This window comes from Anser cygnoides, chromosome 2 (assembly GCF_040182565.1).
Source record: "Anser cygnoides isolate HZ-2024a breed goose chromosome 2, Taihu_goose_T2T_genome, whole genome shotgun sequence".
Classification (NCBI taxonomy): Eukaryota; Metazoa; Chordata; class Aves; order Anseriformes; family Anatidae; genus Anser; species Anser cygnoides.
In genome coordinates this window covers 139736125-139797072 of record NC_089874.1, presented here as the reverse complement: position 1 = coordinate 139797072, position 60948 = coordinate 139736125, and the positions used below count along the sequence as shown (strand labels likewise).

General features: G+C 41.3%; 3 protein-coding genes and 1 long non-coding RNA gene across 8 annotated transcripts in view; 2 read left to right on the top strand and 2 right to left on the bottom strand.

The window, feature by feature from the left end:
* Positions 1 to 3283: 3283 nt before the first annotated feature.
* On the bottom strand, positions 3284 to 32652 carry PTDSS1 (phosphatidylserine synthase 1). Of its 2 annotated transcripts, none has more exons than XM_048068707.2 (13): positions 32406 to 32652; positions 27571 to 27662; positions 26054 to 26098; positions 23766 to 23890; positions 21121 to 21279; positions 17428 to 17579; positions 15270 to 15411; positions 14279 to 14391; positions 12726 to 12791; positions 9818 to 9917; positions 8565 to 8633; positions 7985 to 8054; positions 3284 to 6678 (listed from the first exon to the last, which is right to left on the bottom strand). In XM_048068707.2, the coding sequence occupies exons 1-13, from the start codon at positions 32582 to 32584 to the stop codon at positions 6569 to 6571; spliced, it is 1422 nt and encodes a 473-aa protein (XP_047924664.1). In that variant the 5' UTR covers positions 32585 to 32652; the 3' UTR covers positions 3284 to 6568. The 2 variants fall into 2 exon arrangements, with proteins under 2 accessions (XP_047924664.1, XP_047924663.1); XM_048068706.2 differs by having other exon boundaries at positions 3284 to 6681; positions 32406 to 32651.
* Positions 32653 to 32776: 124 nt separating this feature from the next.
* Positions 32777 to 48518, top strand: MTERF3 (mitochondrial transcription termination factor 3). 3 transcript variants are annotated; one of them, XM_048068708.2, is made up of 8 exons: positions 32777 to 32917; positions 33205 to 33553; positions 35712 to 35864; positions 36832 to 37021; positions 42738 to 42885; positions 44139 to 44210; positions 46817 to 46978; positions 48256 to 48518. In XM_048068708.2, exons 2-8 carry the CDS (start codon positions 33226 to 33228, stop codon positions 48448 to 48450), a joined length of 1248 nt encoding a protein of 415 aa, XP_047924665.2. In that variant the 5' UTR covers positions 32777 to 32917; positions 33205 to 33225; the 3' UTR covers positions 48451 to 48518. The 3 variants fall into 3 exon arrangements, with proteins under 3 accessions (XP_047924665.2, XP_013035471.3, XP_013035474.3); XM_013180017.3 differs by lacking the exon at positions 32777 to 32917 and adding an exon at positions 32926 to 33066; XM_013180020.3 differs by lacking the exon at positions 32777 to 32917 and adding an exon at positions 32934 to 33034.
* Positions 48519 to 50596: 2078 nt separating this feature from the next.
* Positions 50597 to 55242, top strand: UQCRB (ubiquinol-cytochrome c reductase binding protein). 2 transcript variants are annotated; one of them, XM_013179938.3, is made up of 4 exons: positions 50597 to 50724; positions 51831 to 51902; positions 53697 to 53863; positions 54996 to 55242. In XM_013179938.3, exons 1-4 carry the CDS (start codon positions 50706 to 50708, stop codon positions 55071 to 55073), a joined length of 336 nt encoding a protein of 111 aa, XP_013035392.2. In that variant the 5' UTR covers positions 50597 to 50705; the 3' UTR covers positions 55074 to 55242. The 2 variants fall into 2 exon arrangements, with proteins under 2 accessions (XP_013035392.2, XP_066846713.1); XM_066990612.1 differs by lacking the exon at positions 50597 to 50724 and adding an exon at positions 50783 to 50806.
* A 5117-nt stretch (positions 55243 to 60359) lies between these two features.
* Positions 60360 to 60948, bottom strand: part of LOC106035261 (uncharacterized) — a 2085-nt gene continuing 1496 nt past the window's right edge. The window contains exon 3 of the long non-coding RNA XR_001206659.3: positions 60360 to 60656. This is a non-coding gene — a long non-coding RNA (uncharacterized lncRNA). The remainder of the gene's footprint in view (positions 60657 to 60948) is intronic.

Below are 60948 nucleotides of genomic sequence, written 5' to 3'. Positions count from 1 at the left end.
GGAGTTACGAAGCCTTTAAAACTGAGCCAGGGTGGCTAAAGCTGGCAGCCCAAAATTAGAAGCAACGTTTGAAAATCCAGGTCCCATTCTCTGTGTTTGTGTTACAGCAGCACCTAGAGGCTGCCGCTCGGATTCGTGTCCATCCTCCTGGACACTGTGTGCATACAGACAGACTTGGACGCCTTCAAGCACCCAGACACACAGTAGTCACTGTCACAGAGGCTACACTCAATCAGGCTGAGCGTTTTGATGAGATGGCTCACCTGATAGATATATATGTACATACACGAGAGCATTTTATGCATTTTTTTTTTTTAAGCAAAACCCACTGAAACACTGAATTGGAGGGCACAGCAATTGCAGAACATACTCTGGATGACATCCATAGGAATGCTACTGCTGTAAATTCCCCTACTCCAAAACGCATTAAATAAGCTATCCAGTTATTTCACGATCATCTGCAAGCCGAGATCCATGAAAACTATGAAAATTAAATCCATGTGTATGCTTAGTATAGTCTGGCACTTACGTTGTTGCTGATTATAGGAATTCAATGTTTACAATTTACATTCTTTCCCAGACTTTTTTTTTTCCCCCAAATTGAAGTAAAAACTCCCTTGGCCTTATCATAATACAATTTAGACTGCTGAGGGCAGCACGAGTGCTCCTGTGTGAGAGAAGCGAAGTCCAAGCATGAGACACCGATCCTGGTCTGAGCAATGAAGGAAACACAAGATAGGATCCAAGTTAAAGATATAGAAAGGAGCTGGGAAAAAATGATTGCTACCGAACATTTCCAAAGCCCTTTGAGATAACCACGGCTTGGACTCTTCTTTAAAGCATGAAGAAGGTTGATACATTTTGCTGCAGCTGTCTGTAGTGAGCAGCTGGGTGGAAGACACGCTCCAGAAGAGTTGTAGAGGATCTGCTCAAGGTGTTCTGTCGAGAATAGCCAAGTATATTTTGTCGAAGGCAACGGATCTGACATCCTTCAGAACAAAAGAAGTACTGCTATTCCTTCCAGACCCAAACTGGGTCTCTAGCAGGGGTTTACGCATGTACTCTCACATACAGCCGGGTTATCGGATTGATCGGTACCATATAGAACACGAGGAGCTGCTTTAAGCCTGACAGCTGCCTATCTTCACACCTTCGCTGGTGAGTCCTTCCGGACCCAGACAGACTGAGGAGTGTGAAGGCATAGCAGTAACTCCAAAAGGAGCTGGAAGCAGGCAGAGCTGGTGCAAAGTAACACCTGACCTCGTTAGTCCCAGGCTGACTACCTAGAGACCACCTGGATGGTCTTATGGCCCCACCACAGGTGTACTCCACCTACTGCCACAGTGCCAGGGCACTTCCCTCCAGGGCTCACCTCTTAAACCGTGCTCCACGCATCAGCTGGCTTCAGAGGGGGGCAGGTACACAAAGCTCCCTGGGCGAACACCAGCAGTCATGCTGTCCTTGTGCTTTGAGCCTACTGTACGAAGGCTTTGTGGGCTTCTAGCCCTACTTTCTTAAGAACGTGTGTCCTCAAATCCTGACCAGCCTCCCCAGCCACAAAATTAAATTGAGTAACTTGGGGGGTGTTTGTCCAAAATTCATTTTATCCATTTGTGAAACTGCACCTTTATGGAACTACCTTAATTTCTTGAGACAGGACCAGTCTCTGCGAGGGCTCCAGAAAACAAAACTACGTGGTGACAATGGATAGATAAACAAGGCAGAGCAAACCCAGAGGGGGAGGGAAGCAGAATATTTCAAGTTATTTTGAACATAAAAGGCTTAAAATCAGCTGAGAAACCTCTGGTTCACACCCCGTGACCATGTAGTCTTTACAGTCCTCCAACAGTCATAAGGAGAAATACCCGTGGGAGAAGAGTGGCATGGGAGAGCAGTGCCTAGACCTATGGGCATGTAACGAGGATGTAGCTGAATGTGAGCACTCAGATATCTAAGAAAAAAAAAAGTTAAAAAAAATAAAAATAAATAAAGTTACTGGGCTCCTCTCTACTTCTGAGAGCGCAATTCTGAGTAACTGGAAGCAGCAGCTCCTCTAAGACACTACAACTCAAAGAACTGCAGCTGTCAAAGCAGGCACGGGCACCAGTACCTTTTTCAATCAGCACTGGGTCATATTCCCCAAGACACACACCACAGCAGTTCTGGCTCCAGCTTCCTGTCTGTGCCAAATCACTTTATCAAGCGTAGCACACAAGTTCTGCCACAGGATGAGCGAGTAGAAATGTAACTAACGTGGCTATGGACTGGCTAACCTGGCTCATCTGACTCCACTCTGACACTGCAGCCCACAGCTCTACCCTCAACAGCAACTACCAGGACACAGCCACAAGGAGCAATCCTTCAGAGGTAGCAAGGTTGCATGCTTACAAAGGAACACGTTTTTGATGTGTTACTTTTTAAAGGATGCTCCATTTTCTCCAGTATTTTACAACAGTAATTGATCAGAAATAGGATATAAAAAATATCTCGAATGCAGTAAGCTGTCTTGAGGAAGGGAGTAGTTATAATCTGTTTCATCAGGTCTTTTCCCACTCCTCAGAAGATCTACAAACTCAACATTTGCCTCTTTGCTGTCCTCAGAGGTTGAAAAAACTTCCACATCTCACTACAACCTCAGAATTTATTGGCTCTCTCTATAAATTAGTATTCAAGAAGATAAGTTATGTTGAAGTCTTTCCCAACAAGTAGAGAGAAGGAACCAAGGAAAAAAGGGAAAGCCTTTGCACACCAGGCATCAGGCTAATGCTAACAGAAGAGGAGCAATCAGCAGCTCACAATCATTTTTTTTTTTTTTTTTTATATATACAAAAACAACGAGAAACTGCTGTTATGGAAACTATGGCAGCAGCGTAAGCCAAAGCAGAGTATTTCTGATACTCGATGACACCATTATGCTGGCACAAGTTTACTCGCTAGCAGCCTGCCTCACTGTTCTTCCACAGGAAGTCTCGTTTCTCCTTTGAAGATCTGTCTGGAGGCCATCGCGCAACTCAAGTTCTCTCGTCCAGTAGCAAAACAAATCCAAAAAGAATAACGGGATTGTTTAAGACAAGGTTTATCCTATATGCTACAGAAGCTTCAGAAGGCATACAACTGTTTGTATTATCAGATCTGTTGCACTGAAATAATAAATTGCTGCGCAGGAACTGCTACATTTGTCAGCGTGCAATTACGTACAATGAAATAACTTCTAAAGGTACGTAATAACTTCTGAAGTATGTAATCTTTTCCTCTGCCTTGCAAGTACAGACAGACACACAGACACGGGTGACATGGGTTGATTTACTGAGTTATTGCAAAATACAATACTTTGCAATCAATACAGAGCAACTCTATTCCAAACTATTAAATACATGGTAACACTTGTGTCCTCTTGCGATAACATGGTAAAAAATATTAAAAGTTTTAACAGATGGAACAATAAATGATCATCTTCACAGAAGAGTAACAAAAGCACTGGTTGAAATTACACTCCCACTATTTAATTGGATGCTGTACATGATCTATACAGCAACTTTAGTACTGGAATCCAGTACTCCAGGCTAGCACTGGTTCACTTCATGCCTGCACCTTATAACTCTTCGTTTTTATTTAGTCCACTACATAAATTCTTGCCACAACCCTCTGCTTATGCCCTGCTGCCCCGAATTAGCCTCCCTTCAATGACTGACATCGCTGATGGACAGCCTCTGGGGGGCCAACTCAGATCTCTCACTGGCAGCAGGGGAGATCTCCAGAGGACAGAGAAAGAACATCAGAAGCAGGAGAGTAAGGAGGAGATGTTGAGGCAGAATAAGTAGTTAAAAACAGGACAGTGCATCTGTGACTATTACAAAATACTGTTCAAGCAGCAGAATTCATACATGGACGCTTGTTGCTAAACAGCTCGGTGATTTGTCATTGTAGGAGTCGCACACATACCAAATTCAGCAATAGCGTAGTAAAATGATAAAACTGGGATCACTTGAAGTTTACAGCAGTGATCAAAAGCACCTTTCCAATGCCTGCTAGTGCAAAGCTCACATCCAAAGACGATGGAGCTGAAAATACAGTTGTCAGTCAGCAGAGGACTTGTGAGAACACGTGTGAATTCCAGGCAGAACTGTTGACAGAGGACAGGAAATACCATTTTCCAAGCAGCACTTGAAGAGTTTACTTGTTTCCCCTCACCCTAGCCCTCCCTCTTTCAGAGTAGCAAAAACAAACAAACAAACAAAAAAATCATGGGAAATATTTAAAAAGATGTTGTCAAACAACATTTCTTCAAGGCCGGCGCTGTTGTAACAGCATAGAGAAGTCAGCTTCCAACAAGACAACACTTTGTATTTGCCTTTTCAGTTTTTAGGGCGCAGCGCAGCAGTGTAAGCACCAAGGTCTGCGGTTACAAAAGGTGTGCTTGTCCCCACAGGCAGCTAGATGGTGTACTGCAGCATCTGCTTGCACACGGAAGCGCTGCAGATAGAGCTGGTGTGCATACACCTTGCAAGTACAAAACAGGCTCTCAGCTTGCACAACCACAGCACTTACTGTATCGAAACCATTCGGCTTCCAACCTCTTGCTTTGGTATTGGATCAATAGAAAATTTACAATGCCATTCTTCAGTCTTACACAGACTGACTTATTAACCAAGAAAATAACAAAGTAACGAGCTGAATATCCAAAGAAAGCTACAAATACATTCATCAATACGCAGCACACCACAAATAAAGAGATAGAGACAATAATACATGGGTCTGCTAATACGAATGAAAACCAAGTAGTTGCAGGAAAGCCTGAAAGTCTTCCTATCGTTTTTTCCCACGTAACATTTAATGTCACCGTAGCAATGCTGTTCTAGCAGCTTCCACTGTGTCACCTCTGAAGTTGTACACTTACTTGATTGAAAAGGGGGGTGGGGAACAAGGGGTCTTTGAGGAGTTCAGCAGCAACAGTTAAGTGCATTGAAAATGTCGATCATCTGTGGCACACAGGAATTCATGGATTACACAGGATACTTTTTTTTTCTCCTATTTACAGTATCATACACTTGTATAAAGTCTCTGCTGCATTTTCTTTAGTAGTTACTCCGTGGCAAATCAAAGTAACTTACTAATAGAAAAAGAAAATCCCAGGTTCTTCTGAAGACTAGTGGCTAAGGGTATTACCCTTACCTAAGCTACCTACCTCTAGCAACCCCCAAATTTAATTGGCACAAAAACATTTTGATAACTTAACACAGGAACAGATTGCTCTTGATTGTTTACCTCTTGATTTAATCATCGTGGTCACACCTGGAGCATTATCCACGTTACTAGACATTGGATTTAATATTTCAAACCCCTCCTCCTCCCCCCCCCCCCCCCCCCCCAAAAAAGAAAAAAAATCTGCATGAAAGAGTCACTTTGCTGTTGGGTGTCCACCTGCATGATAGGAAGCACAAACCAAGGCAGCGTATCACAGTAATATCATGCTAGCTCTCAGACACCAAAGACTACAGCAAGTCTTCACAAATAATTATGTTTACGGAAGTAGTAAGCAACTCGGCTCCAGCAAAAAAAAAACAACAACCACAACCCTGCCTTATCATCAGGCTTGGTAGGGCACCAGAGCCTTCAAAGCAGTTTCTGCTTTCAGTCTGAAGAAGCTGGGATTTCTTGGTTCCAGCTGAGGCAGAGGCAAATTAAAGGGGAGCAGGAAGGAACACTGCACGCAATGTGACACAGCTGAAAGAATGGCAGACTTGCACTTGAAGATGCAAAACGCTGCAGTAAAGAAGCAAAACCAACTAAATGAGATATCTGTCTCTGAGGGCAGGAGGCACGGCCCTCTCTATTTTGCAACAGGTTTTTATACAAGGATTTTAAAACGTTCAAAGAAATAGAATATGTAACAGTCAAGCAGAAGGACAATACAGAACAAAAGAACCATATTTGAAGGTCAATTTCACATCGTTTACAAGAAACCTGGACCCATTACTCAGCTGGTAAAACGCTGTCACCAGGTCCGTAGAGCCTTTAAATAAAAGCAAGCAGCTGTCTACGCGTATGGACATTTTAAATACTTACTGACTGCCGTATAGAAAAGTTTAGTTGTGAGAAAGATGGGCAGTGGCTTTTAGTCAAAGGATTGCATACTCGTCTAGAAAACAACAAAAACACAGTGAAACAGAACAATCCAATCAACCATGCAAACTGATTATCAGTTTACTAACCTTCATGTTTATGTCCTCAGCTATGATATTAAAATGCACTTGTAACACCTGAACACACAACAGGGTGTACCTGCTATGACAAAATTGTTTTTCTTTCCAGCATACTCTTCATTAGCTTTTGCTGCCACATGCTGAAAAAACTAGGTTTAAATCAGTGTATGGCAAGTATCAGCAGGCGATGAGTTGCACTACACCAGTGGCTCCATCTTAACAATCCTTTTTCCTCAACACCTTTTTTTAAATTTAAAATTTAAAAAAAAAAAAAAAAAATCAATCTTCCATTTGGAAACTCAGAACCAGGTCTGATTTTCTCTGTCATCTCTAATCACATCGGAGAGTATCTTCAGACACCTTTCTTATTTCTTGCCAATTCCATTTGTTACTTTTGATTTGGAGTGCCGATTCCTCCTCCGAGATGAATGGCTTTCACTATTGACCGTATGTTTCGGTGGGCTATTGTCAGCACCTGCTGAGAAATAAACACTTTTTGACTATTTGACATTGACAAATTTCTTGTTTGGAAGACAGTGAAGGCTTTCTGGAGCTACAGCATTTACAGTATGGAATAATTCAAGCTAATACAAAGTGACTGGTACTCGTACTCCATCTAGTGGCCTAATTAAAAAAAAGAATGAAAACAAATTTAAGACCTGTAAAATTCCTCCTCTTATCAGAAATTTCAGAAGTTTCTCATAGCAGAATATAGTGGTGAAGCATCTTCTATTTTGAGATGACATCAATAATTCAAATCTCTACACTTTTGTTACTGGCAGAAGTTTCATTACTATCAGAATTGAAGAACTATGAAACTGAAGTCATAGATTCAGTCTTTCTTGACAGGCAGTGTTTGACTCTGAGAAAGCAAAGGGAGACAATGGGGACTGAAACAAGACTCCAAGAGGAAACCATGGAAGAGGCTGAAGTTTGCAATTAATGAAGAAACTGATAAAGTCAGAGAACAAATATTTGCTTGGCTAGATTTCTCCAGCATGTATAAAGGCGAGACTTGGAGTGCAAGCAATTTTTCTCCATATAAAAGTCCACAAATGCACTAAACTGAGAATAAGTTAATATCTGCATCGAGAGAAACCACATTTGGTATATAAAAAAGCTCAGTTGTAGGTGCTTTTCAAGTATATGATAAATAAGAAATATTTTAATGATACTAACACATCTGGAGCGTGAGCTCTGACAGGTCACTTCCAGATGTGAAGCTTGTTTTTTTTTCAATAAGCCCACACTAAAGAGTAAAAGAAAGAGTAAAGTAACTGACCTCTAGTGTAGGGAGGAGTAGTTAGAGAGGTGGGCTGCCTGTAAGTACGAAGAAGCTGTTTATGACTACCAGCACTGCACTAACTAGGCAAGTGTCAGCAAGAACATAAGCTCCAGGGCACATACTTTACTTTCTTAAAAAGGAGGAGTAAAAGTATAATTCGCACTCATATTTAAAATCAAACATGCAACGTTTAGGTAGAAAACCCATCCAGAACACTTATGAAATATATAATGTCCTAAACCTACAAGAACGCAAGAATGATCTGGAATAGCAGGAGAAAAAAAACTGCTCCATGAAAAGATAAATACATTTCTAAGAGTTGGAAGAAAAAAAGGCAGTAAAACCAAATAGCTTTGTAGATGATTTATGTGTACGGCTCCTGCAGGGATGTTTAAGGAAGTCCAGCTGTCTCCAAGGTAAGTTTCTCAAGCCTCATTTCCTAATGCTAAGCAATAATGCTCCCACTTTAAGAACACGCATGTAAAAGTGTCGATACCTCTGCTGAATTTAGAATGAAGCCAGGAAGCATCTGGACTGTATGGGCTGTCTTCACTTTCTGATAAGGTCTGCAAAAAACAAGAGGGACACATCATTGGGATGCTGGTTCTTGAGATCAGCACAGACTTGTAGATTGAAACTGTGGCAGAAGTCCTGGTAAAGCATACAACCAGCACTCAGGACGTTTCCCTTCATAGTTAAGAGGTACAACACAGATGGCACAGTAAGAACTCACCACTTGCCAGGTGATCTGTTGTGTAACCAAGTGTTCTTAATATTCCCCTAGCATTCCACCTGTACAATGGGAACATTAGCTGACCATTCATCCCCGGATGCTTTGCCAAAATTACAGCCTCGTTTTGAGTATCCAAGAGGACAGCATTCTTTAGAAACCACAGTGCAAGCTGGGATCTGTCCAAGGCTCACTGAATTCAGAGTTCTTTCTATTGACTTCAGCTAGACTCCAAAGCACCCCCCCTCTCCCCCACATATATTAGTTCTGGTAAAGAATCCTAACATCTAGTAGCTTTGTTGTTTAACTCTGGTATAAAACAAGAACAGGTTTCCTAGTAAAGTACCTTTTCTCGGTGGCCGTAGTATTCTGCGTACCAAACCATTCCATACAAACACAGGAAAGTTGTAAAGGCCTAAACAAGGAAAGAGAGAGAAAAAAATTATTATTTTTTTTTTCCAAATTCCTTGCTGGTTCAAGGTCTTTGAATTCCTGGAGATTCTACATTTGGAGACTTTCATTCTCTGTTTCTCTCTACATCTTTTTTTTTCACAGCAATTAAAACTTGTGCTCCAACTTTAGGATATGCGTACATTGTGCCACCCTGAGGCATACGGACCAGTTTTCAGTGGGACCATAAGAATACGTGTGATCACTCCCATACATGCAGGATCCATTGTCACTATGATTTTTGTCCTCATCCTGCACAGTCACCACAAAAGGGCAGTTAGTAAGCATTTGTAGGTATGTTACCAGAACAATCAGTCTGGGAGAAAAACAATTCTCCTTCTCCCTGCTCCGTACTTCAGGTTGGGTTTCATTTCTGGTTTTGTGGTGATCTGATAGAGGAAGCAATTCAGTACTTCTGAAGTTTTGGAATAAAAACCCTGAAGTTTTTGGAATAAAATAATCAAGCTAAATAACAGAACAATAAATTCCAACTTCCTATCACCTGTTCAAACTGCATTCCCAGTCAGAAGGGAGCAGCATTTATCTGTCACAGCCCAGTAGAAATGCCTTATTTTTCATTAAAATGCGTTTGGCATCAGAGTTACAAGTCGGGCAAGACTAACATGTGTTTACTGTTGTAAAATGGGCATTTCATGCTGCATTTGCAGTCATCACACTGAAGTACAGAAAGTTGCAGGCTGAGTGAAAACGATTTTCCTGATAAAGCAGGGCTTATGCAGTTGTAAGACTTCAGTGTGAAGCAACATGCATTACTTATTAAAGCTATTCATTAACTCCTCCTGTTCTCTTCCAGAGGGCACCATCGGAAGGAGCTCCCAAATTACCCTCAACTGAACTGTCATTTTCTCTCATAAAGCTAAGTTCTATAACCACAGTTTGTTTGTTTGTTAAGTACTGGTTAAGTGGCTACATTCTACTAGGTCAAGAACTGAGGAAAAAAGTTATTCTTGTCCCTTCAGAGTACGTTCTAAACGATCTCACATTTGCTCTTCCTAGGACATGCACAAAGTTCTTCACCAGCATTCCCTCACAATGATCCCCTGTTGCCAATGTTCCAGAGAGGAAGCTATTTAGATGCTTTCAACGCCTTTGCTGTGCCTTATGTTTCACATGAGAAATCTCACTTACCACACAGAGAAGCCAAAACACAACGTACAGTATTTGTGTTTTGGAAAAGAGATCCTGTCCAAACTTTATGCACACAATAGCTTCAAGGAAAGCAATAACCCTGTGAGTAAATAAAAAGAGAAAGGGAAGAAAAAAAGTGGTTACAAACACAAAGGACTTAACTCTCGTGTCCACAACCCAGACTCAGGATGGTCAGCTCTAAACAAGCACTACTCTCTAGTGAGCACACATCTCCCCAACAGCAGCATTAACTCAAAGTCTTTGGAAAATGTATTTTTCATTCTTTATTTTTCTTCAGCATAAACAGCCCACAGAAAGTGCTGCGCTAGTAGTCCACAATTCCACAAGCCTCTGTCCAAGGAACAAGCAGGAATGTATGCCAATAGCAGAGAATTTCGGTTGATACCTACCACTGTACTTCAGCCCTCACCAGATATAAATGCCTTCTGCATGCACAAATTTACTACAATTCTAAATAGGTTACTTTGCTCACCTCAGTATTTTAATGAGAAAAACAACTTGAAACAGTATTCCAAATTCTCTGAGAGCCCACACGTTTGCTCTGGTTCATGTGTAAACTCAGGTCCATGCTATAATATTAGAGGATTTGTGGAGAAATCGAGAGGAAAATTGCTATATTTACTTTCCTATTCAGCACTGTAGGAATAAAACCAAGCTCCATCTCTCTCTCATCACATCTTGTTAGGCTCAAAGCTATGGAGTCCTCTCTGCTGCTTGGGGTGGAATGAAGGGGATATGAATCCAAAGCTTCCACCAACTCCTGGCGTTGCTCTGTTTTTTCCAGCAGATTACGGCAACAAGCAGCACGAAGAATACTTGCACTGTGCACACTTTCCACAATTAGATCAGACTGCAGATATGCAATCACAAAAACTTATTTGAATATCTATTTTCTGACTTATTATACAAACGTGTTCAGTGAGAGCTTTGAACCAAGGCTGACAGTTGCTGTAATCAATCCTCAATGATTTGAGTCAGAAAGCAAACATTCAGAATTACATTTCCCCCCTCATCTTGTAAAAGAATATGTTGACATTATTTCTCTTGGATGAAATAGGGCGGGTATCTTTCTTCCTTCGGAGCACAAACTTTGAGAATCCCCCCCCCCCCCCCAAATTATAAAATAGTTTAAATTGCATCTTTTATAAGACTGAGATTGCCATCTGTAGCTGAAAAATTCTTCTTTTCCCTACAAACCTCTCAATTCCTAAATCATTTAAATAAATACGGACATTTTACTGAAATATGTAAGTGTGAATCTCTGAAATGTTAATTCAGTTGCTCTGTCGCTACTAAGATGTTTATGCACAAACAGAGCAAGTTTATTTGATTCTAATTGTAAATTAAGTAGTCATATTAACTGTTTGATTGATAAGTTACCTTCATCTTCAAGCAACAACCATACCAAATCCAGAAAGACAGGTTACTCTGTAATGATCATTAAAAAAAGCCAATGCCTTTTTAAGGACTATGTATGTTGCAGTCTCCCTTTAGTAATCATAACGCATGGTTTGAGGCGAGGTGATTTAGGCTTACAGAATACATTACTAACTCCTACTCAGCACCAGTAAAACTAAACAAGAACAGAAAGTTACTACCTTTTGAATATCCACTGGATGTTATGATCATGAGTTGAGGACAGTAATAGATTCATCCAGGAAGGCGGAATCTCAGTGAAAGAGGTGAATATTTAAGTCCTTCCAAACCCAAGGAGACGTGTGTCATGTTCTCCAGGGTACATTTAAAGCAAGAGTAGAAATCCCTTCAATTACATTGCAGCACGCTCTGCTCTCATCTCAACTAACTGTTGAAAAATGGGTATTGCTTATGGTGATGTAGTGTCCCCGAACACAAGCCTGACAGTTCAGCACTTCCTTAAATGCTGGGACATCCTGAGACCAACAATAAAGGTGAGAGGCAGTTTGCCAGAGCACTGTATCGAAATTAGATTTGAGCATTTTATGGCTCATTGAAATGCTATGCTAATTTAAGCAACAGCTGCTTCTATTAAGCACAAAAATGATTTAGACAACTGGAGATAAGACATACACTGATCTTGACAATGAGAATGAAATGCCTGTTTTCATTTAAAATCACTGCCATCAGAAATGAGCTTCTTTAACAGTTTCTTAAAATTGACATATATTTTTTTCCGTAAGACTTGATTTAGGATCTTTTATGCTTGCCCATTTGTAAGCTTCCAAGTCATGAACCAGAAGGGACATTACTCTGTTGTTTGTTTGCGAGCTTTTACAACACCACAACAGCATACGCTTCTGGTTTCCAGAAGGCTGCATTTTAGTCAAGCCATCTAGAGAAGGAAGTTCGCACCAGAAGCAGTCTTGAAAACTCTTCATTTAAAGGTCTCCAAGAGATGTTGAAAAGAGATCGTAGCCAAGGTAACCATTGTTCACAGTGTTATTCTTTTCCCTCTTTAAGAGCAGAATAGAAATTTCTGAGAACTGTGGTTTGTTTCACCGTCTTTTATTGTGACTCCTCAAATAGCAGCAATGCCCACCTCGACAGCCTGGTAAATAATGACCGGAAAGCCGTAGGTGCAAAAGCTTTATCCTTCTCACCTGACTGAGAATACGGCAGCAAGGTCAATGCTACTTTGAAGGAGGCTAGCTTTATCCAGCAGTTTCTAGATCTTCCTTTTATTCTTCTCCTTACTCATTCCATCAATTCTCATGTTCTACCTCTAAATCCAGAATTTTCCTTTCCTCTGAACTTGCAAAAAGAAGAAAATCTCTCTTTACTGTTATTTATACTAAAACCACTACAAGACAGGAACTGGCTTCATCCAGTTTCAAGCCTGTTTCTGTGCTGGATTCACACTTAATACCTCTCCAAGTGCTTCAGGTTTGTACGCAGCAAGAACACTTACCCGAACACCCAGCACTGAGTTCCCACCCTCTTGCACTGCGTATCTGTGAGGTAGGCATAGTATTGCCTGCGAAGGAAAACACAAGAAAATTCTTCAGCGATGTTGAAAGTCCCCAGAACATTTACATTCAGAAAAGTCTAAAATCTAGTTTATGTTACAAATGGATCTGTACTGAAAACGAAGTGCTGATGCTTGAATTCACATGCAATCATCTGGATGTCTACCAGATGGCTTCAATTCTAGCAGGACAGATTATCACATAGATCAAATAGCTTGAAACAACACAGAAAACAATCCTGAGAGCAAGGACTGGGAAAGTACCCAAACTAGTAGGCTAGCAGAGCTACATATTTGCCTCCTGTCTCTCCACTGAACCTGCAATTCCTTTAGGCAACACGCAACAGCTTAGAAGAATTAGAAAATCCCCCACTTTTTCCACAGTTTAATTTGCTAACAATTGCGCTTTCTTGAGAGACGTGGGTTTGAATCTTGGAAGTAAATGAACGTGGCTACCCCACATCCTGGGTGAGTGCTCTAACCGCCATGTATTTCTTTTCTCACTCCTTTGTAAACAGTCTAAAGACCATTCTGCTCTGTTTTCTTTAAGCTCCTAAATTGTTAAGAGAATTTAAAAATCCTCTCTTTTAAAAGAGAGGAGAACCCTAAATAAATGAGAACAAAGTTCCTTTCCCCAGTCTCTGATTTCTGCTGACAGATGGGGAAGCCATTGTTAATCAAACAACATAAGGATTGCTTAAGAATAAAGATCTTTACAGGCTGTGAAGTGCCATAAAACACCTGAAAACTCATTTAAGAGATTATAGGATGTTTAAGGTGATTTAATTAACACTGTGAAATCACCGCACATAACTTTAGCAACTACCAGCTTTAAAAAACACTATTTTAGGAATAAAACAACACATGGCTGCTATTTAACTGTCCAAGGTAACATCACTTTACTCATGAATGGGAAATTCCTTGTTTCTTAACATCAAAACAATGTGAATTCTGTCTACATTCAGCTACGTCCTCTTTTTTTTTCCTGTGACAATATGAAATAGCATGCATGAATAAAAGCAAGGTAGTTTCTACACAAGAGTAAACACAGCATATATGTTGTTCTATTATTCAGAATAAGGTGATGTTCTATCTTCTCTTATAACATGCTAACATTTCCTGTAGACAAGCAACATAAGGAACTCAGAAAAAACAGCAGCTCTATTTTCCCCTCATCTACAGTTTTGCAAGCATCTGAATCATCAACTCAAAATTTTGCACGCACTCAGTCCTCAAGGATAAAGTATGCAGCTGCTATACAAACCGAAGATGGAACAGACAGGTTCTGCATCCCTATGGAAACGCAGATGTTTACGTACATTTTACCTTACTAGTTTACTGGGCAGAAAAGACACTTTGAGAAGTGGTGATTGTTTTTGCTTTTCATGGTGGCTAAAGTATAAATTCCTTGAAATGAACTGCAATCTTTCACAAATTGCATGTTGTTCTTGGGTCCCTACAAGTCAAGTTACTCTGAACATAAGGAAAAAAATTACCTTACAGTGGGTGCTGTAATGATTCCTATGAAGAGAATTCTCCCCCAGCTTAAAGGGTGGCTTGCTTGGAACACAAAGATATGTTTCAAAAAGAATGTGTTCAACTCAGTCAGCTACAGAAAAATAAAAAAGACAGTTAGTAGTGTTCAACTTGCATAACTCTTAATGAGTTACTACAGAAAAATTGCAAAGATTAATATGGTAACTTAAACAGAGAAGGACTATTTAATGCTCGGATTTAAAGTGCCTAGGAGAAGCAAGGAATGAACAATTAAAACAAGGAATTCTCCCCTAGACACCTCTATGAAAGTATTTAGTCTCTTTCATGAAACCTGGACCAGATACTAACTTGCACTGCAGAAGGCTTCTGGAATCTTTCATATACTAAATCAGACACAAATAACCGAGGCAAATTTTGTAGAGGGGTAGAAGAGATCTTACCTACTTAAAACAGAAACCAACCAACCAAAAAAAAAAAAAAAAACCCATTAAACAGTTCTAGTTCTCCTTTCAAAAACTAAATATGGCAAGTTAATAACAACAACAATCTATTTTAGTGAATTCTGTCAGCATTTGCCTGACTATGCACCCAGGCAACTGGGACATAATATGGAGTCTTGCTGGATCCCAGCCAGAATTGTGAGTATCAGTGATCCATCCAAAAGTCGATGGCAAAGAAAAAACAAAAAAAACTCCACACCTGTCTGGCAGTTTTTAAAACTGTATCAGTTGCAAAGAGTAAACTGATGGCCAGTGCAGCAAGCTGTAACATTTGTGTTTTTTTCCCCCTTTTCCACAGATTCTGTAATTACACTCCCGAACTATCATGTAACTCCTGTGAACAATGCCCCGACTAGCTTTGTATGATCAATTCATTTAATTGTGCATTTCAGTCACAGCCATACATTGCATCAGAATATCTTTTAGCCGAACACAGCCAATAAGTAACTGAGCTGATGGCAGCTTTGATTTCACAGAATTTATTTCTTACCTGCCAAATGATCATGAAAAGGTAGATTCCAGCCACTCTTTGAAATGAAGACTTAGGGTCAAACCAGCGGACGTAGGTCCAGCTGGCCGGGGTGAACTGTAACACAGCTCTTTTGATTTTCCCTGTGGTTGTGTGAATATCCCTAGAAAAAGAGAATGGCTGGAGTAAAGACAAGGAAGAGGCAAGGAAAAAAAAGAGCAATAGCCATGTTACGGATGTTCCAGAACTATCACACTTTTTTTGCTGGATAGCAAAGATCTTTACAGAAACAACTGTGTACCAGGCAAGGGGGAACTGAGAAATGTGATCTGTTAAGCATTTCGGGCAGGACACATTCTGCTATGAAAGCCCACCCACCTCTACCTTGAGTCAGTAACTACCTGAAAAACATATCTCTCATTTTCTCCACGAAGGAAAAAGAGATGAGGATTACAGTTCTCCAAATACCTTGAAGAATCTAGAGGATATTTCTCCTTAGTCTATGCTGCCACTGCTCTTATCCCAATGCCTCCTTGTTCCAGAGCTCACAGACATCAGTCCTTCAAGGATCTGTCAGACTTGTTATTCATCAAATGTTTAAGAGGCTGGCTCCACAGGGTCAAGCATATTGCGCTTACAGCACACACAGCCCTTGCTGTTCTGATATTTAGATGCACTCTCTTCCAGAGAAATGTGGTAGCACTGTCATAAGCTAACAGATTTTTAAATTCCCTTTTGAAAGGGGATGTGAATGGAGGTTCATCTGTCAGATGAGTTATGGTTATTGCTTTTGGTAACAATTCAGATGAGCAACACCACCCAAAGGACAGGGAATTCTAAGAAAAAAATCCAGAGATTCCTGGGTTAGAAGTCAGCTTTCAACCTATTTCCTTGGCCCTTCTGGGGAAAAAAAAAAAAAAGATTCAGAGTTCATTTTTGTAATATTTATGTTCTCTTAGGCTACTGGAATCTAAGGTTAAAGAGGTTAAGGGGGGCAGGGTGGGGGGGAAATATTCTAATCTTTAAGATCCGCGTTTATTCATCAAAAAAGGGAAAAGAAAACAAAAGGGCATAAGCAAAAGCTTCTCATTCTCTGCAGTTCCTCCTCACATTAAAGGTCCAAAAAGTCTACAAGAAAAATATCCCACAAGGATAGTAAAAACTAGTTCTGCCAAAGATATTCTGCTATCTGTTTTAATTCTCAGTAAGCTCTCCAAAATCAGAGGGAACATCAACTGTAATGCTCATTATTCTGCCTGAACTGAAATGTGGGAAAACTGATTTGAGACTGAAGGCTGGATGGTTCTCAGAGCAATGAACGAACTTGGGAGTAAAAGAAGAAAGCAGCACAGAAGTCCACACAGGGTACAAATCTGGAAGTCAAGGTTTAAGCTCCTTTTCCGCCTCTGATATTAACTCAAGGCATTAATCTCTCTGATATTGACTCAAGTTGCGCTGTCCTTTGGCAACTCATTGTGCTTAACCCTGTTTCATCTATACCACTGGTAAGTGCAGGTAACAATGCTGGTCACCTACTGGCAGGGAAGAAGGTGGGCAAAAACTACAGAAGAAACCACAGTGGGAGTGCTAAGAACTGGAGCCTACTCAGCCACAAGCTGTTGCCCTTTTACACAGCAAATGCTACTTTATTTTGCAAATACTTTCTATATTTTAGAGGGTCAGCAGCAGGTAAGGTAATTCACAACACAGGTACAACCAGCCTGATCCCATTTTTGCACTGACAACTAGTGATGACAGACTGCCACACTAACACCTCATCAAGCTAAACCCAAACCTAGAGTTCGCAAACATTGTAAAAGGAGAAAAACATTTACAATTAGCTTTGTTCAATGCCTTCTTCAAAGTTTTATTTGTATAAAATAACAAACTGAAAATGCAAATAGCTTTACTTCCTCCCCCCCTCCTTCATTTGGCATCAATAATTGTAACTTAGATTGCAAAGAAAAAAATATATACATAATCACATTTGCAAAGATATGCTCTAAAGTAATATTAATATCAAATTGATTGTTAAGACTTAAAATAAAGTTACAGCACTGTTAGCATGTGCAGACTGCGTTTTTTCTGTACTACATGCATTTTACATATGCAAAGAAGGTCTCTTTTCCAAATAATTTAATATTAAACAATATTTAATTAAGCTTTAATTTAGACCTACTTGAAGCTTGCCCAGTGATAGGTCCTCATCTCCAAGAAACGACAAACTACCATGCCCAACCAGATGCCACCCCCGTTACAAAGCAGGATGTCCAAAATGACTTGATCCCACCAGCATTCAGCAAAGTTAGGCAGAAGGTGCATGAAGAAGAGCTACAGAATACAGCAAAAAGATTCTGGGTGAGGAACGGCACAGAATTAATACAAATTCACTTTTAAGAACACATTCAAATGTCAGCTTTTCAGTACACGCCATACTTCAAGGACACGAGCCACAATCACTGAAATTTGATGGGAGTCCTTCCATTAACTTTGGAAGGCTTTGGGTAAGAGTACTAAGACCTCAGGGCTCCTTCTCACCACTGCCTGCTGGGGCAATGCTGTACATAAAGATATCACTCAGCTTTTGGCCTCAAAGAGGCCAAAACATTTACAGCAGTGCATGATGAAGCAAGCAAGACTACTGCACTTCTTGGAGGAAAGCAGGTGTTTTGTGCTTTAAAAAAATTGGAAAAATAAGCTTTGTCTCTTTTTTCTTACCATTTTTAAGTAGAATGCTTTCTAAACCAGAAAAAAGATACAGCAAGTAGAATGGACCTATTTTTAAACAGCTGTCAGCACTAAAACGTGCTGGAATTCAGAACTTAAGACTTGCTCTAATTTAAAAAAAAATCACAACTCTTTCATATACTATTTTTAGAAAATTTAGTGACTGTAAGAAGATTTAGAATTCACCAATAACTCAGACACTACAAGCTTTGCTGCTGTACTTGATCCAGAATGGCTCCAGCAGTTAAGAGCATACTGGTAAGCACTAATTGCGAAGGTACTTTTGAGATGAAGATACTGGAAAATAGCCCAGAAACAAATCGATGTCAGACTGAAAAGCTGCCACCACTGGGACAGAGCAAAACAAATTCAGGCCCATAAAAATTTCCCCTGGAAAATGATTTACTTCTTTAGCAATCAGTTCCTTTCTGAACTTAATCCTCAGCTTAACTGAAGACTACTGTGAGACATCAGAAAGGCAGTTAAATGTATTTACAGATAATTTTGATAGCTTTTGGTAGAGTGGAGGACAATTGGGCAGATAGCCACAGCTGAGGCAAGATACAAGCATAATTTACTGAGAAATGGATTCAGCTCTTCTCATCCTCCTTTAAAAGGAAAATAATTTTATTATTTGTTCTGCAAGGGGAAAAAAATAAAATAATTAGAAAAAAAATCAGAGCAACCCAAAAGTTAGAGACTGAAAAAAATCTAGCTGTGGATTGGCACTCGACAGAGCCACGTGTTAAGCAGTCCCCTTGAAATACTCATGCAGATGCTTAACAAAACACATAGGTAAGTAAATAACCCTCCCATAAGCACGGCACAAGTTTTGTCAGTAAATGAACATACATAATTTGATTTTTGCATCTGTGGAAGATTATTGGTACAATTTTGTGGCAGAGTATCTTTTGTTGACAAATGCATAAATAAAATACCCCCAAAATCAGATGTGTGAAAAGGAACAAGAAGAATGTTCTTGGTGTACAGCAAGAATGACTAGTGGTCAAGTTAAAATAAATCACAGTGCCTGATGTTGACAAGTGACCCTTCCTTTGAAAACTCTTGCAAAATGTATCAAAGCAGCTTGGCTGTCTTTGCCAACGCTATATTGAATTTCAACCTGTAAAGAAGAAAATTTGACTTCTCTTCAGGCCTTAAGCTATACAGTGCTGCTTGTTATCTTGCTACAAACAGCTTCCCTTTCATGTTTTAAGTAAATTTAACACAAAAAGGGACACTAGGCTATGAATCTCAGTATGCAATAATCCAGACAAAGGCACCAGAAGTTACAGATAGTGAGGCAGCAAAGAACAGCCCACAGGTGTTGGGCAGTCCGTCTCGGAGCTGCTCGCTGCTTTCTCAGAACAAGAGACCAAGGCCTGCCCACGTCCCAGCTTTAATCCGATAGTAAGCAGCGTGAGCCAAGTGTCCCATTTCAGAATGGGGAGCCAGCTCAAATCCATTAATGCTAACAGGAGATGCACAGCTAAATCCCTATGTAACTGCCCTGATAACTTCTGCAGGTTTCTAATGACTCTCCTGAATTAACCAATTCATTAAAAATCCATTTGGGTGGTGATAACCTCTCCATACGTTGAACCTTACCCAACACATTGTCTGTCCCAATGATCTGCCTTTCAGCAAGTGGGAACACTAGACACTCCATGCGGTGTCAAGTTGAAGACGATGGTTGTGTAAAGATCAACTGAACGATAAGAGAGTGTGTGAAACAAATCCAAATTTAAACTTCTTTTCCAGGGGAAAAATGAGTACAATAACTACCAAAGTTGTTCTTTGTGAATGGGTACTTGTGAAATTCTGAGCTTAAAACAGTTTCAAAATGGCTTAAAAAACAGCGTATCCTTGAATGCCATAGAACAAAACATTTTTTGAATATGAGTTCATGGCACCAATATTTTCAAACCCCCAAATTTAATTTCAGACAACTAGATCCTTATCTATATTTCTGAATTATAAATGCACTGCCAGATAAGCCAAGCATTGTCAAGAAGGTAAGCTCTGTAGAAAACTAGCTTTAAAGATTAATTTCATGTGTTTATATTTACATTCGGTATTTTAAGTATGACAGGTTAAACCACACTGCCCCCAAAGCTGATAAAAAGTGGATTTTTTTTCCTCTGAATTGTCCCATCAAAGAACATCATGAATTATTATTTTTTTTTTTAATAAAAACACATCCTTGCATTTTTGGTGACATATTCTAATTAATCAGCTTGAACACTCAAAACAGATCTAACAATAAAGATCGGCAGTCCAAGCAATAGTCAATTGACTAAAACAATTTAGGTATCTGTAGTTGCTTTTTTTTTTTTTTTTTTAAAATAACTTTTGACACTTTTAAATCCTATTTTAACTGACTTAAACACGTGCTTGGGAGAATCACGGTAAAGCTGGATAACAAAAATAAGTCAATGGTCCCCCAAACCATGGTACAGGGGACTACAATGTGAACTAATTTAAATCCTGGTCCAATAAAAACCTCATTTTTATGTCAGTGAACATGAATAAATGAGGCTTGTGGGGTATGATTTAATGAAAGAAGTGGCTATGCCCTCAGGCCTCATGACAGAAAACAGCACACTGCATGATATCCTGCTCTTTCATATAGACTTCTCCCCTTGGGTCCTCTCACCTCCCTTGGGGATCCCTCAACTCCTTTTCACTGTGCAGTATTTAAACATTTTTATGGTGTATAAACCATACAAAATGTTTAAATGCCATTATATTTGGAGTAAGGGCATCATGACAGTTGATGACAGGTACTGCAAGGTGAAAACGGAGAATAACTGCTCAAAACCAGTGTGTACAAATCAGCACCTGAAATAACGTGAGGGTTGGCACCTATTACAGCAGAAATACAAAGTGTGGATGGCATCAATATGCTGGCCAAGAATTCCCTTCTACTCAGGTAAACCATCATCTGCCCAACTTACCTAAAGCTCAGCTTGCTGTTCTCCACTAGTGCAACCAAACTAATTGCTCTGCACCTGGTTTATAAGGCTTAAAATATAAATCTGTACTGAGAGCTAGTGAGTCACCCTTCTAGGAACGTTCACCTTCTCCGCTGGAACAATTAAAGGCTCACGTGTTTTCTTACACTTGAGATAAATGGGTGACCTACCTCCGTGAGCTCCCAGGTGATGCTAATAGTCCAGCACAGCCCGTAGCTGCGGATCAGCAAAGCCTTCATAGCCCAGCCCCAGAAATGCCCAAAAGCAAATATATCAAAGTGGCTGAGGATTCTCTCCCAAGTGATCACATGGCAGTTCACAGCATACTCCTGTTAAAGATATAAACAAACAGAACTTCAATGAACAGGCAGCTGCAGAAACACTAGAACGAGGGAATTTCTTTCTACCCAGTGCAACAAGCCTGGAATTATAAAGATATTAAAATATACCCCCTTCTTCTCCTGAACTCTGCAGGAAAACTTGTGAGACCAAGACTCAAGGTCATCACAGTACAGCTCTAATTTAAAGGGAGATAACGTAGACGTTGGTGCTTAGTGGAGCATGTATTTCTCACATGATAGAGGAACAGCAGAAGCAGTAAAATCAATAATAATAACAGCAAACAACAGCACTCCAGAAAGCAGTTATTTGCTTTTCTTTTGGGGTTTTGATTTGAAATAACCACCTTTCCCCACCTTCGTGATGCCTGGGGTTCAGAAGTGCTCATCAATAGTTAATCCTCACCAGTTTGTGATATCAAGATATTGATCTCAATGTTCACTTGAATATCTTTATTGCTTTATTTTTCTCAGTTTCCAAGGACATACTCGTATTGAGAAGGTCATATGGATGAAGGGGGGAAAAAATAAATCAAAGTGAACTGGCAACAGTTGTTATAGATGAGCGGTCGATTCCTTAAGAATATCAATTAATATTTCAGTCACCAATATCAAAGGAAATGTGTTCTCTGACCACGTTGTACAGCAAGAGCTAGAAATCACTGCCCGCTTGAAATAGATAAATAAATCAGGATTCTACCAGGAGGCTGAATCTGAGGGGTTGTCTGTGTGTCACTGGGCACAAACTGAACTACCCCCAACTGGAAATGCACACATACAAAACCCTCTGCTCTCCAACCCTCCTAAAATATACATTGCCATCTGCAGGTAACAACACAGCACTGCTCAGAGCTGTTGAATTAAGAAAGGCTTCTCCCTCAGGCCAGAACTACTGCTATCCCTGCACAAATAAACCGTGATCAAGTTGAAAAAGGGATGGTAGAGAAATGATTAAATCCTGGTCTCCGTAAAGACAAGAATGCAGAATTTCACACAAATACTCCTCCCATCTCTCACGTTCCCTGTCAAGAGGCAGATCGGTCCCACCATGGAACTCTAAGTATCCCCTGTTGGCGGTGCTCCCCGACGTGAAAGCGTGATACTGCTTTTTGCAGATGCCAGTGCTGTTATCATTCAGAGAAAGGTGTTTCACCTGTCCTAAGGATGGCAAAGCTGCAGCTTCAGTGCAAGTACCCAAAGGGATCTGAAACTGGTTTATAAGCTGCATTCCAAGCACAACTGGGAACAGCTTGGCAGGGTGTTGGACAAATCCACACACACACACGAGTTGCTGTCCTCATTTCTGCTTCTTTTCCCTCACACACATATAAAGAAAAACATCCAGGCTCAAATCTCAGCAAACTCTGAATCGAAGTCATTTTGGTACCTTGATCTACATGCACGAGTAAGTCTTAAAGCCATTGTATTTCTCTTCCTGAGCAAAAGCACAAGAAGCACTCAACATACAAAGGAAGGTACAGGCTCCTAGTTATGCCATGGCATCTGAAATTCTGTGATGACTGGACACAATAAGGTTATACTTTAAAAGTAAACTTCTTTTTCAGGACTCTTGCCTGGTATATATATGAGAAGAGAAAAAAGCATTTTTGCTTTTATTTTTACTAGGACCCCCCACCCCATACATCATCTTTTCAGCTGCCGCTCTGCCAGTCATACAATGACACGCGTTTAACTTTCTTTTATACTCAAGCAACTTTGCCAGAACAAGAGACCAAACTGCAGCCTCCATTATCACTGCAATTCAAAAATTTACTCCAACTTTCTTTAAATGACAGCTATCAGGATCAGTAGTTCAGAAGAAGTTTCTGCTGCTGCTACAGGCAGGAAATCTGCTGTACTGTGGTTCTGTGCCAGCAGTAATACTAGTCCTCCCCTGACTTCTTGAATTTATTTCTAGCTTAAATGACAGGAGAGCCAGGCGAGCCTGGCTTACCAGCAGACTCTTCGTGTCAGCTCCCTTTTGTTGCTCAGCAACACCACCACCGCCCATGCTCAGGCTCCATTTAGGAACGTGTCCTCCCAGCACCCTAACAGCAGGCTGCCCGTGCCTCGCCACCACCACTGCATGTCCTGTAAAACGTCCCACCAGGGGCCTCGCCACAAGCCACAGGGGAACTTCTGCTCTGTGCCCGGAGCACCTCCTGCCCTCCTTCTGCAGTGGCCTTGGGGTCTGCAGGGCTGCTTCACACTCCTGTCTCCCAGTTGCTGTTGTGCAGCCAAATTTTTTTTTTTTTTTCTCCCCCTTTCTTGAATCTGTTCTCCCAGAAGACTGTTTTTCACACCAACTGATTTCAATGTCACTAAATAGCAGTTGACACAAAAGGTTCGTTGACTCTATCAAGTACAGGCACAATCCTGCATTGCACAAGCCATTAAATTCAGATTTATCCCTTCCCGCTCATGCGAAACATACCTAAAGTAGCCAAAATGTCCAATAAGGTGCCGAGGATACATACCATAATATCTGCTTCCCTTGTGGCGTACCGAAGATTAGGATCCAGCCAGTACATCACTGCTTTTACCTGCTCAAAGTTAAGGAAGAGCACGAACACCAGGAACAGAAAATAGAGCACACTGAGACCTGCAAAAAGACTCTGCTTTAGAATCGTATTCACAAAAAAAATTTTGGACACAGAAGGTCCAAAAAGCTTTCAAACTGTTACTCAGTACATGCCCACTTTGCACAATTAAGTTTTCTACATACAGTGGCTACAAGCAAAGAAGCTTAAGAAACAAGGCAGCTGGTAATCTTTGAGCACTCTGTCTTTCGTATTATCTCCTGCTTCTTGTGATACGATATATGCTCAGCTCTATCAACCCAGTCAAAAAAGAATCAGTCTAGACAGTTTGGGCATGAGTGACACAAGTCTGAGATCAGGAAGCTCTGTAGTAAGAGACGTATTACGATCACAGTACTGGATTGGCTTTTTGCCTTACTTTAAGTATTGTTGGTCTCATTAATCCTAGTCTCCAAGCCTAAATGCAGATTTCAGCACCAAGATCAATTTACTAATCTGACAACAAAGAGTGGTTACAAATATAAACTGGAGGACTGGCATGCTTGAGTTACTTTTGCTGGAAAGTTGGGAAGTTTGCTGTTTGAAGCTTTTGAAGATAAAGATGATGATATGCTTTCATACCATTATAAATTAAGAAACACCATTGCATTTGAGACTACCTCCTCTCTCCTCCCAACGTCAGAGTACGGATTTTATAAAAAAATAATCAAAACTTGTATGAAGTTAAGAAGGGTCCTATGTGTAGATCTGTAGATAGATGAAGCTGCTTTTGGGAACGTATCTTTACACTACTCACAAGTTCACAGATATCTAAGGCCACATTTGGAAGAGGCACATAAACACACCACCGCTACAGTCTAGCGCTCAAACTTACTTGTGTCCTGCAGTGATGTCATGGAGGGTAGAAAAATTAACATGAATAAACTTAGTATCTGCCATCCAAAACAAACTATAGCAATTATGAAAAGAAGAACTGAAGCGTTATTAACCCCCAGGATGTGCTAGAAAAGTTCCATTCAGGTGCACACACACGTACAGGGAGTCTATACTGTCTTCTGCAGTGTATCCCTAAAATGCATCAGGTGAACAGATGCCAAACTGCTAAAATAAGTGCAGCCTGTGGGTGGGGGTGCGTCCTGAACTGCTGAAGATGTGCCATTCCTGCCTTTCATCGACTGCACAGACCTGAGACCTCTAGCATGCCTACGTAAGTCATGCCAAAAGGAAGCAGGATTACAGAGGGGAAAATGTCACTTATTTTTCCTTGCAGTTTTTCCCCAGAAATACAGGGGGTCAAGCTCCGACTGGGAAAGCTCTTTTAATTTACATTTGCTGTGATCGGAAGCAAGCGGTAGGACCTGTGTTTCCTCAGCTCCAAAAGGAGCAGGATTCTTTAACCAGTACTATCTAATCAGCAGTATCCTCCCAATGTCAACAGATGAGTAATCAGCTACTTTGGGAAGCTACTTATTTTTAGCTCTATGAAGTGGCAGGAGAGAGGGACATTCATAGTCCCGTTAAAAAGAAAGGGACCAGCTTTTAAATCAAATCTGCCTAATTCTTTGTAAATATGCTTAACATTTAGGCTGTGCTCTGTGAACTCTAAGTTATTTTTAAAACGTTTATGTTCCTGCCACGTAATTCAGATGTTTAAGGAACGGGATTTCACTCAGTAACTTCTGTAGCTAATGGAATTATTTCCCCAACTATGAATAGAATTAATATTTACAGTAATTTTGCTGAAGAAATTGAAAAAATACATATTAGGAATATTAATAAATGCATATTCAACTACGCAATTCTGCTATTTAAGAAAAAATAGCATGTTTTGCAGATAAATAATTACTCTACTGAACTGGATTTAGTTAGAAGTAAGCTAGTTCATATAGCAGCTATGAAAAAAACTTTTTGAGTTGGGAAGAGATGGCAGTAGAGGGAGGAAGGAATTAGGAAGCATATGGACAAAACAGGATTAAAACAGAGAATCAGAGGGAATGCTCCTTTTCTGATGATTTAATTTACACCATCCCACCACAGAGAAACTCCAACGATGTTCCCAAACATAATTAAGAACAGATTATAAGCAACAGCTCAGAAGTGGGATGGAAGAGTTATTCACAGAAGTTTGACACACAAATTATGTTTCATGACAAATCCATTCATCGGAAAAGAAAAATGGTTGGTCCTGCCGAAGCACTGAGTCAGAAACACAACTTAAAACTTACCAAAAACCATTCGCCATATTGCAGGGTGGGGGCGTGTAAAAGGTCCTGTGGAGGGTAAACAAAAAGCCTGTTAGAAAACAGTCAGTAAGAACGGCATTTCTCATCCGAAGTTTGACATAAGCACGGATCATTCTCTGTCAAGCTGTATAACATACCCGAAACTCTGGGGCTCCTGCCTGTATATTAAAAAAAAAAAAATGTAGCAGCAGATTTGAGAGGGGAGGGAGACTGCCAATTAGCAGGACATAAACATAACATTCAATTATTTTAATGGGACCTGTTCCCAAAACAGCAGTACACCATTGCTTAGCATATACCATATCTCAGCTGAGAATCTCTTGCTCTGCTTTCTAGACCACAGCTAACTCACGGCTTGCTCTCAGTGAAGTCAAACACACTCTTTTTGCACGCTAGCAAAGAAACATGGTGCTCAGCCTTCAGATGACCATGAAGTGTTAGCAAACAGGCCTCCTAAAACTTCCATACTAAGTATCCTACATCTAATAGCATCTAAAATACCCATGCTCTTCACCAGTGTCATTATTATTTACTTTAAAGCCAGTGATTAACCTGACTTTATCAGATTAAAAACACCTGAGTTAATGCAAAATGCAGAAAAGATGAGCCTGGAAAAAGTAGGAAACATCTAAACATGAAACATACAGTTAGGGAGCAAGATACAGCTAATTATTTTTTTCAGTGCAAGCTGTGGATTGCTCTTTCACAGTTGTAAGCATGGAGTTCATTTTTCTCTGACACTTGGTTTTTCAGGGAGCGTTTTGTGAAAGCCATCAATTAATAATGCTCAAACATTAGAAAGATACATCCCAGGAGCATGCCATGAGCACAATCACCGTTCATTTATTTCTGAACACTGCCGATCCTAAGACTGGTTGGAGTTGACCCAAGAATTATGCTCTTGCTGACAGCAACGAGCAAAAATTTAAAATAAATAAAACCAGGAAGGACAGCATTTCCTCTGCAGAACTAAGTGTCACCCACAGATTTTACCCCTTTTGGACTTTCTGCTCCCCATACGATTTCCAAAATCTTTGTCTGACTTAAATCTCTACTGAGCAACTGTGGTTTTACACTGTAATGTGATGTAGAGGGTTCCTAACCACCACCAGGTGATTTACGCAGTACGTCTCAGAATTACTGCAGAATTACACTTCTGTTAAAACACACGGAGGTAGCGTGTTTTGAAACATTACTGAAGGATCTGGCAGCATCATTACTTTGCAGTCTGAGCTGCAGCTCTGCACCTGCAAATATGGACGCTGATTTTGAAAACCCGACTTCCTTGTTAGGTACAGACAAGCTATAAATAACTGGCACTTCACTGTTATCTCCACTCAGCGCGACTGCAACCCATTTTTATACTGTCCCTTAACATAAGGGAATTCAGAAGAGTAGAGAAAAATTACATTTAAAAGTGGCACTTTAATCAAAATAAATGTAGTGGCAATAAAGGCAAATTCACACGCTGCAAAAAGTGATGTATGGACCTTACTCACCATTGGGAAAGGCTAGAACACTGATGATTAGAAAGAAGAAAATCACCGAGAGGATACCCCTCCAAATGTTTTCCTCTGGGACAGAATCATCCCTGAAGAGAGAGAGAGAACATCAAAGTGTTAAAGTATTATTTTGAAGATGAAGTTGAAAGGCTCTGAAGATGTACTTACTTAAATAAAAGATTAAATGGAAATAATAAGAAGAAATAAGCATGCTGGTTATGTACCAAGACGAGACAGTAATTGCAGCGAATGATTTTCACTCTGCACTTCTGGCTATCCTTTCTTACAAGGTGGTTAAACACAATCCACACCTGCAAGCCAGGAGCATTGCTTCTGCAGTGACTTCTAACAGTAACTAAATTTAAAGCAACGTGAAAAAAATCCTACTGTCTTAATTTTCCACAGAAAAATCATCAAAAGTACTTTTACACTGCAAATGGTGACCAAGACCAAGACTCTGGAAGCCTGGCCGCAATTCCCAGCTTCCCTTCTGCTGTTTTGGTTGACCCTGCAATCCCCTTAACTTCCCTTGGCCTGTTCCCAATGCCAAATGCCTGACGCGAGAGCAGGGTCAGGGAAAAGTGTTATTCCAATCAGCCTTTAATATTTTACTGTCCCAGGATTGCGTACCCTTGACACAGACCCCCCTCTGCTGGGGTTGGGGGTAACCCACAGAAAAGCATCTCGCCTCACACAGCTTGGAAACTTTGTATAACAGAGGCACAGCCAAACCTAAAAGAAAACATTAACCTGCTTTGTGATCTACTAAGCCCAAGTTCTGAATAACGTATGAGGTACTATTTGTGCTACTGTCATATTATGACCAGAATAAAGATCTAAGAATTCAAGACACACCTGACCGAGTTCTTCTTTTGCCTGCAGGTAGAATTTAAAGAATACAGCAGCAACATTAACAAAGACAACACCCAAGCCTTCTCACCAGCAGTCAGCTTCTAGGAGACTTCAGCAATGAAATTAGAAAAGCTTCAAACTACAGTAATAAGCACAACTACTATTTCACAACGTATCAGCTACTACTGCTCAAAGTTTCTCTATCTGGGTAATTTTAATGCACTTGTGATCAGTTTATTGATTTAAATAAATTCCTTTATTTATTCCCAACCCAAGACACAAAAAAAGTCCCAGACAACTTTAGAGGGACTACAGCTCTTTCTGGCAGAGCATTTGTCACTTTTCTGGATGGTTCAGTAATAATCTGTGACAGCACAAATGTGCTCCACAGTAGATATACTTGCTGCAGCCATAAAGCCTCTCTCTTTGCTGGAACCGAACTTAATAGCTCCACGGCAGACTATCATTAGCATTTTGTTAGTTCATCTGTACGGCAGCCATTAAACATGAATGGTTTCCCTGCGGGCCTTGGGGACTCCCTACAGCATTTTCCTTAAACCAGCTGACTACTTACCAGTCATTTTCCAGCAGCCACGACGCTGCACAGGCTGACACTTCACGCCAGCTCCAGGACTTAACTCTGGCTCCCTTGGCAACCCCCAGAGCTCGTCTCATCCAGAGCCCTTCCCAGACAGAGCCTCAGGCCCTGAGGGCTCAGCCAAAGCCATATTCCTGCTTTAATGCACGCAAATACCACAGGCTGTCGCTGGTGCCACCAACTGGGGGGGGGGGATTTCTTTATTTTGAAGACATTACTGAAGTCACATCGCCACACAACTCAGCGTGGCCAGGCAGGGCTCAACTGCTCCTCATTCCACGCGAGTGGCAGAAGCATTTCTGGCTGGTTTGCGTGGAGGTGCCTCTCAGAAGGGATAGATAACCGACCTTCTTGCCAGAAGCAGGTAAAGACAGGCAGCAGCAAGAGACCTGCTGCGGCGTGCTAGTTAAGATAAGAATTATAACGCTTGCCCAGAAGAGTTAGTCTGAGGACACCGAAGGAAACAGGGAGGCAAAATAACCGGTGGAGGAAAGACGCGATCACAACAAGCTGCAATCAGGAAAATGTGCTAAATCATCTCCTCGCTTAGCCTCAGGAACTTTGATGCTGACTTGGAAATATCGGCGTTCATGCAGCACAAATGAGATTTCTAACACTCGTGTGGGAGGACGGAAGAAAATTCTCTCGGTTTAAACCCACTTCACAAATGCGTTTTTCAAGTCTGGGGCTTTTTGAAGAAATAATAAAAAACAAAGCACCTCATAACTTCATAATCTTTTCTTCTCTCCTGATCTTCTCCCTGTTCCAGGGCACGGCATTCCACTAGTATCTTGCAAAAACATTAAGTAGGTATTAAATCACAATGAGAAGAATTGAGGACACTGAACTTGGGTAAAAATAGCAAGGACGCTAAATTTAGAGTGTAGGGGAAAAGAAATCTTCCATAAATACTGCTGTGCTCCACAAACATCCCCTCCAGCAGCCACCTGCCCTCCTGCAGGTTGCCTCGGGGCTGGGAAAGGGCCACATCCCTCTCCCCCAGGGAGGAAAGGGGCAGGGAAAGCGAGAGCCACTTCATGCCTCTGCTCCGGGGTGCGGCCTCGAAGCAGAGGAGCCTGCATCTGGCTCGTTCAGCAGGAAACAACCTCGGCAGCTGCAGCCATTGTCAGAGGCACCAGAAGGATGTGCTTTAAAAACAGAATGCCCACTACCCCACACTTTAAAATGGAGAAGCTAAAAACACTCACGTTTCTTCCTCTGGATTCTGATTACTGCTCCGTGAACATTACTGCTACCTGAAGTCTTGTCTCACCCTCATCTGCCAGCTCAAAGGCGGTGTCATCTGCTCCCAGCGATCCCAAGGGAAGCTTGGTATATCCGAGGGAAAAGCATTTTGTAAGTTCATGTGAACCCTCGTGTATTTCTGGCACTGAACAATTACAGAAGAGGCAAGAGAGACTTTAAGGGAAGCCAGATTTCCTCTGCCTATGCTGAAGTTCCTGAAAAAACATTTTGCTGAACATCAATATGAATGTATCATGGAAAAAATCCCCTGCTTTATAAATTGATCAGGAGTGCTAAGGAACATCTGACAGCGTAGGGGAAGCAAGGAAGAGGAATCGTTTGTCACACCTTACTGAGCACGGGAGGAAGAAATATGAACACAGCCACTGGAGGCTCGTGCAAGAAGCTGATGGGAGCAGAAAGCCCAGAGCTGGGAGCACACACTGGAAGCACATGGGGAGCTATTCCCTTCCCCCTCGGCTTTTCAGGCAGAACGTATGGTTTGAGCAGTGTCCCAAATAAGGCAACAGAGGCAGCACTCTGGTATCACCCAGATTTAGGGAATTCCTGTGATGGCTGGAAATAGCAGAAAAGGGAAAGGAAAAAAAAAAAAAAACACCAAAAAATAGTAACTCCACAACCTGACGAGAGGAGTAACAGTGAAGTGTTAAAGAGAAGTCAATAGGTACTTAAACACAGGAAGTGAGGCTGAGCAGAGAAAGAGAAAGGGGAAAGAACATGAAACCGAAGCGAGTTAGAAAGCTAGCAAGACGAATGGGAAGAAAAGCTAGCAATCCTCTTCAGAAAAAAAAAAAACACCTGAGAATTCAAGGAATATTCTTTGGGCCGAGAAGAGTGCATAGTCCTGAACCTGCTGCCTGACTCATCCTCTGCTTGGAAGAATTAAAGGCAGGAGCCTTTTCTTCTCCCAAAGGTGAGCAATCAATTCCATTAGTCCCTCAGAATGATGTCTGGATGAGAATTCCCCAATACGTCGTCAATTTGACCTAAATTAGCCCGACAGCAGGACAAGTTATCAGACTGGAATATGAGGCAAGAGGAGCACTTATAGCAAGGCTTCCTGATTAAATATTGTACCGACACAAAGAAACATTTCTGATTTAACTATTAAAAAGGAATCCCTCAGATACTGAAAATTACACGCTGAATTGTATCTCAGGCCTAGGAATAAGTAAGGATGTTCTTCTGTCAAAAGCAGAGTATAACGAACAAGGCCACTGGAACCTGCAATTGCATACACACAACATCACTAAAGCGTAAATGAATCCAAAACCTGATGCACTAGCTCAGCCAGAACCTCTCCGGAATCCCTATTTGCCCAGAAACTGCACGAGAAACTGAACCTAGAGGAGGATGCTAACATTGTCTTCACAGTCCCATTCAGTAGGAGGCAATAAAAGATATGGACTACCTGGAACAACACTGCGAGGTACCCCGCAGCCTGTCCTACTATACCTTTTGCTTACAGATAAGGCTCCTGAAGATACGCGTGCCTGTCCTCAGCTTTATTTCCATGCACGACTGCGGTGGTGAAGTCTGTTCCTGTGGTAGGGAAAGGATGTGGCTACACTTATCAGTACCGGGGCCTACACCAACGGGCGACGGGCCCCAGATAAAACACGCTGCATGAAAACGATGACACAGAACAGCCAGTGCTGTCCATGAACCCTTGGTAAACTACCTGCCGGTGTGATATCAATGCCGAGCTCCGTGATAACCTAGCAAAGAGCCATTTTTGGGCGCTGCTAGAGCCACACGCTCATTTTTAGCGAGATGACCACCCAAGTCTGAAAACACCACAGAAGAGAGGGGTGCTTCTCTGAAGGGGGTCTTCCACCCCTTTGGGCCTGAGGGGGGCCGTGCAGCCCAGAACCCCGTGGGAATCCCATAGAGACCCCCCCCAGAACCTCTTAGGGACCCTATAGCAGCCCCATAGAGACCTGCCAGAACCCTATAGGGACCCTATTGGGACCCCATAGAGACCCCCCGGGACCCCACAGAGAACCCTCAGAACCCTATAGGGACCCCACAGAGACCCCCCACAACCCTATAGGGACCGCATAGGGACCCCAGCCCCCTCCCCTTCACCCCAGAGCCCCCCCCCGGGACCGCTCACCTGGTGAAGGCGAAGGCCATGAGGCTGAGGATGGTGAAGCTGAGCAGGGTGATGGTGTGCGGCCGGTAGAAGAACTCCAGCGTGATGTCCTCCACCTGCTGCTCGTTGATCATGCGGAAATGCAGCCGGTAGTTCACGTCGTCCTTGCTCAGGGTCCGGCTGCCCACGCACGACGCCATTTCGGGACCTTTTTCCCCCCCCCCCCTCCTTTTCCCTCACCCCAAGGCTTCGCCTTCGGCCGGGCCGGCCCGGGCCGGGCCCCGCCGCCGCCGCCGCCTCCCGCTGAGGCGCTGAGGGAGCAGCGCCGCGCCCGCCGCCCCCCACGGGCGGGGCCACCGCGGCCGGGGGAGGGCGAGACGAAACGGGAGAAATAGGGGGGGACGGAGCCATTCCTCCCCTCTTTTACGGACTATGGGACGGCCCCTCCGCGCCCGGACACCCCTCTGCCTGCGCCGGAATGGTTTCGTCGGGAGCACGCGGCCGTGTGGGGAGGAGGGCGCTGAGAGGGGCAGGTGAGGCGGCGGCGCGGCCGGACGACCGTTAGTGGTCCCTAACGGCCGTTAACGGTCCCCAACGGTTGCTCTCGTCCCCCCGCCGGGCTCGGTGGCTGTTCCCCGGTGGCTGTGGAGGTGGTCAGCCCTCCGCTGGTGGAGTTTGTTGGGTGTGTGGAGCTCTAAAATGGCTGCCCGGGGGGCGGTAGGCTCCGTGTGGGGGTAATTAGCGCTCCGCTGCCTGCCCGCTGGGTGAGGTGAGGGCAGCGCCGTCCTTACTCCTCCTTCTGGCCTTTCTCTCCCCGCAGGATGCCTCGCTGAGGTGGAGGATGGCGCTGTGGGCTCGGCCAGCCTCCCGCTGCTGCTGCTGGCTGAAAGCAGCCTGTGCTGCCGAGCTGCAGAGGCTGAGGAGCTCCAGCAAGGCGGTGCAGGCATGTCAGGGGGCTGCCCCTCTGGTTTTGCTGGCTTCTAGACACAGCTTTCTTCCGTGGGGATTGCAGACGTACAGACGTGTATCTGTAGAGAACTGTTCGAAGCCTGCCAGTGCCGAGGATGGATCCTCATCTTCTCCTGAAAGTAATTTGTTGTTACCAGTAAAACAGGAACAAGCGAAACCAGAAACAATCCCTGACCTGAACACAGAAATACTGTGTGAAGGTAAGAGGCCTTGAGGATACCCTTTCTTCTTAATCTTCAAGTCATGTTTCTTGTATTGCTATTGGCTCTCTTTTTTTGTTGTCTAGTTTAATTAAAATATTTACCTGAATTTCGTGACTTTCACTTGGTTTTAGCCCCATAGCTAATGCAGAATTCCTGTGATAGCTCTAGTCTATAAAGAGTACGTTTAAGCTAATATAAAAATACAGCATGCTGGGTAGAAACCTCAGTCTAGAGCAGCCAGCTGAGGAGCTTCTCATAACTACTTGTCGTAGCTGAGCAGGTGTCAGGGAGGCCACTCCCGAAGCAGCTCACACATCAATGCCATACGCCTGAGGGGTGTTCCAGGATGGTTAGGAATGGGCAACAGGAGGCAGCAGAGTGTGAAGCCTCCTTAAGAACTGTCACGATGAGAAATGCTTTGTCAAACCGTCTGCTGAGGGAAAGCAGATAGATGCAAGGTCTCCTTAGTGTTGTTGACCTGACAAAATAGCCTCACCTTCCTCCAGTAAATGTTTTCGGAGTGGCATTTCTTTATCCTTACTCAGATACTTACATCTGAGGGAGGATAACGTATCCCACCCTCCGAAAAATGGTTTTTGTATGTATGTTGAGGAAACCTGATCTGGAGTTACTAAGCAGTCCTGTATGTTCAGACTCAGCTTTAAGTCCAGCCAGCTTGGATCCTACAGAGCTTATTTTTGGGGTGGCTCAGAGCAGCAGCTGAGGTCTGTGTGTTTTTGCAGCTGGTTCTGGAAACAGTGGTGCACCAAAGCTGACAGGTCAGCCAGCTCGTATGTGTCCACACCTGCGACACAGTTGATCTACGTGCCAGATTTTTATCCACAGGCAGACTTACTGGTATGCGTGGAGCAATTTGCCTAGTTGGCAGCGCATAATGGAAGAAGCATAATTGTTTGTTGTTTTTTTTTCTATTTTTTATCATTTGAGGCCTGTTTTCTGATAGGAGGTTCAAAGAACTTGGAGTGGCCAAAAAATGCATGTCTAACCAAAAAAAAAGTAGCAAAAAAGTGCTACCAGAATGGACCTTGGTGTGTATGGGTTTGGTTCTGAAGGAAAATGCTTCATATCCATACAAATTCGTAGAGAGCTGTTATTACTGTTTAAACTGTTAACGTTGCTAAAAATGTTCCACTGTGCTTCTGTTTATGAGGCTTTGAGAAAAAGAAGTGGTAAGAGCTACAATAATTGAGCTAGTCTATACAACTTTTCCTAGAACATCAGAATCTTCCTGCTGGCTTTGGAACCTCTTCTTGTTCAGGTGTAGCTTTGTGTTTTTAACATGCAGGAGTGTCACCTTAGTTTCTAGGAAGTCATCATGCTAAGGAACAGGACACAGAAAATTGCCATCCTGAGGAGTTTGTAATTAGTACGGGTGATCAGCTTGACAATTGAGGTGAATGCTAGCGGTCAGCCTGCAAAACAGCAATCTTGATCTGTCTTCTGTGAGCTTCTATCAGAGGAAAAATAAATGAGTTTAGAGAAATTTTTTCCAAAAAAACCCACGGAGTTCTGTGACTTTGAACACACTTAAGTGGAAGCAAATGTAATGATGCTTACTTGGAAACCTTAATGAGCAGGCAGAGCTCTGTTTCTTTGGCTGTCAGAGCTGCTGGCAGTCAGCAGCCATCTTGTAATGGGTAAGACATCACGGCTCAGTTGGAGTTGTCTGTGAAACGCCTTGAAGGTTAGAAACAACTGCAGCTCAAGCACTGGATTTGGAAGAGGAGCCAGGTAGTGCACTTATCGGGCTATGAAAAATCTTCACGTTAGCTTTGGTTTGGAGGTAATCAGGCAAGATTAAATCTGTGGAGACATGAAAGAAGAATTTTCAAGAAGGTGGTGTGACCTGTTGTGTGCAGTGATCAAGCTGGGAGACCGAAGGCAGGCTACCTGGGGGTTAAGCTCGGATTTGGCCATGTGAGCAAGACTTGATGGGCAGTGGCAAGGCAGTGTTACAGAAGCAAAAACTGGGAGCAAAGCCTGTTTTCATGTGCTTTCACACAGCAATAGTTTGGCTCTTCATCTCTTGCAAAGTGTTTTTGCATTTTGAAATGGATTCAAAGATCTGCATAGCGTTTGAGGGGAACGGCTTTGTCATTCACAAAATGCACTTTGTTCTGTATTTATTTCCTAGACTGGGATGATGTTCCGCCTTCATCTGCTTTGGAGGAGATTTCTGAGGAAGAAGCCGTACAGATCCTTGCGGATCCACTTCTTCCCCTTCAGTCTTCCACGCTCCGAGATTATGTTGATCACTCAGAAACCCTAACGAAGCTTGTCCAGCTAGGTATGTGTGATTTTGTTTGTGTGGTTTCCCTGAGCTTTGGAGTTCCCGTAATTTGTGCTTTGATCTTAGTGGTGGCTTTGTAAATTTGAAAATTTCAAGCTATAGGAACGGTGACTATTGCTACAGGCAGCAGAATGCTATGCAGGGTGAATGGAAAAATAAAAGGCTGTATGACTTACTGAATGCTGTATTAGTTAAAGACAAGGCTGCCTAGCTCTAGTCCCTTGGCATATCTCCCAGAACTTCTGGAGGTAGGGAGCGCTTTGTGCAAGTTGGTTGGTCTTTTAATTTGGGCTGGATAAGGATGTTTTAATTTGCTGCGAAAGATACTGCAGCTCTCCCTCCCAGGAAGGAAGGAGAGTGATTGCTATGCAGAACTGTAAAAATGGGGCACAGTAGACTGAATAGGAAAGAATGAGGGGGTGGGAGTTTTCATCAGAAAGCATTTGGACTGTGCAAGAAAGATAGCTGAGTCCAAGGCTGCTGGCTTCTTCCTCGCTTCCCAAAAGCACGAGGAATACCAGAAAGGCTGGTGAAACAAATGTATGTGATGGGGAGATCTGGCACTGTGCAGTAAGAAATAGTTGTGTGAATCACTCACTGCAAAATTGTCCCAGGTATAATGGAGTTAGGAATTCCTTGTACAGACGCTTCCGTGCGACAAGAGTAGGTCACTGCATGTGGCACATACTGGTGTGTTTGATTCCTCACGTGCAGGATTCATTGGAGATGTCATCCTTCAGAAAATAATCTTAGCAAAAGTCTGAAACCAATCTGCTTGTTTTATCTGGAATATTTCCATCATGTAGGAGGTACCATGACCTTACTGTGTTAAGCAATCAAAGTATACTAAATAAGTGAGGGGAAAAAAAAGAAGTCCTAGAAACATCAGCATGCCTTTCTGAAACATTTATAGGGAATGAGGTCTGTGTTTAATTAGAACAGTATCTCATTTTATTTGTTGTAGGAGTTGACTTATCCCAAGTGGAGAAACGTCAAAAGGCAGGTCAGCTCTTACTGACCTTGGACTTTGAGAAAGATATAAAAAAAATACTCCTGTTTCTTAAGGACGTGGGTGTAGAAGACAATCAGCTGGGACTGTTCCTGACCAAAAATCCGTACATCCTAGGTGAAGATCTGGAAGCTCTCGAAACCAGGTATGCCTTTTAAGTAGCAACAAGATGTTAAGCCCCTGGCCTTGAAGATGTAGTTTCGGAGTTGTCTTAAGCTTGTCTGAACGCCCGTTGCTGCTGCTGCTTACTTCCTCACTTAATCCCTTGGCTCCGTGTTCCTTTGTCATCAGTCAGCATTAATGTGGTAGCGGTGTTACAAGTTGAGTCAACCCCCTGATCCAGCTGAAAACTGACCATTACCAAAACTTATCATTTAAGTTTTCAGTCAGACTTGTGAGATGTGTGGCTGTGTGCTGCTAGTTTCCATGCAAAGGATGAGGAGAAGCGTATTTCAGAAAGGAGGGGAAACAGAATAAGACCATCTCTTTTGGTAGCAGCTTGGAACTGACTCACCAAGGAGACTGCCCCTTGCATACGTGTTATCTAAGATTTCGTGCCTTGATTTATCCATCTGTAAGTATGTGCTTGGGACTGCATTAGGCCAAGTACTTGAATGGGCTCAACACTTGGGTGTGGGGCTGTTCAGCCACCTCTCTCCATGCAGTTGTTGCTTACCATTGGTTAAGTGAATTGTGTGGCAGGCTGGCTTGCAATGGCAGGACAGTTAAAAGTTTGGAAGAGCGAGGATTGCTCTAGTAGGTGGGAAGCTGTCAGGAGAGGTTGGATAGCATCAGCTGCGGGTAAGGTATAGCGGGAACAGTGGGAATGAGGGAGTAGGATAGCTGAGTTGACCAATTCTTTGCTGTGTATCAAGGCATACGCCTCTTTTAGTCCTTCCATCAGGAGCCTTAACATCTGTGGGTTAAGAGCAGGGAGGAGAGTTTGGCCAAGACGTGGCTGGCAGCAGCTTCTGCTGGTGCACAGAAAGAAAGGGTTTCTGCAGAACGAGGTTCCTTGTGTCTGCCGTGTCTGGAGGTGCAAGCAATCACTGCTGCTCGTCAGGTGCAATTCTCATGCTACCCATGTGCGTACGTGCCTGTGCTCACCCTGCAGCAGTTCCTGATGTCCTACTTACCTGTCCAGCACTGGTGCAAAGATCGGCTGCTCAGGCTAAAATGTCTGTTCCTGTCTCTGCCACAGAAGAAGCAGCTTGCCATCCTAAGCCGCTCGCTTTACCCATGTCAGATTAGATTCCAAAATTACGCTCCCTGAGGCTTCCATTAAGTTGGAGAACAATGTAAACCTCTTTTTTCGTATTGTTTTTGTCAGATGTTGATTGTGCATGTAGTCATCTGCAGATGTGGAGATACTGATGACTGGTCATGGATTTTGTCTTCTATCAATCATATTTCAAAACCATATTCTATATGATATATGTAATTTTATCTTGTGGATTCTGCAGTAAAAGAAGCAGAGCAGATATTTTCTGTGCTTAATTTTAATAGCAGCACAGTGTTTTAGTGAGTTTTTTCTTGTTGTCCAGCCCAAACTGAGCACAAGACTACCATGAACCAATTTTCATTGTTTGTGTGTTCCCACTTGTATTGCACTAGACTGTCCCATGGTGTCATTCAAGCTTGTATGTGCATGAGGATGAATGCCAGTCTCTGTGTAAGATCTCATGTCTTAGACCAAAGCTTATTTAGTTAACTGCCTTTTGGAGTTGTTTTTTTTTGTTGTTGTTGCTGATGTGATTTTTGTTTATTTTTTAAAGCTTCTTTGTGTATGCATGTGTTTACCAAAACCCCTAGAGGTGGAATGGCTTACTTTCTTAAGAAAAGTCATTGCGTTCATGGATCTTTATTCAGAGACTGTAAGGGAAACAAGCTGTTTTCTCCATTTACTGTCAAACCTTTGTTTTCTGCATCACCTCCTCCTAGTCCTATGTCTCAAATCTAGATCCTGTGCACTGCAGACTGTACTTCATACAGTCTGTCTGTCTAGTGAACACTTAACTTCAGAACATGTTGCATTCTGAATATAACAGCTACTTGACTGAAAGCAGTGAGGAAATAAGATAGACATATTCGTATACTCCTTTTTTCCAGCAGCATGATTTAGAAAGTTGGGATACATGTCAGTTGTTAACTGAAGTCTGACTGTTAATTTCACTGGTTTTAGCGTTGTCTGAATCAAGCTGCTTAGCAGTATTGCTTGTTCTCTGCCAACAGTGGAACATCCTCTTCAGTGGCCATTATTTCATTAACAATTATTTGTCTGAGCAGTTCTAAAGATATAATGGGATAATACTGTTTTGTTTGGTTTTTAAGTAGCTTTATAAAACTGTAGCTGAGTTGAAGGGATAACAGTGGGTAAAACACAATTATTGAGGAGCTGTGTGTGTGGCAGGGTCTAAAATGTTACTTACAGCAGCTGTTCATTCTTGTGTCCAAAATCAACCATCGGGTTTTGCCACATACATGTGCACCTTGGCTGCTTTTGTGCAGATTTCAACTGTGCAATGAGCTTAAGCTAGGGTGCTGGGCTTCATACTGCAGTGGCTGAGATACCTGTGCTGTTGCTGGTCTTATGGTTGTGACTGAATACACATTCACAGAAGCGTGTCCTCAGTATTTTTGGGCTGTTAACTTTGGAGGATTATTTCCAGAACTTCCAAGATAAAGTTTGTATCTGTGGCAGAAAACCCTTCACTTTTAAACAAAATCCTCCCTAAAGTTAAATATCCTGAACTTAAAATATTCAAGATATTTAAAATAATGCATTGTAATAATCTATTTTTCCCCAAAAATGTCCTTCTTAATTCTTTATTTATCTGAAATAATTGAGTGTAGGTTTTGAGCAGATGTTTTTGTGCAAATGTTCCTGCTACAGGGCCAATGTGGTAGCTTGTAACTGTGTTCCAGTCTTTTCCCTTTTTGGTTTATGGCTACAAACAGTTTCTCTTTATTCCTTTGCTTTACTGTTTCTTTCTAGATTCTGGCAGGTGGGATAACGTTAAGATATGAGATACTCAAGGTACCAGCTCTAGACTACAGGAGTGTACTTTACTGGTTTCTCTTGTAGTTACATATATCCTAGCTTTATTTACTCAGCTGTGTTTGCTTGTTGTGTATCTTTTTAATAACAGATTCTGAAATGAAATTAATTCATTCTTCTGGTCCATACTTTCGTTGGGTGTGTTGACTATAGAAAAAAATGCAGGAGAATGGGCACGTATTCTCAAAATTACGTTAGGCATTGCATTAATTCAGTTCTTTTGCAGAACAACTTGTGTGTGCATGTGTGCTTTGTAATGAACTCAAAATATCTTGGTATTTAGAAAATCCAGAAAAGAAAGGCTTCCTACTTAGATTTTGCATGTAGTAGCTGTCCAAGACAGAAATCTGAAAATACAGCTTTTTGGAAACAGGTATACTAGCAGACTCAGGTCTAACACAGACCTGGCTTTTCCTTCTTTTGACCTCTGTTCCATCCTTTTGTTCAGTAAGTGGACTTTCAGAAACAGAATCCAGAAAGAAACTAGTTCATTTTTCAGCAGTAGTCTTGAGTTGAGATCGTCAGAGTTGCCTGTACTCTCCTGAAGAATGTATTTTCTTTCTCTGACAAGCATTCTAACTCACCTGTGAAGTCAGATTTGTTTTTCAGTGACTGTCCTGTGTCACTATTTAGTTAGTGAAATGGGGGCTGAACAGTACAATCCAATTTGTTCTTATTCGACGGCTTGATTTTTCAGTAAGTTTATCCTGCTTTGGCATTGATGAATGGTTTAATGTAATCTCTAAGGTAAGCGTGCTGCAGAGGGTGAATGTGGCTCAGATAGCTGTCTTTGAAAGCTGAGTATCACCTTCGCATAAACGCTTCACTGCAGATGGACACGGTATTGGTTACATCACTCTGGAATGTTTTATTGCTGTGGATTCCGTGTTGCCAGGAAACAAAACACAAATTTCAATAGATTTGGCATTTGACTTCAGATAAACACTGTAAAAGTCAAAACATTCCATAACTCATAACAATTCTGACAGTTGCAAATCAGTGTCTGTACTGCAGCTGCACCAGATGCTTTGTTTTTATGGTGTTGTTAATGATGACTTAAAACTGCTAACATGCTACACACAACTGCTGACTGCTGTAGGAGAACGAGGGCTGACCTTGGTGCCAGTGCTCACAGAGTTATCTCAAGCCCTGGTCAGATTGAATGACTGTTCTTCTCTGATATACCATCTCCTGGAGTCAGCTGATTACGATCTTGCTGTCTCTCTTCGAATCTTCTTGCCTTTCCAGGTTGGAGAGAAGTGCTTCAAGTATGAATCTTAATGACTGGTTCCCAGGATAAAAAAGGAGGGGAGTCAGGACAAACAAAAGATTATTTTTTTAATTATTTTTAATCTGTTCATTTAGCTCTGTTTCTAGGATGCTTGGCAGTTGTGTCCTTGAAAAATGGAATGGAAGAAGTACAGCATAGCCAAACTGCAGCATTCAAAACATAATGGGATAAATTTTGAAGGGACAATTATTTATTTTATTCTGCATTTCTTCCCCCTCCTGATGTCCTTGTCTCTCAGGTTTCTGTAGCCAGTTCCATCGGCGTTGTCTGAAGACTAGGTTGCTACCTTCTGTGTTGGGATATCTGCTCAGTTGGGAATTGGTTCTCTAGATGTTCTTACATCTTCTCTGAAGAGATTTTTTCACTTACAGTTATTTCATTTCTGAGGGCTTGTGGAAAGAGAGGGAGGTTGTAGTGGCTAGAAGGTACTAGAAGGTATTTTACTTCTTTCTCTGCACAAGACATAATTAAACACAGCTTTTTTTCCCCACTATAAGACCAAGCATCTTTTGCTGAGTATCTATTTCTGCAGAATGTTCTGCAGTCTATGCAATATGTTAATTAGTCAGATGAATTCAGTTCTTGTATGCCCAAAGTTTATCTGACAACAAGTTACTTAAGTTTCTGATCATCTGTAACCAAAGGGAACCTCTTCAGATACCAGTATGTTTTTTGTAGATGGTGGCAAATGGGTTAATCATGTCTCTTTTGTATGCTGTATTTTCCCTCCCATTCTTTTTTTTTTTTTTTTTTTTTTTCCTGGGAGCTATGGTAATAATCTATTGTAAGTAGTACTTGAAGTAGGATTTCACTTTCACTGAATTCAATAGAAATTGGAAAAAGTTTTGAGTTGGAAAGAAACAAAGATCTGTTAAACATAAAAACTTTAGTCAGCCCCTTCACCTTTCTGACAACCAGATGTTTTGTGACTAAATGCTTGGACCAGCGACTGAAAGTAGGGACCTATGGTAACCAAAGTAACTTCAGCTGATTTAGAAATGTCTCTTTGGACAATGTCCCTACAGATGGCATTGTTGTATGATATTTCTCCTCCAGTGCTATTGGCAAAACAGGGATGTATGAGGTATAGTACTCTGTTCTTTCAGCAGTAGAAATGGAATTGATTAAAATAGCAAGAGGCTGTGTATATCTTCTTGTCCATACCCTATGATGATCTATTAATGTGTTTGCAATCTAGGAGACAGGCTGGTAGTTAAATGTAGGTTAACATAGTTATCTGCTTAAGTACAGCTGGAAGGAATTAAAATCTGTCTTCGGTATTGACATTCTGCTCTGAGGTTTATTTTACTTCTAATTAATTGGAAGGGATGGTATTTTGCTTTTATGATAACTGCAGATTTCCCCCTAATTATTTTTGGCAGAGTTGCATGTTAATGCTAGAACATCTGTCCGTTTATAAGATATCACTGAGGAATTTAAGCAAGTACTGAATAAATGGAGGCAATAAAATTTTCATCACTCGATTTTATTTTGTTTTTGTTCTCTTTCTAGAGTGGCTTACCTAAAATCAAAAAAATTTGGTAATGCAGAAATTGCTCAGATGGTCTCAAGAGCTCCATATTTGCTGTTGTTTTCAGTGGAAAGATTGGATAACAGACTGGGTTTCTTCAAAAATGAACTTGGCCTCAGTGTAAAAAAGGTAAAAACTATACTCTGAAGTCTTTAGGTACCTTGTCAGTGACATCTGTAAAGTCTCAGAACATGAATGCTTACATGGCAGTGCTGGGAGGTTACCACAAGCCCTGCTGACGTTACCAACGTAACATAGGATTACAGGAAGGTATAACATGATTTTAACCTTCCATAGATGTAATAGGACATCTGACATTCAAAATATCCTGAAGTACAGTTCTTGAAGATGATCAGCTGCAGAATATTGACAAAGAAGCATGTGTGTACCCAGTTTTATTATTTGCAGTAGTTCACAGGACTGAATCCTTTGGTGCAAGCAGCTTTTTAACTTGAAGCAGATTAATTGGCTTTCTCCATCTCTTCAAGATACTGTAACACTTAACTTGTCAGTGAAAAATAGTCTAATCTGCAAATACAATATCAAACTAAATGCCAAGTTATGTGCTAGTTCACCAAGAGTAGTCTTTGTTTCTCAGAGTGCTACCACAGGGTAACATGCTTAGCAGGTATTTAGCACCATGCTTTGGGATAGTCAGAGGAGCTAGTAGCTGGAGCTGCTTAGAATGTGAGTGGGCAATGTGAGTTATTTCCTGCAGTAGCTGGTGATTGCAATAAATGTCAATTTTCAAGGGGAATCGTGCGTTCTTCTGTTGGCTTCTATTAGTTGAAGAGTCATAGCTGTCACAGTGCCTGTTCTTGGCCTTTCCAGGCTTGAGGTAAGAGATGTCTCTGGAAAAGGGTTTAGTCACTGCCTTGTACTCAGGGTGGATTACAAGTAGCCCCATGGCTCAGGGGATGTGGAGTAATTTCTTGTGTTGCCATAATGTTATGGTGTTACTAGATCCCAAGGTAGACAAATAGAGCACTACACTTGAAAAATCCTTTTATAGCCTCTAGCAGGTAGTGTTTTGTTTACTTCTCTTTAAAGAGGTGGGGAGAAACAACTCAAGTACTGAGAGAGGGCTTTTCAGCATGATTTCTGCTTTGGGGGAATGTTTTTACTCCCTCTCCCCATCTGTTTTATAGTGGCTATGGTATTTTTTGTTCTCCAAATTAACATGATGTTTGAGTAACTTTTTGCATCTTAATACATAGCTGTTTCATGCAAACTCAGCTTTGGGCTAGAGAGAAAATGAAATGCAAGTGAAAGTGCATCGCTCTTCCAATTGCAAAAAAAATAAATCTGTATTTTTCTTTCACAGATATATTTGCACCATGCTCTCATGGTAATCTTTCCTTGTGTGTTTTCCCTAATTGCAGACAAAGGATCTGGTAATTCGTCTGCCGAGGCTACTGACTGGCAAATTAGAGCCTGTAAAAGAGAATCTTCAGGTAAGCTTGTTAGTAGAAGTTAAAAATATATTGAGTACCTGCATAGACTAAGAGTTGACAGAAGGTAAAATTCTCTGGAGAAGAATCCTGTACAGAAAGAATTCCATGAAATAATTTTAGTGAAGATGGAAAATAACTGAGGATTTTGTCAGACCACTTCTTTTCCTCTACAGTTTGCCAGTGTACAGCATACGTGGAACAATGTCTTATTCTGTCTTCTATTCTGATGTAGGTTAGAAACTTCATCTGGGTCCCTTCCTGCCAGATTTTGCTATCTGATGACACAAATTGTTACCCATTTTTTTACAATGAGTGAAAAATAGGGCTTGCTCTCTCCTTTTTTTTTCCCCTTAATTACTATGTTTTTTTGCTAACTTGAATTGTTCATGAGGATTTAGGAGCAAGAAATGTGCGTTTGATTATTTTCCTCTTGGCAGGTAGCTAGTCTGCCAAAATGTGCATTTGACACCTATTGTCTGATAGCAGATGGTCGTTATTAACAACTGTTGGGTAAATAACTTCAAACCCACAGGGACTCCTTTCCCCTTTGAAAATGTAACTGTGTATTGGTTTAATTATTGTGCTGTAAAGCCAGCTAGGCCAAACAGCATGATGTAGTCTAACAATTTGAGAAGTCCCATTACCCTATAATGCATAACTATGAATTAAAATATATAATTTTCACACAGACTGACTGCTCTGAAACCATTAAGCACTGGGAATCTTGCAATCTGAAATGTGTGTGTGTGGTAAGGGAGGAGACTGGAAAGTAACAGCCTGTTCCAATTAATACTGCTTTCTTTTTAATGAACATTGTTTCCACAGGCTGGGGATTCAGTATATTATAATGAATGCGTTTTTTGAGACTCGCTGTTCTATGTGACTATCTTGTCTATCTGCAAGGAAATGTGAAGTGTAGCATCCTTATTTTTAACGTATGAAGAGAGGAGAAGGAATTTTAGGTCCTTGATATTGGAATCTACGGGTGATTAGAAGCTCCAGCTTTTCAGGAGGTTGGATGTTTTTGACTCAGAATCTGAAGTCAGACCTGTGTGATTTAAACTGGTGGTGAGCAAGCAGCATTCTCAAAGCATAACCCTGTAACGCTGCTTCAGGAGTGATTTGGTGCTACCCCTCACTGAGTGGGCTGCTATTTGGAAATAACGGTTGCAACTCATGTTGGCTTTCAGAAGATACTGATCATGGACTAAGCAGGCTCAAGGATAGATTATTCTATCTTCCAAAGGTCTCTTCAAGCACAATTAGAGATTCATTGAGAGGGTAAAGCTGGAAAGTTTGCATTACCACCGTCTGTTGTGGGAATCATGTAAGGTATGTTGATCACTGCCAGGACTTGCACAGTAAGGATATTAACATACATGATGTAGAGAGTTACTGAGTATTAAATGTATTATCTGAGTGCAATCAAAGCAAATTACACTTGAGCTCACTATTTATGTCGAGGAAAATGTTTCACGGAGTAGGAAAGAAAAGGTGAAGAGACTTGCCACAGTTAACTGCAGTGGGGCCAGCTGTATGTCTCAGTGACTTAACAAGTTTTACTTGCAGTCACACTTCTTACTGCAGTGAGCTACCCCTGCTAACTCAAATCTGTGGAAAGCACCACAACAGTGCAAACACATCTCTTCATACTTGAATGCTGTCTTAGTTGATTAGTATTCCTTGTGATGCACAAATATTTATAAAGCAGATAAGGAAGAATCAGGAGTCGAAAGACCCGATTAAAGTCATCTCTAGAAACAATTGCCTGTAAGGACCTGGAAATCCTACAGTATCTTCAAAACCCAGTTTCGTGCCCTTCCCTCTGCGTTTGCCAGGCAGTCCTGGAAAAGAGCTGTCTTGGCACATCAAACTGGACACACAAAAGCACCATCTTTGTGCCAACTGTGAAGAAGTACCTGAGCTGGATTTGAAAGTCTGGCTATGTTGCCTGGCAAGCACACCCAATTCATGACAGAAAACAAGCTCCTTGTAAATGTCACTGGAGGATAGAAGAAATGGTTGAATTACCAGACACTCTTCTATGCTGGATTCCTTTCTCAACAACTCAGTGAACTGCTTGCCATCCTGCGTGTTGGGAGGAGTTCTCATGATTTTATTGAAAAAATCTGTTTTGTTTTTCCTTTTGGGAAACCATAATTGAAGTCAAGGCAGTCTTTGAAAAAGACATCTTACTTTAGACATGAACCAACTGTAAAATAAACTGAATACACTGCATGTTCCACACAACTCTTTCAGGTTCAACTTAGGAAGGATTCTCTGGGGAGAATTTTTACGCTTGTAACTGCCATGCATACTGAGACACAAGCTTTTTTGTTCGTATCTTGGACAAACTGAAAAATAGATAGCATTCACAGAAGCCATCTTAACTTCAGGAGTACTCCATAAGCAAATTGCACTTTAAACTGTTTACCATCCTGCATTAAACTCTGACTTCAGAGAACTGGAAATGATGATATGGCTTGCATTCATATTGCCGTGTGACAAAGGGTAGAAGAATTTTGCATGAGTTTATTTCAGTGGCATGTTAAAATAAGCTGTTTGCTGTAGCTGACTTCTGAAAATCAAATTCTGTTCTCTTTCAGGTTTGTCAAATTGAGTTCGGTTTTCAACGTAATGAAATTCAACAGATAGCGTATAAAACCCCCAAGATTTTAACTGCAAGTAGAAAGAGACTCCGACAGACATTTGACTACCTGCACAACATAATGGGCATTCCCCACCACATGCTTACTCGCTTTCCTCAGGTGAGCTGTTAATATGGGGATAAATTGTGTGCATAACTGTTTCACTAGTTTGGTGAAAGTGGAGGCTCGCTGTATGCAGGACACAATTATTCAATTTATATGTGGCTTTTACTCTAATTGGGAAGACTTTTATTAGCAAGTCAGCAACTGTTGAGTATTCAAGTATAAAAGTGCCTTTTTTCTCTCCCTTGTGTATGTGCCCTTCCAGCCCCGAGTCTGGTCAATTTTAAGTTTTTGACAGAACTAATCATGCCCGTCTCTTTTGGATTCATAAAAGAGAATTACTACCAGCTTAGGGATTCCTTGTCCTGAAATCTTCTGCGTGTATGAGACATGAAAGAAGACAGATTATGCAGAGGATCTGCTCAGTAAGCAGGATAAACATATAACCATTTATTTCATATTTGCTTAATTAAAAATTAAATTTTGTACATCCCAAGATCTGAGAATACAGTTTAAAGGCAAAGGAAGTTTTATCCTTTATGCAGTCAGATTGACCTTCCTTCTGCTGCAGCAATAAACAGTGAAAATAAATGAATTTCTTGATGATTTTTGTTCCATCTTCTCATTACAGTTATTTCCTCACAAACTAAAAGTTCAAAGTATTTCTCACTTCATCAAGCGCTGACAGGCAGTTACTCTAACTTCTTACAAGGGGGGAAAAAAAAGGAACAAGGAAAAAAATAAATTGCTACTTCCAAACTGCAACAACAATTTTCCTAAAGCAAGTCTAATGCTAACTGATTCTTATTTAACTGGCTAAAAAGCCAAACTTGTATGGGGAAATATGACTCCTCGTCTGGATTTTGGTTATTTATCTTGGTATCTAACGTATCTTAGCACCAATGCTTTCTATAACTCCAATCCATGTCTCACTTTTGTCCTCCTTGACCTGTAAGTGATCACAAGTCCTGTTCACTTCCTTCTCAGTTGTCTTATTGTGGCTTTGTGATGCTTCACCTCATTATTTTTGTTCTCTTTCTGGAAGAGTAAGTGGTTAGTTTCCTCCACTCTGTGTTGTTGGTGTCGTCAGTCTTTCTGTTGTTCCTTGCCATCTTCAAAACCGGTGAGTTTCAGGACATGACTAGGGCAGCTGAGCCTGTCATTTTTGTATTTAAATACAACCTAACTGATGGTTGACATAAATGAGGGGAGAAGATGTAGAATATTTTCTTGCTAGATCCCCATTTTGTCTAAAAAATGTTTTTGTTTTTTAGATTCATCAGAATCTGAAATTTAGGCTACCTAAAACATTCTCCCCTTTTTTTCTTTCTTAGGTTTTCAACTCGAAGCTATTACGTATCAAAGAGAGACACATGTTCCTTATATTTTTGGGAAGAGCCCAGTATGACCCAGCAAAACCCAGCTACATCTCTCTGGACCAGCTAGTATCCTTGCCGGATGAGGTGTTTTGTACAGAGATTGCCAAAGCCTCTATACAGGACTTTGAAAAATTCTTAAAAACTATTTAATTATTAACACATGTAGAAAGGAATAGAATAAAGTTGTAAAATAAACATTTTTTTAAAAATGCTCCCTTTTATGGTCTCAAACTTGTTTAATTATTTGTTTAAGAAGTCATTATTTATGAAACACTAGTAGGATGTAAAGGCGTACAGTAACTTTATAGTGAATTAAAAAGTATATTTCAAAAGGATTAGGTAAGTATATGTTGATTGCTATTGATGTGATCCTTGTAATTAATTGCTAACTTTTAATTCAGTATGAATGATGGAGCATGCTAACAAAAGTAAATTAAGGTGATTTTTTTTTTTTCTTTCAATAACTTCAGAAGCTTGGGAGATGGAAAAAATGGCTAGGGACTTAATTTTTTTTCCCAGTCATCTTAAGAGCTAGTAATGTTATTTATTCTTTTGTATGGTAGAGAGAAGTACGGTATGACATGTGGAGCCCATCATAAAAGAAGGCACTTTTCAACAGGTTACACAGGTGTTTCTTTGTAAAGCTGGCTGCTGAAGTTAGTATCCTAAAAGCTAAACAGTGAAATTAGGCTTGAAGTGAAACAGAAAATCAGCAAATTGAATCTAGGCAAATTTATAAGAAGAAAAGCTCCTTCTAGATTTCAGGGACACGTCTAGTTTTAAGTCACTTTTGCTTTTGCACTGTTGAGAGGCAGAAGCAGTTTTACTCCACCCTGATGTGATTTGTATGGCTTTAGTATAAACATAACAAACTGTACAAAAAAAAAAGCTATAGCGTGTACTTAATTGATAGTTATCTTGCTCAGTTATAACTGAAGTAAAATAGAAATTGTGGGAGTATTAAAAGTAGTTAATACTACCAGTGAATAAACCACATTAATACAGAATTACGAAATGTTTCACAGTGTATTTGGGCAAAGTGAAGAAACTAACTTTGCACAAATGCAAACTAATAGTTTATTGTTTACAAGTTTCTATTATTTCAGTTAAAGTAGGTCAGGAAATTGAAATCCAGATGTTGTCATTTGTATTTAAGCTTTTTATTTAATGAAAATATCGTTTTTTTTTTAAAGGTTGGAACTTAAAATACCCATTTGGGCCACAGGAATAAAAGCCTGAAGATTCTGTATGCAGATAGCAGAATAAAATGCAAAAGGTTAAATTCCCCTAATCAGGGGGGAAATACAGTAACGTTAAAGGGCAATTTAAAGAATGAGAAGAGCAGTGAGTTCTCGGCATCACAACTTGGGACTTTTACCCAGAATCAAAATCAAAATCTGAATTGCAACACCACCCAAGGTAAGGAATGGCATCAGGATAAGCAGTACACAGATTGATTTACCAGAACATCTTCATTTGAAACGCAGGAAAAAGCTGCATTTGACGTCTCTCATGATGCTCTCGTGTTCCTGTTCTGATCACGACACTGATCACTGAAATCCTCTGTTGTGTTGACTGTTCCTGCTGGAGATGCACGAACATCAGCTGAAGTGGTGGCTGAAAAGGGGATGGCTGAACACTTCCCCACTCCTTCCTTTCAAACCCAGAGATCTAAATCTAACTTAAGATTAGGTTTTTAACTATTAAATGCCAATAAACTATAGTCTTCAAGCAATCTAGTAAAGAGTAATGATTACAGAAAACGTGCGGGTTCAGAATGCTAAATTAATTCTACTTGGCTGCCCTTAGCACAATCACCGTGTGCTAAACCATTACAATTTATAGAATACATATGTTGTGAATTTCTTAAACTTTGAGCTTTTAATTTAAATGTAAAAAAAATACCGCTGCCAGAGCTAAACCGGTTCCTTGAAACGCTGTGTGAGCTTATGCCAAAATCGCTTCCCAGAAACACCGTGTAGAAAGACAACCGAGAGAAGTGCTAAAAGAAAAGGGGAGCGGGGGGGGAAGACCACCTCGAGTCACGCCAAATCCTTTTTGGCTGCAAGCTGACAAAAATATCCGGCGGCGCTGTTCCTGCTGCGGGGCAGCGGCTGCCTGAAGGGCGCCCTCAGTGCTGCCGGGAGGCTGCGCATCGCGCTCAGCCGCCTGAAATTGCCTGGTGGGGCAAGATTGATGGCATAATTCAACTTTTTTTTCTTCATTTTATTTTTACTTTTGTCTTTAGAAGCGCAGCGGGACGTTTCTTCAGGGACAACCGGCAAGGCCCTGGCCCCAGCCCCGGCCCCGCTCCTCCCCTCACGGCCGTGCCCGGATCGAACCCGCCCCGCCGCGCATGCGCCCCTTGCGCTCCCCAGCAGGCAGCGCGCCGCGCCGAGGTCAACATGGCGGCCAGGGCGAGCGGTGAGCGGGGGGGCTGCGGGGGTCGGTGGTGAGGCCCTGGCACAGGCTGCCCAGAGAAGCTGTGGATGCCCCATCCCTGGAGGTGCTCAAGGCCAGGCTGGATGGGGCTTTGGGCAGCCTGGGCTGGTGGGAGGTGTCCCTGCCCATGGCAGGGGGCTGGAACTGGGTGGGCTTTAAGGTCCCTTCCAACCCAAACCATCCTGTAATAAGTAGTGGCTTCGGGCTTGGTTCATTTCGTGTGATTTCTTCTCAGCTCCTAAAATGTGAAGGTCGAAGTCTGATCAGGTGATATGCCGACAGTGTGCTGGTATCACACATAGCACTGGCTTTCTGGAGTGGCTTCATAAGGCAACCAACCTAAAGTCGTGAAATACAACCTTGTGTTCGCTGCATTGCCTGAACTATGCTGTTTTTAGGTTTCCAGACCCTTGTCAAATTTAATTTGGTGCTGCACAGCACTTGACTACACTTAAAAAACAACCAACCAACCCACCTTTGATATCCAAAATCACAGCTAGGAAAAGATCAGTATCCTGCATTTTGCGTGCTTTAATTCTTCTTAAAGCCAACGATTCTTCTGAGGTTTCAGCGTTGACCTTCCCGCTGACTTTGGCAGCTGTTTGAAAAAGCAGGTCTGGAATAGTATTTAGGTAATTGGAGAGGGGAGCAGAAGGTTAACAACATAATATGCTGGTCTTGAAATCGCATTAACCCGTAATGAGAGCTGTGAAACTTAGGTAAATGCTTTGAAAAACAGGGTGGTAAACACTATGGTTTTAGCTCAAGTAAGAGTTATGGAGCTTAAAGCTGTTGCTGATGTGTTTGGGAATGACTTGTTAGCAGTGTTCCAAGTCTTAAAGTACTCTAATTTTTAAATTGAGTGAAACAGAGGTCAGAATATTGTGTGGAACAAGCACTCGTTCCGTATGCTCGGTATCCATGTAAGAGTACTGGAAAGCAGAGAGGCCTGGTCATGCTCAAGTTCAAACCTGACGTGGTGTTGCGTTACTGTACATGAAAGAGGTCAACAGATATTTGCATACTGTTGTAGCGGTGCGTAAGGTTGCATTTCATCGTGTTCCCTGACTGATGACAGTCACTTTCAGTTTCAGGAGGTGGCCGTCTGATTGACAGAATCCGCAAGTGGTATTATAATGCAGCTGGATTCAACAAGCTCGGTGAGTGTTTTGTTAAGCCTTAAAAACTTTGCATTATTAACAGTTCTCCATCTAGTTATGGTTCATAGCTGTTATATGTATGAGCAATTTGATGCATGTCTTTTTATCAGTGATAGCTACTACTTTTCTTTCGAGAAGAAAGTTATCAACAGCTTCGGTCATCATGACCGCTACCTAGTAATGAGTCAGTGACTTCTTTTCTGTTGTTTCTGTGTTTGTTCTTCAGTGAAATAACTTGTAACATCTAAGGTTAAGCTGGAGCTGTTGAAAAAACTTCCAGAAAGCAGTCCTGAAAGCTTGATTTTTAAAAAAAAAAATTTCCCACCGAGTTAATTGCGTGGGTTAGTACCTGCTAATCTTGTTACCTTCCCAAGGGCTGCATTCCAAACTGGGAGATTGCTGCTAATAGCAGTTGGTCTGTCTGGGTTACTTTTGCAAAGTATCCAACCTGTATAAAAGGATTTAGCTATTTTTGCACTTTGTATCACTGTAACTTGAGCTGATGTCTCTCTGGCCTGTATAATGGGAAAGTAGCTGTAAAAATAGCGTTTCCGTATGCAAAGGGAATTGCCTTGATGGTATTGCCATTAATTCGTCCCATGTTATTACCAAGTTTGTTTCAACAATATAGATTGCAAAACTGTTCATAAATGACAAGATAATTTGAATATTCAGAGACTGTTGCTAGTGCTGGCTGCAACTTCAGGACATCATTTAAAGAAGTTTACATGCCTGCCCCAGGAGAGCTAGAAAGAAAAAAGAAAATTGAAAGACTAAAGTTTATTCTTTGACCACTCACTTCTAGAGGTGAAGTGCTATCTATCCACTGAAATTCTTGATGGCATTAATACATTTGTTCCATTTTCTGTGAATGTGACTGAAATCTACGGGTTAAACTAGCAGCCGTGCATCTTATGCCTTTAAACAGAAACTGCAAAACCACGCCTTATATTTTCAAGAATATATAGCTCGGAGGAAATCTCTTTTTTACTGGGAGACTCCTGCCAACTCAGTCACATGAGAGCAAGACCTTTAACCTAAAGGCAGTAGGTGTGCATTTGTGATCTGTATCAATTTTGAAATGTTATGGAAGTAACATTTTGTTCTTTGTTGCTAATGCTGAAATTTAAAGCGGGATTGGTTAAATTTCAGAAATTCTTCACTCCAAAAACAGTGTGGGGATCTTCTTATGCTGTCAGAAGGCTAGTTACACCTCCCTGAACTAAGTTCTGATGGAGGGAAGAAGTGGAAACTCAGGCACAAAAAAAAATCAGTAGGTTCATGTTTCCATTGCTTGCTGTAGCTGATGGAGATCAAGACATTATGCACACTGGAGTTTAGAAAATAATTCTTATGTACTGAAGTAGTCACATCTGCAGTTGACTGACTGTGATAGAATCAGCTTTTAAAGCTTTTACCTAGACAGTCATCTGAAATCAAGGATATGAAATAAAGCGAGCGTAAGTCTACCCATCAGATCCTGAATAGTTACTGTTCTGCATATATTCTGTATAATCTTATGAAGCACATTAAATCAAATATTGATTTTCCATATTCCTCCTTAAGAAAAGGAGAAAGAGCAATTAAATAGAGTATGTGAATTTCAGCGTTCACAATTTGTTCTCTGTGAGCAGTTAGGGGTTCTCTTTGTGTGGGTTGTGGTTTGTTTCTTTTTTTCCCTCATAATTTTGCATTTTAAGTGTCATGTCTATGTTACGCAAAAACACCTGTGTTGGTCCTAAATCTTACTTAGGAACATCTACTCAGTGATAATGTAAAATATCGTTGGTACAGGATTAATGCGAGATGATACGTTTTATGAAGATGATGATGTAAAAGAAGCACTGAAGAGACTTCCAGAGGATCTTTACAATGCAAGAATGTTTCGCATAAAGCGAGCACTTGACTTAAGCCTGAAACATCAGATCCTTCCAAAAGACCAGTGGGTAAAATACGAAGAGGTACGTGTACAGAGTTGCCTCAAGGTGGAGGTCTTTAAGACTGATCGTTGTAGGGTCATTGGGATTTTCAATCTCTGAAGATATGCATGCTTCCATGTTATTTATAACGAGTATGAGTGCGCATCTCTTGCGATACCTTTGAAAAACACAGCTTTTGAATGCTGTTTAAAAATCTATATTTTAACATTGGAAATTTTATCTTTTTGCTCAAGATGACAAAGGCTTAAACTACGGCTCAAAACTATAGCACTTGTATATTCAGATGAAATATTCTAAGCTGTCAGATAAGGAAGTATGCTCTAACTGGCTTGGAAATTCTTTTGAATGAGTTTCTTGGTTTTGTAGAAAATCTTGAGCCAAAGCTTTTATTCATGAAAATGTCAATAATTTAAAGGAAAGCCTTGTATTAAAATACATGTCTTACTGTAATTTGAAAACCAAATCAAGCTACACCTTCCTTTTTATTTTTAATTAACGTGTTTCTTTGTAGTGGAATAATTCAGACTTTGCATTACTGCTCGTTTCAGCTTTCTCCAAATCACCTGGCAGGAATTTTTTCATTAAACTTTGGACTGGAAAATAATATAAGAGCATTAATTTCTCTATAGAAGTGGAGGTTGTTTCTTGTGGTGTTATTGGTCGTATTTTGGTATTGACTGCATAAGTTGCTTGAGCAGCAGTTTGGTTTGCAGTTATGCACAGACAAGGTGTTCTGTTTGAATTTGTTTGCAGTGCTGTTTAGAAGCTAAGTTCAAAATAAGCTTCTCCAGCGTGATGAAAATTTTACTTGGACTTGATCTAATTAAAGTGAATCTTGCGCACTTGGATATTTGTCAAAAAAAAATCATGAAGTTATAGCTGAAGGCATCATTTTACTTGTTAATGTTGGGGAAGCATTAAGAATTAGCAGTGGTTGCATTAGAGTTTGTCATTGCAGACTTGGTAGATACCAAGTTTACCTTTTCAGAGTGAGTAACGTAGTTCTTTTTTTCTCTTCCCCCTCTGTACATTGGTTTGTAGTTAAATCTGAGGAGGAATGAGAGAGAAGTAATCTGTAGGATGGTTTGAATTGTTTCTGGACCTCCCTTTTGAGTTTAAGTTAACTAATCTTAAATATTCTCTTCTTTTTCAGGATAAGCATTATCTTGAACCGTACCTTAAAGAAGTAATCCGTGAACGGCTTGAAAGAGAAGCATGGAACAAAAAATAGCTATTGAACTACTACTTCATGTTAATATCCACATATTTCTGATATCTCTAAACATTTGGTTATTGAAGTCTTCAGGGAGGCAAATGTGAGGCTGAAGGAACACTTGTTTCAGTTTGTGCATGGGTTCTGTTCATCCAACTAAAATAAATGTGTCAAAGTATAAAATCTCCTTGGAAGACTTCTTTGTAAGTGTTAACAGGCTAATGTTCAAATCTTTCCTATGAGCATATACATTACATATTAGCTTAATGGTATGCAGTCTTCATTCCAGCTTCTTACTCTTTTCAGAGTACAGCTGTTTCCTGCAGTTAGAGGGTAAGGTAAGAATTGCCCAAGGCTGCTGCTGCTAGTTCCTCTGTTAACTTAAAATGGGGGTGCTGTTTCCTTTGTCACCAATTCTCCCTGGAGATGAGAATACTGGACCGGTGTTTGATGTGACAGTGGTGTCATGAGACAGCAGCATGGGATACTCTGTGTATCTAGGCACATATATATTTCAGTAATGACAAATGTAAATGGTTCCTTAATCATAAAATCAGGAAATATTTTACTAGCTCTTTGTACCATGTGTGTTGTCTATGCTTACAAGATTATTTTCATATAAACCTTAACGACTGTCTCATTTCATCTTGATTTTATCCTTTTAAAAAGCTGATGTGCTTTCTACAGTATAATTAACATCCCATGTATTTTTTTCTTGGCCTGGAGCATGTCATTTACAGTGAGTGGCACCAATTACTTTAAACCATCATGCTAACAGACTTTAATATTAGAGTTGCACAGAATTTGGGCTCTGCTTAAACACAGAAGCAGTTCATCTGTGTCCAGAAAGTGCCAGCCCTTGCTGGCTGAAGACCTTGAGTTTAGTCTTCCATAGTATAATGGTAGTGTTAATTCTGAGACAGTCTTTGGTGTTGCACACAAATTGCAGAATTTGAGGCCTATTGTATCCCTCAGTATGAAGTGCACAATCTTGTGCAGTAGTAACATATCTCTTTTATTATGCATGCTTGTCTGCGACATGCAGTAATCTGTGGACCAAAAGCTAGAGAGCAGTTAAAAAAATTACATAAATATAGAGCAAATCGTGCCTGTACCTTTGGATTAATATATAACCAAATAGCTTCCATTCCTACTTCTAATCCGTATCTTAGTTGTGACTCAGAGTAGTCTTATCTGCTTGCTTCAGTTGCTTACAACTGTAAAGTGGGTAGAGCGATTACTAGGTGAAATATTTATTTCAACGCTTCACAACCTGGTATGGTAAAACAAAATGCTACAAAAATATCTGCATTACCAATATTCCTTAAAAATTTCTGTGGAAGTTACATTAAGAATGTGAGGTTTCCTTCATCTCCTATAGCAAAATCGTATTGGAGTATATATGTCACTTGCTGATGGGTTTTTGAGAACTTCCTAATTTTCTTCAAGGGACAGGTAGGACCTGAAAGTTCCACAATTCTGTTGTATGGAATTATTAGAATACTTTTTTTTTTTTCTAGTGGAATTAGAACTACTTCATTAGCTGTTAAATAATATTAGAGAACTTAATTATCTAATGGAAGGAGCATTTGAAAGGCATAATTGGTCGAAGTTCTATGAAAGCTACCGTTTTGTAGAAATACCTGTTTATTTGACCATAGGTTTGGATTAAGGTTCAAAGGTTTTCAAAAATAAGTTGGGGTAGACAAAAGGGGTTTGCTGGCCATGAGCACTTGAAAATAGTCTGACCTTTGAGGAGGATGCCAAGCATCCATGTGCCAATTGGCATCACGCTTCTGAAATCATTGACCTCTTTACGCTCATATATCATGTTTCAAGAGCCAGAGGCAAGTGGTGGAGGTTAATAAAAGTCTTTCCAAGCAATCTTTCTTGAAGTTTTAGGGGAGGAGATAAAAGGAAGCAGTGTCAAAAGCTTACTTGTTGACTAGCTCAGATTGACAGCTTCCATTTAGGCATCTTTTCAGATGCTTCTGATGTAGATTAATTAGTGTGAAGTTCCCATACTGTACAGTAGTTTTCCGTTGAAGTATTTTTCAAGAGTTCATTGAGGACTGTTAGCTTATTTCTCAGTGTGATATTGGAAAGGAAAATGTATTGGGTTTTCTGGCAGAGATGGGCGAGTATTCTTTGAGACATTTGAGAGAATCTAAAAATAACGTGAAACAGGGAGGAAGCAGGTCAGTGTGCAAGGGGGACCTCTGCCCTGGAACCAGGAGTTGTAGCACTTCTATGTTAGAGATTGTAAGCTCTTATCTAGTATACGTAATGTAGGATTTGGATGCTTGTGCCACCAGCTAGCAGCTGAGTAACTTGGAAGACATTTCATATTTCACCCTGTAGAGTTCTTTTCTGTGTTCTGAGTTACTAGTGTGAATCTGTAGCTAGCCGAAACGTAAGAGTTTGTACGAAATACCTGAATCTTGCTAGTGACAGGATGCAGGGTCAGTGTGATTGCCATTTTTGAGTTCTTAATTTTTCCTTAAAAATGTCTAGGGTGGGGATGAATGGTCTTGCAAAAAAAAAAAAAGGGTGGGGGGGGAATTGCATATATCTATAATCTCCTTGTAACACTTCCATCCTACCTGTGCAGCCGTGGGGTCCTGCCCCATTTCTGGTGTAGGCTGTGTGCTGTTCTGTGAAGAGCGTAGGGTTTTGCAGCTATGGGTTTACAATCTGAAAAATTGTCTGATTTTAAGGAAAAGATTGATAGCGCTAAAGGGGGATAGATTGACAGGGATGGAAAGGGAGTCTGATGAAGAAGAAAACAGCATCCTGTCTTGGAAAACTATTTTTTCTTTCATTAGGTTCTTCTGTAGCACTGTGCAAGGCACTTTGGCTGTTCACTGATCTCTGACTTCCATTTGCGTTAGCTCATTTCAATATCTCTGTTCTGAAAAACTTCTAGACAAGTGTTGGTATTCATTTGGGCACACCACTGATACTACAGGAGGTGGTACTGAGAGCAAATCTCGTGAGGAATTTGAGTTGAAAAAGACCTCCTTCCTCATTCCTAGGATGGTAAGTGTAAAAATATGGGAGCTGATACTTCTGTGACCTGTGCAGTACGCAAGGTTGTGCTGTGTACAGAAGATTGAAAAGTATTCTTAAATGAGAAAGGGATTCCTACTGGAAAAAAAAAATGAACCTGTAACTTAAGGTCATATCATAATGCACAAGGCAGCAGTGTGCATCTTGAGTTTCCAAACTTGATTTTAAAACCTTGATCTTCATATATATTATATGAATTCTATGTAGATTTCTTAAATTACTGGGATCTTTTTCTAGCCTGAGTTCACAGCATTTTAGGCACATCAGAATTATTTGTGTCAAATTAAGAAAGTCCGAGTTAATAATATTAATCCTGCAGTTTGACAGTTTTAGCTTGAATTAATTTTCATAATTTTTAAGTGAACTTTCACTTCAAGTTCTTCGATTAAATACATAGTGAAATATAAGAATAGGTTTTGATTGCTGAAGATCGTGTTTGTTATGGCAGACTGATTTCTTTAAATTTCACATCAGTCAACCAAGAAACAATGGATTTTTCTGCAGCTCCGTAACGAGAAACATATGCTTGTTTTACATCCAACTCCCATCCAAAGGAGAGCTGCAGCAGATACAAATCTCCTAAGAATTTTGATGAAACATCATGCTTGTCATTGCAATGGAACTGTTTTAGCATTATTATGCTAAACACATTCCTACTTGAAGCATTTTCCCTCTAGGTAGCAAAAGTCAAAGATTATCCAAAGGGTTTCACCGCAGTGTTGTGCCATCAGCTTTCGTGGACTGAAATTTCGGCCGTGGTAAGGGCAAACTTTGCAGGGCAGGGAGATGCAACCTGCACCACCGCTGCTCTGGGGTGAGACCAGAGCTGGAACTCGGTGTCCCTCCTGGTATGCAGCTGCCTTAAGTGTCTTGAGTGACTTCACTTCTTAGCCTCTTTTCCAGCTAGTCTGAGGCCCAAAGGACTGAGATTTTGGAAAATATTTAGGCGACTATCTCCGCTGTAAACTGTTTGGGTTAGTATCTAAGTACCGTTGGAGAACTGGGCCTGATCCCAGAGCTCGGTTTCCCCAAACTCCTCTGCAGGCTGTGCAGAGGTGCAAGTTTCCTCAAGTAAAGTTATGTAAATGCTTCAGTGTTGAATGGATCTTGGCTTGCCCAGGACCTCAGTGCTGGTGGTGCTGGGCTAGGTGGCAGGCTGCTCTGATAAGCTGGGGTGCCAGAAATCGCCTTGGCTTCTGCTTTCCTGGCAAGGTGGGTCTTCTCATAGCAAGCCTGGAGAAGACCACCTCAATACTTTCAATTCACTAGTGATTTAACATTAGTTTATGCTGGCAGGCCGTGAGCTCGATTCCTTTTTCTTCACAAAAAGCTGGTGCTTTGCAGGCCACCGGAGAGGGTGACACCTGTGTGGCTTAACTCTGGGAACCCCCAGTTCGTGGCACTCACTGAGGCTTCAGTCTTCTCTAAAGATTGTTGGAGTGTTACCCATCAAATTGGGCCAGAAAGGTGCTCAAGCTCTCTGTCCTGCTGCCGGAGTGCTCAGGGATGACTGAAGTGTCCACCTCCCCTGGCCCAACCTCATCCGTTTCTTTCCATGAAAGCCAGAAGGGCTTCAGGAGGATACCCCAATAGTCGTAGCGCAGGTCTGGGAGCGGGGAGTTCACATCTCTGCAGTGAAAGAGGAGACCTGGATCTTTCCCTTCCAAAGCCTAAGCAAGTGCTCTAATTGCTGTTGCTGTTTTATGAGTGTGTGCTGCTTCGGTCCCTAGTCTGGGAAGGGAGCTGGGGCTTGAAACCTGATCAGAAAGAGGCACCTCACTCAGCACAGCTGGGCTGTGCTCTCTTCAGCGTTTCCTAAAGTGGTTCCCTGCTGGCCTGCGCGGATCTGGTTCTTTGTGTCTAAATCTTCTGGACTGCACGGGGAGGCTGGAGAGCGAGACACCCAGCGAAACGCTGCTGTGCTCAGTATTACAACACCTAAGCCCTTTTATGAAGCCTCATACTCCCGCCGCGGCCCGGCAGATTGAAATGATTGTTTATAAGCAGCAAAGTGCAGAGCCCAAGGCTCAGATCTCTTCAAGGCACTTCAGACGGCTTTTGTCTGCGAGCTGTGCTCCCTGGTGGAGTATTAGCTTCAAAAAGACACTGCTCTGAAACAGTCGTAAAAGCATCTAGGTATGTTTGGTTTGCTTCAATTGACCAAAAGTTCTCCAAATGCTGAAAGATCCTCAGCTGCGTTCTCATTCCGAAGAAGATGGAGGAAAGCTCCTTTAATTTTCCATCGGTGTACAAGCAGGGCCGCGCTGATGCTCGGAGCCCAGCCTGGCTATTAGAGCTAACGAGACTGTCACAGGAGTGTGGAGGTGGCTCTGATAAAAAGCAAAATGTATGCTGCTGCCAGGTGAGGCTTGGCTCAGCTCTGCTCTGTGCATTGCAAACGCCGAGTTACCAGAGGAGAGGTGAGATCAGCATTTCTGAGCTTTATTGAGGCACTGCTAGAAATCCTTGCACTGCAGCAGGGCAGAATCAGGACCTGAGTCTGCATCGGGGCAGGGATGCCTTCTCCTCCCCCTGCAAAATACAGTATAAAAACTATATTTCCTTCCAGAACTACAGCTGCTTTAAGGAGACGCTGCTACACCCGTTGTAGGACTGGTAATACAATTATGACACGTTTCATATCTGTAGGGTAAAGTTTCTGCGTGGTAGCCCATGTCCACCTGGCTTGCCCCGAGGAGCATCACTATGTGGCTCATCTGCTGCCCACCCCTGGAGGACAGCTTCTGCTGGGAGCAGCACCTTCTGCGGGACAGCTTGTAGGTTTGCAGCTGGTCCCCAGGGTAGATTTTTGGTGCAAGATTTA

Excerpts from the sequence above, each read along its gene's own strand:
- PTDSS1 (XM_048068706.2), bottom strand. The coding sequence starts at position 32,584 with ATGGCGTCGTGCGTGGGCAGCCGGACCCTGAGCAAGGACGACGTGAAC. Across the intron at positions 17,580-21,120 it reads TCACCTGGGAGCTCACGGAG|CTCTTCTTCATGCACCTTCT; the intron begins GTAGGTCACCCA and ends TGTATTCTGTAG. Across the intron at positions 8,055-8,564 it reads ACTACGGCCACCGAGAAAAG|ACCTTATCAGAAAGTGAAGA; the intron begins GTACTTTACTAG and ends TGTTTTTTGCAG.
- MTERF3 (XM_048068708.2), top strand. The coding sequence starts at position 33,226 with ATGGCGCTGTGGGCTCGGCCAGCCTCCCGCTGCTGCTGCTGGCTGAAA. Across the intron at positions 33,554-35,711 it reads CACAGAAATACTGTGTGAAG|ACTGGGATGATGTTCCGCCT; the intron begins GTAAGAGGCCTT and ends TTTATTTCCTAG. Across the intron at positions 42,886-44,138 it reads TTGGCCTCAGTGTAAAAAAG|ACAAAGGATCTGGTAATTCG; the intron begins GTAAAAACTATA and ends CCCTAATTGCAG.
- UQCRB (XM_013179938.3), top strand. Across the intron at positions 51,903-53,696 it reads AGCTGGATTCAACAAGCTCG|GATTAATGCGAGATGATACG; the intron begins GTGAGTGTTTTG and ends TCGTTGGTACAG. Across the intron at positions 53,864-54,995 it reads AGTGGGTAAAATACGAAGAG|GATAAGCATTATCTTGAACC; the intron begins GTACGTGTACAG and ends CTTCTTTTTCAG.